The sequence below is a fragment of the Musca autumnalis genome, unplaced genomic scaffold (assembly GCF_047663935.1).
Source record: "Musca autumnalis isolate F117 unplaced genomic scaffold, ASM4766393v1 scaffold_1, whole genome shotgun sequence".
NCBI lineage: Eukaryota > Metazoa > Arthropoda > Insecta > Diptera > Muscidae > Musca > Musca autumnalis.
In genome coordinates, this window is record NW_027411644.1 from 174,197,009 (window position 1) to 174,266,596 (window position 69,588).

Below are 69,588 nucleotides of genomic sequence, written 5' to 3' on the forward strand. Positions count from 1 at the left end.
TTCGACTTTTTCTTCTGTTTTACGCCCATTTTCTTTTTCATTGTGAAATAATCGTCAAACAAAAGTCGAAAAATCAGTTCTGCCATTTTTTACCTGCAGAAATTTTGCTGGTAGACTATGGTAGAAGAGAAAGCCATTTTCGCTCTCTCTCCACTCTCACTCTCTTAAAAATTGCTTCCAGTTTTGCCATTTTTTGGGGTTAAGGCACGCTTTGCAGGTTAAAAATGGTAACCTCAGGTAAGTAAAGGAACACAGCTAATGTAACAGTAAAATACCACAATTAAGGATGATTCGTTATATTTTTTTTCTCAGTTCGATAGAAGATTTTTGTCACACCTTCCCATGTAAATGCCACCACTGTGCGACGGTTGACGACTCTGATTGTGTTCATCTATGTTGTATACAACTCTGTAGATAAAAGATGGTGCCAATAAACCTCCAGTTTTATCCAACAGCTGACAAACATTGAGAACGTTGGTGGTGTGCTATTTTGGTGCATATTCTAGAAACAAACGGAAATTTCGGGCAAATTCCTATCATAAACAATTCCTGACTCAATAAATAAACAGCAGACACAACACAAATTATTTTTATTCATAGAAACAATTTATATAGAAAAACAAAGACAAAAACATGCAACGCTGCTACAACAGAGGCTGCGGACAAGAGTTCGACCCGGAAAAAAACAATGATGGCAAGTTGTGGAAAATAAACATAACCGTTAAGTTAAGAGTTTGAGGAATTCTATTAGGGATCAATGAATTTTTATTGATAGTAGAGTATATAAATGGGAAGCAAGTTTAGAAGACACGTTTCCACGGAAGGACTTCTTTTCTCTGTTCTAAAAAATTCAATGACTCATTTTTTTATTGCTTTTAGATTCCTGTCGCCATCATCCAGGTGCGCCCTTCTTTCATGACGCCTACAAGGGTTGGTCATGTTGCAACAAGAAATCTGTGGACTTTACCGAATTTCTAAGCATTAAAGGTTGTACTTTGTCCAAACATTCGAATATTAAACCACCAGAGCCTGAGAAACCTAAGAAGGAAGAAAAGGATGAACAGGAAGAAGTGGTGCAAATTAGAGCACCCATTAAAGAGGCATTGCCAAGGCCACCTGTGGAAACCGCAATGACATCAATCACCGCTACCGTTGCACCAGCCTTAAAAGAACTTATTGATAACCTGGTGGCCAAGGATCCAGCCAAGGCCGAAGTAAATGGCACAGAGTAAGTTAACATAAAGTAAACAAAATGCCTAAAGTTAACTAATTTTCTATTTTTAATTTGTAGTGAAATTGCAATTGGTACCAGTTGCAAAAATTCTGGATGTACATATTCCTACACTGGCACATCTAGCGATTACGGTGAATGCCAGCACCATTCAGGTGTACCAGTTTTTCACGAAGGCATGAAATATTGGTCTTGTTGTCAACGTAAGACCACAGACTTTGCCGTGTTTATGGCACAACAAGGTTGCGTCAATGGTCAGCATAAATGGGTTAAGGACAACGAAGACAAGCGAGTGGTACAGTGTCGCTATGACTGGCATCAAACAGCTACCCAAGTTATTGTATCGATATACGCCAAGAAATACCACTATGCCAAGAGCACGGTAGAAGTGAATCCTATACGTTTGCATGCCATTCTTGTATTCCCAGACCAAGAAAATGCCAAATTTGAATTGGATTTGGAATTAAGAGGAGTATGTGTATCAAAGTCTCTTCCTTGTAAATATAACATACTTACATCGTATTGCATGCTTTCTTCTTTCAGATCATTGATGTAGAGAATACCACAGCCCACATGTATGGTACCAAACTTGAAATAACCATGCCCAAGGCTGAACCAGGCTCCTGGGCGAAATTGGATTTCCCTCGTGAAAAATTGCCACCTCCAGTAAAACTAGGCCAACAGGTACCCCAAAAGAATTCTGGAACTGGTGGAGATTCAGATGATGACTTTAATTTAGATGATATTGAATCAATTTCCCATGGTGTAACGTTAACAGAATTAGCCTCAAAAAAACCTGATCTGGACTGATTTAGCCATTGCAAATAACAAGCCCATTACTCTACCCACAAAACAAAATCATCTCTTTATATTTAAATGTTGTACAATTCCTGTCTATTTTCCACTATAATCTTCACTCGATATTTTTAAGGTTTTTAGTGTATTTTTCAAATTTTGTATAACGCATTTCTATTAAGCAAACCCATATTTTCATTCTTCGTTTTTATAGTGTGTATAAAAAATATAACATAATTCCTAAATAACACTAAAAAATCCACTGTGTTTTAATTTAGTCACTGTCATCCCCGGGCACCCAATCTTCATCATCATCGTCGTCCTCATCCAAGTCAATGTCATCAATGGCCTGGAATAGACTTTCATCGATTTTAACATTTTCAATGCTTTCGCCAGCTTCCATAAGGAATTTAATATCAGAATCATTGAGGGTGTTGTCGCGCATAAACAGTTCACGGCCTGTAAGCTTTTTGTTATCACTCAACTTTTCACGCTTAGCAGCTATACCCATGCTCTCCTCAAATTCCATTTTCCACTTCATAAATGTTTCCACTGTCACACGTGTTCCCTCAAAACGTTTGCGTTCCGCTTCCTCAGCCTCGAGCAGGCGACGTTCACGTTCATCCTCTTGGGCCTTTTTATAGTCATCCCAACGTTCATTTAGCCACTCCTGGGCTGTACTGACCAATGTGAAAATCATTTCCATGCCAATATTTTCTTCAATTGTTGTTTTCAAATGATCCAACAACCGCTGTTCATAGTCATCTTCAAAGTTTACTGGCTCGTCGATTTCCACAACTGGTGCCTCATCGGGATATGTTGGAGTGTACGTAAAAACCATTGTACAACTAAGGCCATTTTCTTGGGTTTCCTTATCAAATTCTTCTGTGGCTATGGGTATTTGGAACTTGTGAAATGGCTCCTTTTCCAATACTGCAAAAAATAGTTGTTTAATACCTACATTCATATTTGCTACCAACGGATAATCTTACTCTGCATATCTCCGCAGTATATTGAGTCCAGAGCCTCAATTTCATTATTTTGATCCTCTTGGTAATTTCTACTCATTATTAATATTAGCAAAAACCAAACCTAATTGCAAAAAATAAAAATTCCGTGGCGAAATGCAGCTGTTTTGTTGTTTTGAGGTTATACGAACTGTCAACATATAAACAAAGAATATAACAGTGCTGCCAAGTATAGATGATGACGACAACCGGCAAAATTGCGAAACGTAAATAAACGTTACGTAATTAAAGGCTACGTTTACATAAAATTTAAATAAAAAATATCTTTATAATTTTCAAAAAAAAAAAGCCCGGGTACATAAGAAGCTTCGCCGCCTGGCTTTCTTGCCTTGCTTTATTTCGGACATAATAAAATAAAAGAATAACGAAAAGGGCTATCTAATTCTAAGTTGTTTCGGTCTTCACTATTCTTTTATTTTTATTATAGGTCTGTACAATAACCCAGAAGTTTGTACAAATTTGTACAACCTTTTACAAAATGCTGTTCGATAACAAACTTGCTCAAAAAAGAGAAATGAGAAGTAGTTGCAAGTACTTGCAAGAACTTGCAAATACTTTTTACTTGCGAAGTTATCGAACAGGCCTATTCATAGGTAGTGTAAACACCAGTGTGGCACTTTAGCATTTTTGCAGCTAAATTTAGCATTATTTTTTTGTATTTAGCCGCAAAATTTCCATTTGGCATTTAGCATTTTTCCATTATAAATTTAGCATTATTCTATCCACGAAATCGAAATTTTAAGCATAGTACACACGGTCCAACAAAACTGACAGTCAACGTACTTTTACGGCAATTTTCTGGCAAATAACAACTTTTTGTTAGCTAAAAATGATTGAAATACAACATTTAAGGTATGATTTATGGTCTGTTCCAGTACTGCAAGAATCTACTAATTTTTACTATTTTTTTCGATAACATAAAGGAAAAAATGTTATCGTAGTAAAAAGTAGTAGCTTCTTGCAGGTTCTGGAACAGAGCATTAGTGATTAGGAAAGTAATTATTCAGGTAGACTTTGATATTAACGAAATAGACTTCGATGACTGTCAGTTTTGTTGGACCGTGTGTACTATGCTTTAGTGATTTTTATTAAAAAATCTGATAACTGTTGGTTGAATTGAATAGAACAGCTGTTTGAACAGCTCAAAACCAGAGTTCGAAAATAAACAGTACCCTAACATAGTGTACCGCTCCGAGAACAGTATCACTAAAATATTTTTAGCGTTAGTGTTCCGGAACACAAACACTAAAAAATATTTTAGTGATACTGTTCCGGAGCACAACGATAAACGTAGTGTACCACATTTTGGTACACTAAAACCGTTGGGTAACGCAGTCGGAACACTAAAAATCGTAGTGCTCCGCAGTCGGAGCACTAAAAATCGTAGTGCTCCGCAGTCGGAACACTAAAAAATCGTTGTGTACCACATGTCGGAACACTAAAAATAACATAATGATAATGTACCACACACGAGTTTATTATGATTTGCGAGGAAAATTAAATATTTATAATTTTAAATCCATGTGCGTATACATATTAGCTGTGTTCCAGAACTAAAAAGTTTTTACAATTTTTACGACTTTTACATTTTACTCGAAAAAGCGTTCCCGTACACAAAAAAGTTGTAAAATGTTCACTTCTCTTTAAACAAAAATGGCGCTGAATGACGCTCTCTTTAAAAACTTTTTACACGAAAAATTTGGGCGAGTAAAAAAAAGTAACATGGTTGCCGGCGTCTGATTGGCTGATACGCCGACTTTGACATTTGTTCTAGTTTTTTGACGTATTTTGAAAATACTATTTTCCATTTTTCCGTTCCCGAACTATTTCAAAAAAAGTTTGTGTCAGAAAATATTTTTTACACTTCTCTCTTTTACGAGTTTTACTATTAAAAAGTACGGGAACGAAGCTATTATTGAATAACGTTGGGAACTTAAGTAGAAAAATGAAAAACATTGATTCGGTTGTTGTACAATGGCGCACTACAAATTGTAGTGTTCTGACTGTGGATACATGAGTTTATTATGATTTGTGAGGAAAATTAAATATTTTATAATTTTTTTAATAAATAAAAATGAAATTTAATAGAACACGTGAAAAACGCCTGATTTGGTTTTTGGACAATGGATCATTAAAAATCGTAGTTTTGGGCTGCGGAGCACAGAAAATCGTAGTGTTCAGACTGCCGGCTCACTAAAAATCGTAGTGTTCCGACTGCCGGATCTCTAAAATTCGTAGTGTTCCGACTGCCTGATCTCTAAAAATCGAAACAATGGAACAATAAAATTCGTAGTATTCGGCTGCGGAGCACTAAAAATCGTAGTATTCCGACTGCCGGATCTCTAAAAATCGAAACAATGGAACAATAAAAATCGTAGTGTTCAGCTGTGTAGCACTAAAAATCGTAGTGTTCCGACTGCCGGATCACTAAAAATCGTAGTGTTCCAACTGCCGGATCACTAAAAATTTTAGTGTTCCGACTGCCGGGTCTCTAAAAATCGAAACGCTGTTAATTATAAGTTCTGAGTAAAATTAAATATTTCATAGGTTGTGGGACGAGTAAAAATTAAAAATAAAAATTAATAAATAAAATGCACGCGTTTTAAATTAGTTACAAACGTTGAGAGCTCATCTTAATTTGTATTTATTAATTTTTACTTGACCCAAAAGCCATCAAATACTTAATTTTCCTCATAAATCATAATAAACAGATGATTACCTAGAAGTCGAACAGTAAAATTTTTACTGCTCCATCGTCCAAAAACCAGTCAGATGTTTTTCACATTTCCTACTAATTTTTATTTCTTAATTTGTATTTATTAAAAAAACATAAAATATTAAATTTTCCTCACGAATCATAATAAACTCATGTGTGGTACATTACCTTATTGTATTGCACGTGCTACACTACGATTTTTAGTGCTCCATTGTCCAAACCCCAAATCAGATGTTTTCCACATTTTCTTTTAATTTTGATTTATTTAAAAAATATATATATATATAATATTTAATATTTAATTTCCTCAGAAATCATAATAAATTAATGTATGGTTCATTACCTTATAGTTTCAAAACGTGGTACAAAACGATTTTTAGTGCTCCAGCACGACGATCTTTGTGCTTCATTCCACAAAAACTAAATATTGTTTTTTTCATAATCTTGACCAAATTTCGCAATGTGTTTAACTTATTTAAACATACAAGGATGGAACAGTTTATCTTAATTTTTATTTGATCAAATTTAACCAAATATTTAATTTTCCTAAGAAAACATAATACCTTTATTATTTGTTATGTTTTTTAGTGATCCGGCAGTCGGAACACTAAAATTTTTAGTCCTTCGCAGTCGGAGCACTAAAATTTTTAGCCGGTACTTTTTATGGGACCTATTCCAAAATGTTGACTCTATGTCCACACTTTTTGATGGAGAAGGATTTTGGAACCTTAAATGCCAAATCAAAGCTAGTAAAATGTAACCGTTTTATAGGGGCTGTATCAAAACATGGACCGACCTAGTCCATCTTCAAACTTGACCCGACTGCAAACAAAAGACGCATTTTTTAAGAATTCAGTGCCTTATCTCAATTTTTGTGGATGCTAGAGTGATTACCACAGACCGACAGACATGCATAGATCGACTAATGTTTGGTTTACATTCGGCGTCGTTTCGTGATTTCGAAGGCGTTTCGTGATTTCGCGCGGAATCAAGCAAAATTTATCATGATTTCGCATACAAAAATGAAATCATCTCATTTCGCGATTTCAGAGAAATCAACATCGAAATCACAGTACTCATGATATACAACCCTGTTTTTGCCCAAAATAGTACCAAAAGTTGCAACACTTTTCACGTATCACAATAAACAAGGTAGATGGTCAGTTGCTGCAACAAAAAATTGTATTATAAAAATGTGTAAACAATGTGAAAAAATTAAGTTACTTTGTTACAATGATATGTTCCATTGTGTTCCCGTACTTTTTTAACGGTAATGTTAGAAAAAAGAGCGAATTGTCAAAATCTGCTTTCCGATACAAATTTCTTAAAAATACGGGAACGGAAAAATGACGGAAATTGCAAAAACTCCAGCAGAAATGTCAAAATCAACGTATCAGCTATAATATTCAGATGCCAATAAACATGCTGCTAGTTTCTACTATGCCAAATTTGTGTAGCAGAAAACAAGAGAAAAGGGTATTTGTTATTCAGCGCTATTTTCGTTTAAAGAGAAGTGCAAGTCTTGCTAGATTTCGGAGTACGGGAAAGCATTTGTAGCACTAAACGGAAAAACTACTGCAAGTAGTGATATTTTGCACTTTCTGAACACAACCAAAATTTATTATTATGATGTCTCAACGATAAAATCATTTTTTATTTTTTCATTTATTAGCATGGTTTAATAAGAAAGGTTAGCCAAAGCTTTATGTCAATTTAAATTTTTTCATTCGAGTATGCCTAAAACTTCAAAACATACTGTGTATGTGTGTGTGGTGTTTGAATAATATGCCAAACAATTTTAAAAACAATCGAATTCAATGATTTTTAAAATTGTTTTTAGACCATTTGTATGGAAGAAATTGGTGAGATTTGCATTGAAACAATCATTTTATTATATTCACAACTCGATTATGTGGAGAAAACTTAACACTTCATTCATTTTTCGCGTTTTTTTATAAAATCCTCAAAAATGCTTTGTAAACAAACCCACTTGTTGCTTTTATTTTGAAGTTTTAGGAATTCAAGAAAAACAAGGGTTCTATAGATTTTTTTCATTTAAATCTACCTCTTTACTTATACCATGTTTATTAGTATTATAACCAATTAGTACGATATATAGATAATTTTACGATAATTTTGTAAATAAAGCAGTAAAGTTCTATATTGTCGTATTTTTTGATGACTAATTCAATTTACAACATCTCATGGTATAAGTAAAGAGGTAGATTTAAATGAAAAAAATCTATAGAACCCTAGTTTTTCCTGAATTCATAAAACTTCAAAATTAGTAAAGAAAAAGGCAACAAGTGTGTTTGTTTACAAAATACCAATTTTGAGCATTTTATAAAAAACGCGAAAAATGTATGAAGAGCCATGGTTTCTCCACATAATCGAGTTGTGGACATGATAAAATGTTTGTTACAATAATAAGCTGAAGGATTTCTTCCATACAAATGCTCTAAAAACAATTTTGAAAATCATTGAATTCGATTGTTTTTAAAATTGTTGGCATATCATTCAAACATCACACACACATACAAAGATTGTGTATATTGTTTTGACGTTTTAGGAACAGTCGAAAGAAAAAAATTAAATTGGCAGGAAGCTTTAGCTAACCTTTATTATTAAACCATGCAACATCTTGTTTTGAAAATTCATGTTCGATCAGCTGCGCATATGCATCTACCTTGATAATTGTGATATGTTTGAAATCAACAAAAAAATAAGTATAAACAACGGGGTGTATTTCAGGATTTCGTGAAATCCTGTGGATTTTGGAGCGTAAGTGTAAACTTGGCATAAGGGGTACTTTACACGGTATGTTTTTTACATATGAGTTGTCACTTCTGCCATACAAAATGTATATGCAAAGTGACAACTCATATGTAAAAAACATATCGTGTAAAGTACCCATAAGAATTTTATCATATATATACTTTATCATGGTTTAATAAGAAAGGTTAGCTAAAGATTTCTGTCAATTTAAATTTTTTCTTTCGACCGTTCCTAAAACGTCAAACAAAATACACAATCTGTGTATGTGTGTGTGCTGTTTGAATAATATGCTAAACAATTTTAAAAACAATCGAATTCAATGGTTTTTAAAATTGTGTTTAGAACATTTGTATGGAAGAAATTCGTCAGCTTTGCACTGATACACACATTTTATAATATCCACAACTTGATTATGTAGAGATTATCTAGACACTTCATTCATTTTTCGCGTTTTTTATAAAATGCTCAAAAATGGTATTGTAAACAAACCACTTGTTGCTTTTGTGTTTACTAATTTTGACGTTTTAGGAATTCATGAAAAACAAGGATTCTATAGGTTGTTTTTATTTAAATCTACATTTTTACTTATACCATGTACTTTATGATTAGTTCAATGCGCTACAAACGGAAAAACCAACCTTATGCCAAGTTTACACTTGCACTCTAAAATCCACTGGATTTCACGAAATCCTGAAATACATCCCGGTGTTTGCACTTATTTTTTGTTGATTTCATACATATCATAATGATCAAGGTAGATGCATACGCGCAGCTGATCGAACATGAATTTTTCAAAACAAGTTGTTGCAAATTGAATTAGTCATCAAAAATATACGACAATATAGAATTTTACAACTTTATTTCGAAAATTATCGTAAAACTATCTATATATCGTATTAATTGTGTATAGAACCCGTTCCCGTACTCCGAAGTCTAGCAAGACTTCTGCCAAGTTTACACTTGCGCTCCACATCTACCTTGTTTATTGTGATACGTGAAAAGTGTTGCAACTTTTGGTACTTTTTTAGGCAAAAGCAAGGTTGTATATCATGTGTACTGTGATTTCGATGTTGATTTCGCTGAAATCACGAAATGAGATGATTTCATTTTTGTATGCGAAATCATGATAAATTTTGCATGATTTCGCGGGAAATCACGAATCGCCTTCGATATCACGAAAAGACGCCGAATGTAAACCAAACATTACACTTCTCTTTAAACAAAAATAGCTCCGAATAACACCCTAAATACGATAGCTGATACGTTGATTTGCTGCAGTTTTTGCAATTTCCGTCATTTTTACGTTCCCGTATTTTTTAAGAAATTTGTATGGGGAAGCAATTTTAGACATTTCGCTCTTTTTTCTAACATTACCATTAAAAAAGTACGAGAACGCAATGAAAAATAGCATTGTAACAAAGTAATCTAATATTTTTTTCACATTGTTTAAAAATTTTGATTCGAAAATTTTTTGTTGCAGCAATTGACCATCTACCTTGTTTATTGGGATACGTGAAAAGTTTTGCAACTTTTGGTACTTTTTCAGTCACAAACAGGGTTGTATATCATGTGTACTGTGATTTCGATGTTGATTTCGCTGAAATCACGAAATGAGATGATTTCATTTTTGTATGCGAAATCATGATAATTTTTGCTTGATTCCGCACGAAATCACGAAACGCCTTCGTAATCACGAAAAGACGCCGAATGTAAACTAAGCATTATACAATAACAGCAACACACGCACACAATATATTTATTCAGAGAAATAGGAATTTCACAACACAAATGTGTATCAAATAACTTAAATTAATTCTAAAAACAAAAAAACATAATTTTTGCAAGTTTTTTAAACATTTATTTTCACTTTTGTCATCGTTTGAGTATTTTTGTTTTTCTTCAACACACACAACAAACAAAGACATCATAAAACAGTTGCATTTTTTGGCAGTTTATGACAAAAAAACTGGGCTGCTTATAATAATATGGTGTTTTCGTTTATTTACTTTTTGTATGGTAAATGACGCAAAATGTTGCCTGTTTTAGCAAATAAATGACGAAACAGCTCCAAATGACGAAGAAGTTGCTAAGTCCCGGTCCACACTAGTGTGATTTCATTGAAAAAATTTCATGAAATTATGCGTCTCTAGATCGACTCTCATAGTAGAGTAAAATCATAAAATTGCTGTAGTGAGGAATTCTATTTAAGAACGCCTATTTTCATGAAATCTTTTAATGAAATTCACGCTAGTGTGGACCGGGACTAATGTAAATTGGACATTAGCTGCAACACTTTTTCAAATCTGGTCACACTGGTAAACACCCCTAAATTATTCTACCATGCTGTGTACTATGCTTTACGTTACGTTACCCATACGTTATATTTACGAAAGTGTATCGCTATCGCTTCTCTCTTTTCTATTGACATTTCTGTAGCCGTCTGTTTTGACAATTGTATTTTGACATAATTTAAGGTTAGAAAAATTTTAACATCTCTTGTGAACTTGGTTTTCTGTGCAAAATTAAGCAAGCAGGTAATTTTTTTCATATAAAATTAATAAATTTGCAATAAATTCCACTGATAAATTGATTAACAAAATATGAAAATGGGCAAAATTGTGTTAACATTTTAATTCAATGCATTTTTCTACTTAACAGATTTTCTCTACTGATACCCTCGGTTGCCGCACATTACATAACTTGCAAAAATGTCTCAAGCTCCAGTCCGTGTATCTCCCTTGATCAAATTCTTCAGATGGTCCTTGTTGACTGTCGGCGTTGGCTACGGTGCCTTCCACCAAAACCGTCTATCCAAGAAGGAAGAGAAGGTTCGTGAAATCGAAGCCCAGAAGAAGGCTGTTCGTGACGCCAAATTGGCCGAGGAGAAGAAAATCAGTGCCGCTGCCGAAATGCGTGCCTTGGAAGAATTGGGCAAATCTACACCCAAGAAGGCATAAGTTCAACGAGCCAACAAGTTCTTTGTACATTTAGTTATATTTAATTAATGAAAACAAACAAAAAAAAAACATCAACAACCAAACGACATCATTTGGATTTAAAAAATCTTTTTGGATGGTGTTTGTAAAATGTTTCGAGTGTGGTGACGACATCAGTGGATTCCAAAATTGGGTTTTCTTTCTTTTGATAATTTTCTGTTGCTTAAAGTGATGTTTTGTCAATGGAAAGAACTATTAAATCGAGCCCTCTTGGGGAGTTGTATTAAAAATGAATAGTGTTTGTATTAAACAAGGTTTCGAAAGTGTGTTGCTTGTATGTTCAAGCTGTGGTATTTCCAGTGATATTTAGTAAATATCCAGTTTTCCAAGAAGTCGAATTTGGAATATGTAACTCATTGAGTTACTTGTTGAATGCATGACCAAACCTCCCTAATTATACAAAAGAAAAATCAACAGTGATATAATAGATGTGTGTGATTTAACAAATTAGGGGAAATTTTTAGATCGAATATTTTATTATTTTAAAACCTGGAGAATATGAGTTAATATGTGAATTTTCCATAATTTTATTGAAACTGTAATAATTTTAGTGCACAAATAAGCCACAATATGGTATTTCCTTATCATTCAAGAATAGTTCGATGAACGACTGAACATTCCCAACGCCAATCTTTCCGACCGTGGGGACGACATTTCCACTACGTGCACAGCACAATCTAAAACAATAGTAGGGCTTATGGAACTTTTTTAGGTGGGCATGTCCAACAGCGACATATATATACGATTCCAATGTAGATAAAATCTTAAGGTTGTAGGTTTCAACATCCAATATTTGTTCGAATTCATAAGTCTTTCAGATCTTTTAAATTATTCATTTTTTCATGGGCTCTGTTACTCCTCCTAAAGTTTGTTCAACCCATGATATAAGCATGCATGAGCAGATTTTCTTGCTTATCACACCAATCCGAACAAGTCGGGCTAACGCCCGACCTTCTGCTTTTGCCACTTTCACGGCCAATATTTCGGGTTTATTGTGTTCAGGACAATAACCGCAGTCTGTGGTAAAAATTTAAAATAAATCGCCGCGCTTAAGTCCACAAATTTCTCTTATACATTGTAATATTTACCCAATAGCCGGTCTTCGGCCGAGGACTTAAGACTTGCACAGCTACGCGTTGAAACATTGAAGGCCTTAATCTCGGGAAGTATGGACATTCAGGGTCATGAGATCTGTCTGTGATAAAAATTTCAATAGAATCAGAAGGTCACATGTAAATCCGTCCGTCTTTTTGTCCAACTATCAGTTCTCCATTTTTGACACCGCGTGATTGAAGTTAAAAGAAGAAGACATACATTTAAGGAGTTATGGACCCCAAAGAATTGGCGTCTTGCTATCTGAAAGGATCATTTTATCATTTAGATTTTTTATACCCTCAGTATTTATGCTAACGAGGATATATACACTTTCATACTGGCAAAATGTGTGTGCCTCATCGAAATAATGATTTTAGACTCCCAAGTATGTTTGGACGATATCGGTTTCAGGCAATTTGGAGTCGATTTAGCAATGTCCGTCCATCTGTCTGGCTGGTGCGCACGATAACTCTCGAACGGACGAGCCGATTTGGTCCAAAATTTGGCTTTCTTAATATTTTGTCCAAACGTAGTTTAAGTTCGAAAGTGAGTCATACCGATCCACTCCTTCAGGTACCTCCCCCACAAAAGTTCGAAAATGTTCGGAAAATTTGCGCGCTTGATAACTCCTGAAGGGAGTAACCGATTTAGTCCATACTTTGCACATCGTAACATTTCTACGAGACATATATCATATTTGAATATGGACTATATATGTATGTCAACTTCTTCAGGTACCTCCCACACAAAATTTCAGAAAAATGCAGTTTAACCCCCTGTTTTTGTAACTATTTTTTGTTCGTTCGTCTGTAATAGTAATAGTTTAGGCATCCATAGCTCAGCCCCCAGATGATACGGATCGTAGACGCGTTCCATATATAGTTAAGAATTCCTCCTTTAAAAACCAGAGCTCTATATATCCCCTGAGGCGAGTAAATCGATCTACAAAATTTGACAATTCGTTTGAGAAGAATAAAAACTTCGCTGCCCACCCCCCTACTTCCTGAGAAAATAGCCCGAAAGCGTTAAAACTCTAAGGCACTGTGCGTACGATAACTCTTGAACGGTTTAGCCTATTCGGTCCAAAATTTCAATAGTAATATTCGTAATATTTAGTCCAAACTATGTTTAAGTTTGTGGGGGCCACCGTGGTGCAATGTTTAGCACGTCCGCCATGCACTCAGAAGGTCTGCGGTTCGAATCCCAGGCCAAGCAACATCAAAAATTTTCAACGGTGTCAAAATTCCCCCTCAGTAATGCTGGCGACATTTCCTGAGTATTTAAGCCATGAAAAACTTTTCTACAAGTGGTGTCGTAAGACGCCGTTCGGACTCGGCAATAAAAAGTAGGTCCCATATCATTGAACCAATATGAATCGGCGTGCACTCATTGACATGAGATAAGTCTCCCTTGTCCCTTCTGGGATGTTGTGGGAACATATGTATGTATGTTTAAGTTTGTATATTGGCACTAGCGCACTAGCTCCCCCCACCCCCCAAAAGTTAAATAATGTCACTTAATTGGTACGCGCTATATCTGCTGAACGGAGCAACCGTCCAAACCTTGGATCTCCTAATATTTTGTCCAAATGTAGTTTTACTTCAGAAATAGGTATTCTCCTTACAGTACCTCCCCCAAAAAGTTTGTAAAAAATTGTATTCTTCTCATACGAATTATCAATTTTTTTAGATCGATTTACTCGCTTTAGCGCAAAAGTAGAGCGCTGATTTAAACGAGGAATTCTTTACGATATATGGAACGGGTATACGGAATATTAGGTATGTATGACTTCTTGGGACTGAGATATGGATGCCTAAATTATTACGAATATAGACGAACGAACAAAAATTAGTTACAAAAACAGGGAGTTAGTGCAGTTTAGGATCTGTTCGAAGAACCTTTGGAAAATTATACCGATGCTATTCTTTGTGGTCCTGTTTAAGCGATATTATGCTTTTCGTGGACAAGTCCATGCTTCCTCACATCGTGGTCCAAAACCTCTAAGTTATACGGTGACCAACTGAAATGACTGGTGGGCACAAAATCTATCCATTCATTCAAGTACCTACAAACCATGGCACAAATACCCAGGTAGTGGCATCGTAAAATTTTAAATATGTTATGTCAAAACTTTATGTTGTTGTGGAAATTACAACAATTTTTTTTTATAAAGGGATTTGACTTTTCATATTCGATCAGCTGGTGTGATACCACTCCCTGGTAGTTCTGCCATGCTACAAACCATATACATATATTTTTGTCGGCAAGTGGCCACAAAATCTGCGTAGCCGGTATGAGTCCATATTTACATTAGGCAATTCTCCTTGCGGCAATTGTCAGTTTGTTGGTGAGAGAGGGTGTTGAGAGGCAAAGGGTTACCATATGCCTCACCTGTCTCTCCATCAAACTGACAATTGCCGCAAGAAAATTACCAAATGTAAATATGGGGCTCAATTCTGTTTCTTTGGCTTTGTTGCGAGGCCCTTTAAATGCAAAGTCCAGCCCTGGACAGCAATTAAATTTTTTGCGTGGGGTACCTTAGAGGAGACCTTTTTTGCCTTCGTGGCGGTCTCAAAACCACGTCAAAATTTAAAGAATCCCTAGCCCCCGATTGCCGTTAGAGATGGAGGAGCTAGGGATAGCTAATTATTAGCGAATGGGTTAGTATTTTTCTAATGAGGCACTTGGTAGGGGTAACCTTTACTACGTTGCAGGTTAGCCATGCCATGTTAGTGTTGTTAGTGTTAGGGGTGGCAAAAATTTGTTTGCATTTGCCACATAGTCGTGGTGGCAAATGTTTTGTTTCGAGGAAATCGTTGGGGTGTTGGCGAGGTAAGTGATGTGATGTGGGCGGGACTTGGGGTCACTAAGATGGTCTGATGAAGCCCTAAGTAAAAAAAGGAGGTAGTGATCATAGTTGGGCGGGCGATATATGGGTCAACAGTTGGGGGTACTGTAGGAGATGATGCATCTTGTGTTAGTTAAGTGTATATGTTGTGTAGTCTTCATTAAATGATTGCTGCATGTCAGGAGTAGGGGTTGATGGGTTGGGACCACACCCAGAGAGGCGACAAAGCTAGTCGGTGCCTATAGAAAAATGACCCCCCTATTACAGATCATGTAACAATATGGCGCCCAAGAAAATGTGATCCGGATACCAATCCGGATGTTATAGAGAAGTGTGTGTCCCCCAAACACTTGGAAATAGCCCAGTAGTAGATTAGCAATAGCCCAACATTTCCAACTCGAGCTTCAGTATCCAAAGTGTTTCCATAGCCATTCTGGACATGAGCTAGAATGTTGTATGGAGTGACACATCTTGGAATACTGAAGCAAAAGTGGGTAAATGAAAATATTCAAAACAGAGAAGGATTTGGCCTACCAGGTACAAAGTTGACCTAGGATAGTTGCAAATCGTTCTCTGGGAAAAGTGTTAGCTGTTAGTGTTAATATATCTGTGTTGTGAGCCTGTTCAAGTGTAAGATAGCCGTCCTATAAAAATGTTAGGATTTGTTGTATCTGTCCAGGTTGAATAGTCAAGTATGTTATCGTGAAGATGATTCATTACGTCACATCTCAAACTATGAATTTTATTAGTGATTTCTTATTAAGTGTTTTATGCATCACCCCTTTATGTTACTCCTTGAAAGACCGAAAATCACCGCACACATCACATCTCGTCCTGAAGTCCTCATAGTAAAGAAATAATTGACATTAATAATTATTATAGTAAGATATTACATGCGTTTTCCCTTGTACTAAAAACGTTTTCTCGTTGGGGATGAATGAAGCAACTCGATCAAAAACTAAAGAAAAAATAGAAAGCGGGACAGACCTGAAATTTTTGATTTAAACAGATCATAACCTCGAAATGGAAGATACCAGCCAAAACAATCAGGGTCAAATTAGGGATATGTCTCAGACAATCAATGTCAGCTCACCGGTTACAAATTCTTTGGGTTGGTCCACTGTATCTGCAAGGGGCAGTGGGAGGTGATCCTCAGACTGGTGAAACAGCTCAGGGAAACTTAGTAGGACAACGAATCCTGGAAATTAAAATGCAAAAGCTGAAAACAGAAATGAATGATATAAAGAGAACATTAATTAATTTGACCAAGGCGATACAGGAAGGGAATAGAACAGGGGAACGTGGTCAGGTACCAGAAAGGCCAGGAGTTTCTACTAATAGGGCAGCAAACGTAGCTTCTACTAGCAGGGACGCAGACCCTCAACCGAATCCAACATCAGGACAAGTAAAAAGGTCCTACGGTTCCAAATAGCAACCCCACATCCTCAGCTACTAATGGGACCAGGGAATATGATACGCAACGGCAAAATTCTTCTTCTGACCAGTCGGTTCCGACCCAGAATCACAATTCGGTTCCATTTGATCCCCGGTATGGTGTGAGAATCAATAAGTTAGGTTTACATTTCGATGGTTCATCAGGACTTTCAGTCCAAGAGTTCGTTTATCGACTGGAATATTTCCAGCGCCAATATGGTATTCCGTGGGCCGAAATAATACGCGATTTCCCCCTTATACTTACTGGAAAGGCGGAATCGTGGTATTAATTGTTCGAAAAGACCAACAAATTCCATGATTGGTAGGAACTTAAATACAACTTATTAAGCCAATATCAGTCGTCCAAAACAAATGTTGAGTTGATAGCTGAATTGGCCCAAAGGAGACAGCAACTAAATGAGTCCATTGATGCCTTTTTCCATGTTATGGATCAGGGCTAAGTTATTTCAACCAGTGCGAGATTTCGACATGATTAAAATAATGAAAAGGAATATTAGGGAATGTATATTGTTATTGTTATGTTATTGTATTGTTTATCCCATTCAGGTTTCTACTGTCGCTCCGCATAGAATGTAACGAAGCGGAAAAGACGTTCCTTAGGAGAGAAAACAGACCTTGCATTCCACCCCCATCTCGACCGATAAGGCAGGCAAATGAAATAGATGTTGACAGTGGTTATTATCATGAAGAAGAATACCAGGATAAAGGGGGAATCGAAGAGGTTGCTGCCCTACAATCGGGGCGACAAAGGAACCCAAATATTATTTGTTGGAACTGTCAAAAATCTGGGCACACGTTCCGGGAATGCGAGTCAACAACCAGGGCACTGTTTTGCTATAGATGCGGTAAACCCGGAACAAAAACTCCACAGTGCGAAATTTGTAAGCAGGGAAACCGGAACAGGGGCGTGGACACTATGGGGGGCCACGTCCAACTGCAAACCCCTAAAGATAATTCAAAATTTTAAAAATCGTTCAAAAACTAATGGGAAATCTATATTAGGATATTTAACTAAAGCTAATGATGGGACCTATGATCCCGATATGAGACATTATGTATCATTTGAAACTCGAAAAGAAAATTATGATAGGGTCCGAGCGAGAATAATGGTTGAAGGTGAAGTTCCAAAGGAAACTGTATCAAAAATCAAAAAAGTGCGTCAGAAATTTAAGGATAAGCGTAATGAAATAAAAATGGTGATTGAGTCCGTAAATAGGTTTAATACTAAAATTTATCCACGGTTGTTTTCGGAGGTAGAGATTCAAGGGGTCAAAATTAGAAATGGGAAAAATTGTAGGGAATTCTTAGAGTCCATAGATGCCGATATTAAACCAGACTAGAATTGAAATATAAAGAGAAAATCAGAGAATTAGAATTTTTCCTTTGTCCCGACCTAGAAAGAGAATTGTATTTGGGTATAGATTTTTGGAAATCATATGATTTGGTGCCCAGAGATCTGGAAGTAAACGAAATAGATGTCCAAAATTGCCAAAAGACATTTTGAATGATGAAGCCTATAAGCTTCACCCCCATGATTTGTCACCCCAACAACAACTAAACAAGGCCATTGAAAACTTTGACACTTTCGAAGAAAAGGGTTTGGGCAAAACTACTTTAGAAAAACATACCATCAAGTTAGTGGAAGGAGCGGAACCTGTAAAGGACCGACATTATCCGTTATCCCCAGCTGTCCAAGCTATAGTGTACGAGGAAATAGATAATATGCTCCGGCTCAATGTAATAGAAGAGAGCGAGAGCCCTTGGAGTAACCGTACCACTGTAGTCAGGAAGCCGGGGAAAAACAGGTTCTGTCTCGACGCTCGTAAATTGAACAAATTAACTGTGAAAGACGCTTGCCCACTTCAAAATATTGATGGGATATTAAGCAGAATAGACGAAACTTACTTCATAAGTAGCGTCGATTTAAAATATGCCTTCTGGCAAATCGAGCTAGATGAGGAAAGTAAAGCCTGCACTGCGTTTACGGTACCCGGGAGGCCATTATACCAGTTTAGGGTAATGCCTTTCGGGCTCTGTAACGCAGCGCAGCGCTTATGCCGACTTATGGACAAAGTTATCCCTCAGCGCCTAAAATAACACGTTTTTATTTATCTTGATGATCTTTTAGTAATATCCAGCGAATTCGAAGAACATCTTCGAATCCTAAATGAAGTGGCAATATGCCTTAAGAAAGCTAATTTGACCATAGGAATGAAAAAATCCCAATTTTGTTTTCAGGAACTAAAGTATTTAGGTTTCATCATAGGCCAAGGGAAATTAAAAACCGATCCAGATAAAATAAAAGCTATTAGAAACATAAAAGTGCCCAGAAACCCACGTGAAGTTAGAAGTTTTCTAGGAACCGCGGGCTGGTACCGCAGGTTTATAAAGGATTTTGCAACTATATCAGCTCCACTGACGGACAATCTTAAAAAATCAAAAAAGTTCGAGATTAAGGAAGAAGGCATCAAAGCATTCGAAAATCTCAAAAAGGCTCTGATCTCAGCTCCCGTGCTACAGCACCCAGACTTTACAAAGCATTTCTACATACAATGTGATGCCTCTGAGTATGGCATAGGGGCCGTTTTATATCAGTTAAGCGATAATCAGGAAGAACACCCTATATCCTTCTACTCACAGAAGCTCAACTCGTGTCAAAGAAATTATAGCGTGACCGAGAAAGAGTGCTTGGCGGCTGTGATGGCTATTAGAAAATTCCGCCCGTATGTAGAAATGATGCCCTTCACTGTGATAACCGACCATGCATCCTTAAAATGGCTAATGTCCTTAAAGGACTTGAGCGGTTGGTTAGCACGGTGGTCTCTCCAATTACAGTCCTACAATTTTGAGATCCAACATAGGAAGGGATCGGAAAACGTCGTGGCCGATATGTTGTCTCGGGCTCCCATAGATAATGAAGTAAATGAACTAAATATGGAAGAATTTCTCGACTTTGAGACAACTGAATTTGAGAGCGATGACTATATAAATCTAATAAAGAACATTAGTGAGAATACCCAAAGACTACCTGATCTCAAGATAGACAATGGTATGGTTTAAAAGAAGATTCTTCCATGGTTTAATAAGAAAGGTTAGCCAAAGCTTTATGTCAATTTAAATTTTTTCATTCTAGTATTCCTAAAACTTCAAAACAATATACACAAACTGTGTATGTGTGTGTGGTGTTAGAATAAAATGCCAAACAATTTTAAAAACAATCGAATTCAATGATTTTTAAAATTATTTTTGGAACATTTGTATGGAAATAATTCGTCAGGTTATCATTGAAACAAACATTTTATCATATCCACAACTTGATTATGGGGAGAAACATTGGTCCTTCATTCATTTTTCGCGATTTTCATAAAATGCTCAAAATTGGTGTTGTAAACAAACCCACTTGTTGCTTAATTTTGAAGTTTTAGGAATTCAAGAAAAACAAGGGTTCTATAGATTTTTTTCATTTAAATCTACCTCTTTACTTATACCATGGATTCTTCCTAATCCGATAATCGGTGATGAATTTCAGTGGAAGCTTTGGTTACCAACAGCCATCACTCATGAGATACTTGAAAAGGCACTCACGTCCCTTACAGCGTGTCATGGGGGTATAACCAAAACGCTTGAAAGAATCAAAAGATTTTTCTATTGGCCAAACATGACCAGCCAGGTGAGACTATATGTCAAAAATTGCCAAAAGTATCAGGAAGCAAAAGCTAGCAACCAACATTTAATGCCTGAGATCGGGAAAGAAGTGATTACGGACAGACCTTTCCAGAAATTATACGTAGATTTTCTGGGGAAGTACCCCAGATCAAAAAAGGGGAATGCCTATATTTTCATTGTTGTCGATCACTTCTCAAAATTTACATTTTTGAAGGCCATGAAGGAGGCTAAGGCGGCAAATTTTGTCCAGTTTCTGATAGAAGAAATATTCCACAAATTTGGGGTCCCCGAAGTTATTCATAGTGACAACAGGGCCCAATTTGTGTCAAAAACTTTTCAATCCATGATCGATTCATACAAAGTTACCCATTTAAGGACTGCCTTCTACTCCCCCCAGTCCAACGCCTCTGAGCGTGTGAATCAGTCCGTGATCACCGCTATAAGGACATACCTAGAGGAGGATCACAGGGACTGGGACCTATATTTAAATGAAATTGAATGTGCGTTACGTAATTCTATACATTCCGCAACAGGAATGACGCCAGCTAATGACTAAGACAGACCATGAGTTGAAAGACCTCCAGAGGCATGAAAAACTCGAGATGATCAGAGAGAAAGTAAAAGAAAACCTCCATAGAGCTTATGGGAGAAGCGCGGATAGATATAACACGTGGGCCCGAGTAGTAAAATTCAGACCCGGTCAGGAAGTATATCGTCGGAACATTGTTCAATCTGACTTTGCGAAGCATATTAATGAACAATTTTGTAAGAAATTTCTTAAATGTCGGATTGTAAGACCGGTAGGGGCAAATATGTATGAACTAGAGGATCTTAAAGGACATCCCGTAGGTATTTATCATGTAAAGGATATTAAATCCTAATGTGCAATATTGTATTGAACCTGTGGTACTATTAGAACTAAGCATTTATGTTTGTGTTGTCCTAATAGTGTTTTGGTTTAGTATAATAGTGCAATATTTTGATTTAGTACCTGTGATAAATCAAGTACCTGATATTTGAATGTTCGTGAATGTCCAATTTTTAGACCATCCATAATTATACACTACTCCAGATTATACACCTTTCTTAATTATTCCTTTCCTAAGTATACCCTCGTCCTAATTATACACTGCTCCTGATATACACCTTTCTAATTCTACCTGATTCCTAACTCTTATGTTACACGCTGAAACTTTCCCATTATTTTGGCGTTCTTAGGTCGAGTTCCCCATTACAGTAATTTCATAAAATTACTTTTGTATGGAACTCGATCTATGAACGCCAAAATAATGGAAAAGTTTCGTATGAAAGTTTTAGCGTCTAACATAAGAGTAACCCTGCGTTTACAAATGACAGGACAGTTTACTTCATGTATTGATTGTCAATATCCCACAACTTGCCTGTGTGACGTAGGCGTCCCGACAACTGCAAAAACAGTTGTGAAATTTTGAATGAAAATCGTCGATTTCTTTTTGTTTTGCGTTCACATATTTTGTTTTTGTTCATGTTTTTTTGTTTTCAACACATTTCAATTATTATCTCACTTATTTTTACAAAAAATTTCAAAAATTTGTCTTCCCTACTGCCTGTGAAAAAATGATGGACAGCTGGGAGACAAACGACAAATGTATGTATGTGTTAGTAAATCAGAGTTGTATTTGAAGACAAACTGTCTGGTGTAAACGCCTAGTAAATATACACCACCCGGTCTTAAGAAAACATGCTTTTAAGCAAAAACTTACCGAACCCACGGTCCGAGTAAATCCCATCCTCAGTCGTAGGGGTTAAAGCATGGCGCAATTACCCAGGTAGTGGCATCGTAAAATTTTGAATATGTTATGTCAAAACTTTCTTTATGTTGTTGGGGAAATTAAAACAAAAATAATTTTTTTATAAAGGGATTTGACTTTTCATATTCGATCAGCTGGTGTGATACCACTACCTGGTGGTTCTGCCATGGGTTAAAGGTTCGAATCGTCAGTGTCAAAGCATATCCTAATGCCCAATAGCTACAATGAAAGGCACAATTCACCAAGTATCTGAACTTATGACGAAATACAATAAAGTACTTCCCTGATTATATTGCCCGGCTCATCTCAGGGCGTGAGAATTCCCCACTTTGGATATTAGTCACAATACATTCCACATGATTCACTAGGCCCATCGCACACCACCACTGCCGGCATACATTGGCCAGTGGTGGAGTTTTGTTGCGAGGCCCTTTAAATGCAAAGTCCAGCCCTGGACAGCAAAAAAAATTTGCGTGGGGGTACCTTAGAGGAGACCTTTTTTGCCTTCGTGGCGGTCTGAAAACCACGTCAAAATTTAAAAGATCCCTAGCCTCCGATTGCGGTAGAGATGGAGGAGCTAGGGATAGCTAATTATTAGTGAATGGGTTAGTATTTTTCTAATGAGGCACTTGCTACGTTGCAGGTTAGCCATGCCATGTTAGTGTTGTTAGTGTTAGGGGTGGCAAAAATTTGTTTGCATTTGCCACATAGTCGTGGTGGCAAATGTTTTGTTTCGAGGAAATCGTTGGGGTGTTGGCGAGGTAAGTGATGTGATGTGGGCGGGACGTGGGGTCACTAAGATGGTCTGATGACGGCCTAAGTAAAAAAAAGGAGGTAGTGATCATGGTTGGGCGGGCGATATATGGGTCAACAGTTGGGGGTACTGTAGGAGGTGATTCATCTTGTGTTAGTTAAGTGTATATGTTGTGTAGTCTTCATTAAATGATTGCTGCATGTCAGGAGTAGGGGTTGATGGGTTGGGACCACACCCAGAGAGGCGACAAAGCTAGTCGGTGCCTATAGAAAAATGACCCCCCTATTACAGATCATGTAACATCTTCTGCCAGACTATGAAAATTTTCATGTACGTGAAAATGAGTTTATAGGCAAGAGGTGTGAAGGGGGTGAAACTCTGTACACAAGGTTCTGTAATCTGAAATTATTCTTTGTGTTTAAATTCGTAACTCTCAAACCAATGTAAAACAAGGGAAATATCAACATTTTCATTTGATTTCATATACGTGTGTGGATGTCAATGAAATTTTAGAAGAAAATGAGAGTTTTCAATGAAAATGTCCATAGTCTGGCATAAGAATATGAAAATGTGAAATGAAAACTTTTATAAAGAAGAAAACTGTCAAATAAAAAAAAAAAAAATTATACAGAAAATATTTTTCATTTCAAATTTTCATAGAACAAGAATCCAGCCCTTGGACTTTGATTCGATAATAGGTCTGTTCAATAACTCAAAAGTTTTTACAAATTTGTACAAATTTTACAAAATGTTCCAGAACCTGCAAGAAGCTACTATTTTTACTACGATAACAAATTTTCCTTTATGTTATCGAAAAAAAATAGTACCGTTGTACTAAAATTTGAGCATTAAAAATGATGCACCACAAAACAGTTTGTGTTAAAAACCACCACAAATCTCTACTAACTAAAGCTGTAAACAGATACAACGTTTGGGTAAAGTTTTGTGTCGTTTTGGCCGTTTTTACACTGTTGGGCATGATGCCGAAAAATTCAAATTCATTTGAAATATATGCCGGCAAACAGATAAACGCTGGACTTTGGTATCGTCGTCGCCCTGTTGTTGTTGTTTTTCTCTAGACGCCCAACGCAAAACTTTAATCAAACGTTGTATCTGTTTTCAGCTTAAGCCCAAAAAAACACTACCAAAATGTGTAAAAACAGAAAAAAATTGTTACAACTGTTACAAAGAAAAAGAGAAATTTAAAAAATCACACATGCATGTTTTTCTATTTCTTTACTAAAATATTTTTATTCTATATTTTGAACACGATCTACCATCTAAATTTATTAATACTTTATTCGCTGCTCAATATATTGGTCTGTTCCCGTACTTTATAAAGTGGTAAAAGTCGTAAACGATTTTCATATAAATTTTGTATACGGAACGCAAAATGTGTAAAAGTGGTAACAATTGGTCTGTTCCTTTACTTTTGAAAGTGGCAAAAGTAGCAAAAGTTGTAAACTGCCCCATATGAATTGTATGGTGTCTGAAGTAAAGGAACACTTTTCGAGTAAAAAGTGGTAAAACTTGAAGATTCTTGCACGTAAAGGAACAGAGCTAATTGTAAAAACTTTTTAGTCTGGAACAGGGCTTATTACTTTTCGTTTGCTTTAAAAATGATGACAATAAACAATTTTTCTTAAAAATCGCTAAAACCGCTACCTTAAACAGCCAAAATCGCTACTGTAGTGGTTAAAAAGTGGTTGTTGTACGTCACAAATCACCACAAGTAGCGGGAAAACCACCAAGATGGCAACCCTGCTCTAAACCAATGTAAATAAAGAAGAAAGACAAAATAAAAACAAACAAAAATGATACATTCCTCTCTTCTTTCTCTTTTTAAACATTCCAGCCGGTCATGTTTTGATTTTACCCGCCGCCAATGTAATTTTGAAAGTTGCAATGAACCAATAGAAAATTAAATTTTAAAATTTAAATATTTGACCCTAAAAGGCAAGCAAAAGAATATAGGTATGTATCTCAACTATCACCGAAATTCATCGTGTGTATTTATCAAAATACTTAGCGTCAAGTACTTGAACTATAAGTGCAGTGATTCCGGATTACATCCTTTTATAATTTAGCCATTTATTAACCGATTTTAACAAATAATAGCTTATTCGAAAGATATTATTCACCCCTTTAAAAGAAAAAGGATCAATAGAAATCCGTAGTAAAAAATACGATATGCCCGTTTAAATTTTAAAATGTAAGAAACCCAGATACCCAGGAGTTAGAAACGCGAAGGACCCATTAAGAAGTCTGTCTGGTTACTTTCCCAGCAAAAATTGTCCAGCAAGAACTTTCTCAGAGAGTAAGGGGTTTTTATTCTCTTTTGCTAGAAAATTGTAAAAAGTAAACAACACCTTCCCAGCAAAAACCAGCAATCAATCAGCTGACTTGCCAAAACAGAACAATTTGTCCGCCAACAAAGGAAGCAAACACGTTGTATTTTATTAAAAATAAAAAAGAAAATGAAACAAAAAAGTATTTTCCACTTTACAAATTTGTTCTCCATAAAACAATACAATTAGACTATGTCATGATGAAATAATAAGGTGGCGTAAAACGGCCAGCTGATTGGTTTCAATCTGTCAAATTTTTTGTTATTGTGAATAAATTGTATGAAAACGTAAACAAACATTTTGACATATTGAAGAATTTTTGGCCAAAACAGAGTTGTATTTGTGCTACTTACGTGACCTGTTAAATAGATCTTGGACTATGTTACTTCCACAATAAAATTGTTTTTAATGTTCACAAACATAAATCAACAAAAAAATAAAAACCGCTGATTGATTGTTTTCAGCAGCCAAGATCACCATATACGTTAACGTGACTGCAACAACAACATATGTTCTCATTTTGTCTCATCTGCCGTGGTTTAGCAAAGCAATGGCTCGCTCAGAGACTAATGAACAAAATATTTTGAGCATCAATGGTTTTCAGGAAGAAGAAAAGCTTGCAAGTGCTTGCTAGAAGAAATTTGTCCAGCAAGAATTTGCAAGCTCTCAGTGAAAGAACTGTCAAAATGTCTCTCTCGAATCGCTCTCTTTTGATGGTTTTTTGTGTTAACAGACGACTTCCAGCAACAATTGGTACAAATTGTTACAAATTTTAGGGTAACCAGACACAGCTAAGGTTTCTTTCCTTCCACACAAATCGCCCCGGCCTAATGTACATACATATTTCCACAATAGCTTGCCTTCGGCCGGTAATCTAAGACTCCTATGGACATGGGCAAAAGTCTGCAACGCGAATTGAATTTTCTTTAAAATTATAAATTTGTCCCAATACTTGCACGGTACGAAATTTGTTGGAACTTTGAAGGCCTATACCTCTGGAAATATGGACTTCCCATAGTTAACCCATATTTCCCAATGACGCTTATTTTAGACTTTTCTCACAAAAATTAAAATTTACTGTACTGAGCCCCTCCGAAATGGTGTCAAGATCCATTTCTAGCTATATCCTTGATGTCAATCATAAAAGCGGTACTTTGACAAAGCTAACATATGATGAAAATGAGAATTTTGTGTGTATATGTATATTGTTGTATTAAGGACGAGACCTACCTGTGGCAAATGTAGAAGAATCGGATATGCATATCCAAAACCTAGGTCATGGCTCAAACTACTTCTTATTACTATTTTCAGCTTCGTTGTCTGTTCGGGTACATGTAGTCATTTGCGTAGCTGGAAAGTTTCCTTGCGCGTGTTGTGATATGTGTGTGCGGCCGGCCAATCAATTCCATTAAATCAATATTTTGGTAACTATTGTTCGATGAAATATCACGCAAAGTATATACCTAATATAAATATGTAGGCCTGTATGTGTTTATAAATAAACAAAAGTGTTAAAGTTTAGTGTTACAATTTTGCGCTATAATTGCTCATGCAATATTCATAGTGCCTTAAAACACGCAAACCTCTTCATCGTCTTATGTATGCCCATTGAGCAACTTCATGTGTAACTGTTGAAGGTAACAGCTAGAATTTGGAATTCTTTAGTTGTTAAATAAGTGAACAATTTGCGATGGCTGAATTTATAGACAATTTACCGGATGAAGCAAAACTAGTGGCTGAAAAAGGTTTGTTTTGAATTTTATTAAAATTTAATTTCTAATGTTTATTCATTTCTTTTAGGGAAAATCAAAAGTGCAGATCAAGCCATATTGACACCAACAGCCCATTTATTGTTGCAAGAAAGTTCTCCCCATGATATTTATGTACTTAAAGCGTCAGCTGCAAAAGTAGTGGCCAAAGAAAGTATAAAGGGTAAGTCATAAATAGTCATTAAAGTACTATCTTCAAGATTGTTTTTTTGAATAGACCTGTAGGCCTATTCTGTAACTTTTAACAACTATCGATATTGTTTAAATTTCTTTTGTTATTGTAACAACTACAAAACAAACAAATGAAATTGTTGTAAAATAAACAATGAGTAAATTTGTTAAAAAGTTACTGAATAGGGGGGCTGGATAGATTGACTCAGGTTACAATCTCCTACTTTCCTTAAAGAAATTTAAAAGGGCAGTTAGGGATAAACACTTCATACACCGGTGGAACGTGATGACTTTGTGAATCTTTAAATACATTGGAGGCGTACAAACGTGGCTTCAAATCCAACCGTAGTTTAGGGGAGTAGGTTATATCTTATATCTAGTCATAAAACCATAACTGTTCCTGTACAGAAAATACAGTCGAACCTCGATTATCCGTGAATAGAGATTGCGAGAAGCTCCAATATCCGTGATAGAAAAGAAATGTTGATCTTCTTTCCAATACATACCTCTATTATCCATTATAAACTCCATTATCCGAGAGTAAAAATCTACCTTCCTATTAATTTGATTTTTTTTAAAGGGTGAAATGCATAATATGAGACAATAGGAACCAAAAGAATATAAAATAGGGAGTAATCAATTGCTTTATTTTTTCGGAAAATGTTCTGCAGATGTAGATTCTTGAATGCTTAGTTTTATTTAATTTATTTCCGTTTTTATTGAATCAAGCTCGATGTCAATAAAACACTCAACATGATTCAATAAAACACTCAACATTTAATACAAAGGTCGAAGAAAACTCAACATTTTAATCATAATTCATTTCTTTCCTTTAACAAATATAAAGTGTGTCTGCGTACTCGATAATTTGTAATAATTATTACAAATTATATGTGTGTTCGTTTACTCAACATTTGTACAAATTGTTACTGGATGTTGTTCGTTTACTCTACAGTACAATGCAAAAGACCTTAGCCGATTACAAGAAGTTACTGAACTTGTACAAATTTGTACAAATTGTTGAGTAAACGAACACACCCTATTACTGAATGTTGTTTTTTTACACAAATGTTCAGTAAAAGAGAATGAATTGAGAAACTTGTTTTGAAATTTTTATTACTGAGAACTTATAATTTTTACTGAAGGAATTTTGTTCAGTAACATTTTGTAGCTTTAGGCAGTTGTCAAAAGTTTAAAATATTCAAATATCATAATCGTAAATATTAATCAAATTGAAAATTTTTACTGAATGTTGCCTTTTTACTTTTTTAATTTTTTCCTTTGAAAGAGTATAAAATGCTTTACTCTCTAAAAAGAAGTTACTGAGTAATATTTACTGAGAAAGTACAAGGACAAACCTATAATAAAACAAGTAAAAAAGCATTAAGTTCGGCCGGGCCGAACTTTTCATACCCTCCACCATAAAATATTCTGAACTAAAATGTTTATGTACATTTATGCTTCATTCGGGAGGCCCTTTTTTATGGTGCCTATATCTAACTATGTATGTTGACAATTTTTGGTGGGCTAGAAATTGGGAGGTACTGTTATATAGGGGTTATAATAAAACATGGGCCTATGTTGACAGTTTTTGATGGGAGCCTTTAATGTCAAATAACTCCTAATTCGGTTAAAAAATTTAGCTAGAATCTTCAAAATATCGAAAATCGGTACATAACGTGGGAACTTCAAATGTCATTAACAGCTAGTTCGGAGGTATCTGGGCTATACGAAAATATGAACTTAAATGAACCGTTATATGGGGGCTATACCAAAACGTGGACCTATGTCCACAAGTTTTGTCATATAAGTTTATTGACATTTAAGAACTTTAAATGTCAAATTATAGCTACATCGGTCTGAAAATGTAGCTACAAACGTCAAAACACCGCAAATCGGGGGTACCGTTATATGGGGGCTATACCAAAACGTGGACCTATGTCCACAAGTTTTGTTATATAAGTTTATTGACACTTAAGAACCCTAAGTGTCAAAATATAGCTAAATCGGTCTGAAAATGTAGCTAAAACTGTCAAAATACCGTAAATCGGGGGTACCGTTATATGGGGGCTATACCGAAACGTGGACCTATGTCCACAACTTTTGTTATATAAGTTTATTGACATTTAAGAACCCTAAATGTCAAATTATAACTACATCGGACTGAAAATGTAGCTAAAAACGTCAAAATACCGCAAATCGGAGGGTACCGTTATATGGGGGCTATACCAAAACGTGGACCTATGTCCACAACTTTTGTTATATAAGTTTATTGACACTTAAGAACCCTAAGTGTCAAGTTATAGCTAAATCGGTCTAAAAATGTAGCTAAAAACGTCAAAATACCGCAAATCGGGGGGTACCGTTATATGGGGGCTATACCAAAACGTGGACCTATGTCCACAAGTTTTGTTATATAAGTTTATTGACACTTAAGAACCCTAAATGTCAATTTGTAGCTATATCGGTCTGAAAATGTAGCTAAAAACATCAAAACACCGTAAATTGGGGGGTACCGTTATATGGGGGCTACACCAAAACGTGGACCTATGTCCACAACTTTTGTTATATAAGTTTATTGACACTTAAGAACCCTAAATGTCAAATTATAGCTAAATCGGTCTGAAAATGTAGCTGAAAACGTCAAAATACCGTAAATCGGGGGGTACCGTTATATGGGGGCTATACCAAAACGTGGACCGATATATCCCATCTTCGAACTTGATCTTCCGACGGCTAAAAAATGGTATTCCCCAATTTTCAGCGAAATCGGTCAACAAATGCGACCTGTATGTTGCGAACGGACGGACGGACGGACGGACATGCATAAATCGACTCAGAAAGTGATTCTATGTATATCCCTAGAAGAAACTATGGGTCTATCTCGCTTCCTTTTGTATGTTACATACAAATGCACTAACACATAATACCCCTTACCACATAGTGGTGTAGGGTATAAATAGCACCGACAAATATACTTGTACAAATTTGTACAATGCTATGTCATTTTCCATGAAAATATTTTCGAAAACTGCATAAAAACATTGACTCCATTATCCGGGAAAATCGATTATCCGTAATGCCTCCGGACGAGGCCATCACTGATAATCGAGGTCCGACTGTACTTTATAAATTTCTTCCTTTTTCCGACCTCTGGCGGAGCTAAGTACATATGTAAATTGTGAATTATTATCACGTGAATTAAGATTTAATAAATAAATTAAACATAGTATACTTTAGTTTCAGATCTTCTTGACCTTCCCTACTGTATGAAATGGTCACGTTTAAGTTTTGGCTGTGATTCTTTGGACAAATGTACACGAGGTGGTATTGTAACACGAGGAATTACGGAAATTTGTGGCGTTGCTGGTTCGGGTAAAACACAATTGCTTTTGCAGCTATCACTAATGTCTCAGCTTCCATTGGAATTTGGTGGACTGGCTGCAGGAGTTGCTTTTATTTGTACAGAACATACATTTCCCTCCAAACGATTATATGAGCTTTCTAAAATCTTCGCCCAGAAGTATCCTGCATTGAATATAAACTATTTGGCCAATGTCCATGTACAACAAATACACAACAGCGTACGTATACGAGATAAATTAATAGAGTTTGAAATCAATACTTTAGGAATTAATTCTACATTTCTAGGAACAATTATTGAAATGTTGTAGCGACCATTTGCCAACCTTAATGACTTCAGAACGTATACGTCTTATTGTTATTGATTCAGTGGCTGCGGTGTTTCGTACGTATACAGATTTAATTCAACGTGCTCGAGATATGCGTAAATTGGCAAATTGCCTGCTTAATTTGGGCGACAGATATAATTGTGCAGTTATTTGTGTAAATCAAGTAAGTGTTTGGAATATGTATTATTTCTCTATTCGATTATTGGGAAGCAACAATTTGAACTCAAAATTGAACTTATATTACAATGGGGGTTTATGGTGGAATGACCAACTTAACTTATCTTCTACAAAATTACCTCAGATTAGGTTCAAAATCAGATATAAACTACACTCAACTAGTAGATTGGAACTGAAATATCGAGTATTTCAACAGAATTGGCCACACAAAGTCTAGAAGCTCGACTATATCCTTCAGATGGATGATTAATTCCGTTGATATTTACCATTCTTAAAAACACTATTTTCACTTGTGTTGAAAATAAAAAGCTAAATTCAGGCATAATCATCACATTTCAACGAAATTTTACATAAATATAGCTGACAGTTGAGTTAAAGCTTATTTAAGCTTTATCAGAAGGATAAAAACATAGATTTTTTTGACAGCTTGTTCTCAGATAAAATCAGTTAGAGCGAAATTTTATTTGAGATCAAGCTGCCTATATTTTTACGACAGTATATACATGTCGTCGGCGCATACCGCATTTATCTGCGACAAGCTGAGAAGTAGAATCAATGTCCTCAAGGCCAAGTTCGTTTTCTCCTTGCAGTACCAGGCTAAGTGTTACCCTGGAAGACATTCTAACTATCATATGATAAATTGGACGTCAAAATCCTCTAAATCCATTTACCACTCATTACGGTGAAACTTGGGTTAGTAACACTTATATCGTACTTTATCCTATATACGGCATAAAATGATTGTAAAAATCCACAAGGTCTCCGAGTGTAGTAGATGTTTTTATGATTGCTACGAGTCCATTTAACTAATCCAACCGCTTTTGGATTCATACATCAGTCTCATTTGCACCCATTTCGCCGACCGCTGCCTTGGGTGACCAAGGAATAAATATATTTATTACGTACTGTATAAGTTCTACCTTCCTGAAATTCCACACCCTCGGGTTCTATCGTCGTTGACATATGTGATAGGTTAAAGTCTACATAGCTGATTAAGTGCAATTCTTCCATCTGAGGAATATGGAAATATCCGCCGCTAAATCCACTGCTATGGCCGTTCAATACATGGACGACAGAAATTTTAATGAAAATGATATTTTTGAGACTTTTTAAGCATTGTTTAATAAAAAACTTTATTCTCTAAAACCTTTAATTTTCCTGTAATCGGGCTTTCTTTTTTAAGTCCCGATAACTTTGAAGGGTAATATAGGTGTATTCTTCCATGTCAATACCTTGGTTTTTGATTGAGAAAATACTCTTACTATACTCATAACTAATCCCTTACTTTATATGAATGTAACATTTATGATTAAATTTTTATCGCTTATTTAAATTGTTCATCAAAAGCCGAAAATTACAATGTCGATTTTTTTGAATTGCTTGGGTTTTAGGCCAATTGCGTTTAAATGTATAGGTCAAATGAAGCTTTATAAGCGTGAAATGACAGATAACAGACAATACTATAACAAAATCCACAAAAAATATTCGAAAAAACCAGAGTTTTACGTCAATTTTTGAAACCATTTTTTGTGGCGTTTAAACGACCAGTGGCTTTATCTGGGTTGATGCAAAGACTTCCCCCACCCAAACACGTCAGGCGAAGATCTCGTGATCTAGAGACAGAGGCCCAAAGAGAACCTTTAGACCAACGAGCCTATCAATCAGGCTTGGGTAGCATTAACACTGATGCAGTCGCGCAAGCTGTACAGATTTACATTGTGAATGCCGTACTTGAGTACCAACCCCCATCCATCGCAGCAGAAGAACGCCAGCTGACAAGGCAAATACTAGTTGTTTTAGATCCGGACACTGCAGACCCGAATTGATGCCATACGACACTTTGCGTTTGTTTCCTGATACTTTATTATGCCGCATTCTGGTCAGATTGTTTGCACGGTGTCATCGATCGGTACCCTACCTATGACTCTACAGTAGTCGACCCACTGTCGTTTGTCTAATTACGTTAGATATCTAACCATACAGTGACTTGTAATAAGGCCCACAGTGATATTCATCCCTAACCGATCGAGTGAGAGAGGGAAAATGGTTCTATGTTAGGAGATCGTAGGTCATATTGCTTTGGAAATCCTATATCTAGGTTCCAGATGTCGTCTGCTGTGCACCTTGCCAAGGTAGATATCACGGTATTTGCCGTTCGATGGCCTAATCTTGTTGTTGTTGTAACAGTGTTTTTTATTATGTTTGTGTGTTCGTTTTTCGGTTCAATCTGGCTCTGGGTCTATCTCCAGTCCCAGTAAAATGGCTGCTTCGATGGGATGAAGCCACAGATCCACTGGAGTTAGATGAGTAGGTTTGTCGGGACAGTTAAAAAGGTGTTTTGTGTCGTGCGGGTCCATGCCGCATACTGGTGTATTGCGCGGCGCGATCGATTTCCGCCCAATACGAATTTAGGCTTATTTAGGCGACTGCAATATCCAGAGCGTAGTTGAGCCAAAACTACTCTGGTTTGTCGTGGCAGCTGACGCTCCAAGGACTTTATTAACAATATATTTGCTTGTGTACATTAGGGTTATGACTTTTTGTAATTTTTCCTCAAAAATGATTTCCTGTAGCAGGGATGAATGAACTTTTGCCTATTAATCACTATGCTATCGTTTATTCCATTGAAATATAAAAAAAGTTCACGCACAAATCGATTTTAAAAAAATATTTTTTTGAAAAAATATATGAAATGAAAAAAAAATGTTTTTCAAAAAATTATTTTTTGTTGCACGGATGAATAAATATAAGCCTACTAATATCTATAATAACGTTTATTTCATTCACATATTAAAAAAATCGCGAAAAAAGTCAATTTGAAAAAATTTAAAATTTTTTGTTTTTTGTTAAAAAATTATATTTTTGAATAAAAGAGTTTACGACATTTTTACTATTCTCAGAATTGAAGAAAAATAGTGAGAAATAAATTTTATGTCATTTTAATTATCTCATGTGGCTCTAAAGTTTATTTTCAATTATATATCTGTTTTCAGTGACTTCAAAAAATTGTCCATAATTTTGATAAAATCAAATTTTAAAATCATTTTGTGCGTGAGGTTTTTTCACCGAATCACCTTATAATTAAGATTTTATGTAATCTTATGGCAAAACTCATCACGCTATGGTACAGGGATATGAGGTTGTAAAAAAGTCATAACCCTAGTGTACATCGATGGCCTAATAGATCCATCAACTGGTAAATAGAACGACTTAGAGCCTTCGTGAGCTAATTCATCTGCTAATTCGTTTCGCATTATATTACTATGTCTAGGAACCGAGCAAAGTTTAACTTTTAAATTATACATGGCATTTCTGCAATCAAGGATAGCTCGTGAATTTATGGTCCACGACTTGAGAGCCTTAGGGACTGCCTGACTATAGACATATAGGGGTTATTCTGAATAAAAACTCCCCGTGAGTTTTTTCATTCTCTTAGTTAAGTAGAAACAGCAGAGATACAAAACTCATCACGGGGAGATTTCATTTAGAATAACCCCTATTTTGTCACGGGTCCTGTGAGATTGTTTTCAGGTCCTCTAACCAACTGCTGCTGCTTTTCCGATTGTCAAAATCTCTGCTTGAAAGACGTTACAGCTATTGTTGAACTTATATGAGTGTTCTATTAATGGATTTTTGCAGTAGATACCGGCGCTAGTATCTTCCTTCATCTTGGGTCCGTCTGTTTATATTGCCAGACCGTCCAAAGGAGAATTACCTCAACCCAAATGTCTATTTTTTTGGAATTATTACTGAGGGTGAGTAATTGTAAAAGGCATGAGCACTATCGCCAGATTATAGATGACTTTCATCGAACCTGACTCTCGGAGCCGATAGGTACTGGACCAGGATATCCAGAAGTTGACGATCCAGGATCACGTTCAGTCTGAGGTTTTGTGAACAGAATTGACGCGGCCCTTTATTTTATTCCCATTTGTCAATACATGCCTCCTTTATTCCAATATTCCCATAGTTAACTATTAATCCTGGTACTGGTAGCTATTGATCTGTGGCCTTTTGTCAACAAAAATTGTGAGCAATTTCAGCAAAATTAACAAATTTGACGTCCGTTGCTATAGAAGTAGAATATTTGAGTACGTAGTTGGCACACACACACAGTTGTGCAAACAGCTGACCACCAAAGCTCTATTATTGTTTTGCATTCATTCATTTTGTATTTATATTCATTTATTTCGAAAAGACACAAACGAATTCAACGAAGTACTTTTGCCTTGTATCGCCAATAAATAAGAAATGGGAAATACATTAAAGAGACCAAATTCTTTGGACAGTATAATGCATAAATTACCATTTGATGTCCAATGCTATATAAATGATTTGGAAGATAAGGTGACGGAATTTATAAATTCGGACGAGAATGCATTGTTACAAACGATCAGTGGCCTAAAATCGGAAATTTCCACATTAAAAAATAATAATACGCACTACCAAAACCAGTACACCGAACTTGCAAAAAAATATAATTCTCTAATTCACGATTTAGAAGGACATAGAAAAGACAACTTAAATAAAGTCGATCGAATCACAGAATTACAAGGACAATTGACTAGTGCCTTACATGCATTGGACGAACAAAGCAAAAGTAAGCAAAACTCAACATCTCATTTACAAATGAAATATGAAGAGGCATTGCAGACCATTGCTCGCTTGGAACAAAATAGTAAAGCAAATTTAATACAAGAGGATGAATTTGCTGAATTACAAGGAAAATACGCCAGTGCAATACATGCTTTGGAAGAAAGTAAGAAATCCAGCAGCAATAATGACCATGATATAAATGCAGTTGCTGAATTGCAAGTAAAATACGAAAACGTCTTGTGCACTCTAGAGGAACGGAATAAAAAGATTGATGATCTTTTTTCCCAGTTTGCAAAATTGAATAAGGAATGCAATGAGTTACGTCAAGCTAATGATAATTTAAAACTACAAATTAAAGTCCAGTCTTGTGAAACACAACAACCTGCCGCAACAAGCACTAAAATAGCCTACGAAGAACACTATAAGGAGCTTGATCGTAAATATGAGGAAATGCAGGAGCAATTATTTGAAATGCAATTGCAAAATCATGAATTAAAAATCCAACTGAATGAAGCCCGGAAATCGCCAGCCATCGCCGCCAGTAGTCATCAAGTGGAAACAATAGGAATTACAACAACAACTGAAACTGATTTTCCATCTTCAACAACAATAACAGCAACATCTACAACTGAAACTGATTTTCCATCATCTTCTAATGCTGAAGAAATGCATTTATCATCTTCAAGCGATTCAACTATGACGCGAGAGGGTGAAAACAATATTCTAATTAAAGGTTTTGAAAACACCCTCGATACTGATCAAATAAGAAATAACATTCTAGCCATGGCCGAGTTAATGGATGTACAAATAAAAAATTCTAATATTAAAGAGATCATTCGAAAAGAGACGAAATTTCCCAAAAATTCCAATCGAGTATTTATAATTGTGACATTGTGTCATTCCAGATTGAAAATGGAAATGCTAAAAAATAAGGATAAATTGAAGACGTTCGACACTTATAAGGATTTTGAATTATGTGATTATTTAAGCGATGAAGTCAACCAGCTATTCCAATATGCAAAATCGCTAAAAAATAAAGGCTACCAGACAGTTTATTGGAGAAACAATTGTGTCTTTGCCATAAAGGATCGCTCCACAAACAATCGTCCGATTCACATTAAGTCTCGCAATCACGTTATGGAACTGCTCAAAAGTGTAAATTGATGATGTATTTTTTTGATTGCTATTGATTAGCAAAGTAAAAGAATAGTGTCTCAAGCACAAAGTGTACTTTTTAGATTATATTGGCTTTCTAAAAGCGAAATCCATGAATTCTTATCTTTTAATTTTGTAAGGCGCACAAAAATACTATCTATAGAAACTAAGCAATTTGTATATTATTGATAAATAAATGTCTAAATTTTTTATAAATATTATCTTTTCATACCCTACACCTAGAAATAGAGGGTATATTTATTATGTAATTCCGTATGTAACACCTCGACTGTTGGAGCGATAAACGCCTTCAAACCCTTTTAATTTTCTGCACCTGTTATGTAACTAGTTTGGAGTGTAAAGGGGAATGAGGCATACCAAGATGTCGCTGGTATACACTTGCCATTGAAGAAATTTCGGTCTAGCTCAGTGGCCACTCCTGACTAGCCATAAACAAAATTGATTCATTATTAATTCGCAATCAGAAACAGGATGCTTTATTTAAAGAAGAAAAATGAGATGATGTTGTTGTTGTTGATATGGGTACCCAAGGTGTTTGTTGGGATACCATGCCCTCCCAATGGATTTTCTACAAAATCCCCAATGAGTCTCATCGATGATGATGACTCCCAAAATCTGTACCTTGGCTGGATAACCTCTACATTACCTTATGTTAACAAATTAGAACCTCATAATGTTAAATTTCAAAGCTTCAATTCATATTTATTTTATAACATTAGGTTATAACAGATATCAATAACGCTTAGGAATAATTATTATAATCGTTGTTTATTATCTAAAGGATAATATATTACCAAATTCATTAACGAGATTTAATTTTACTTCACTTAATGATACATACAAAATTCAAATTTAATTCTGTATGTCATTCCCATTTGTGCCACTGTGCACAAAAGAAAAAAAACATTTAATTTAACTTAACCCTCTACCTTTTTACCTAATGAGCTCAATGGTTAAAAACGAAGACGGTAAAATATCCAATAAGGATAGTTGTACGGAGATAAAAAAAAAAAAAAAAATGGGATTGACATAATAAAATTTATATGCAAAATTATTAGTTGAAATATATGCATATATATACTATATACATATACGTACTTTAGATCGGAGGTGTTCTCCTAAAAGATTATAATCTAGTATTTTGATTTGACCATGAGTCAGGTCAACGCCAAGAAAAAATTTAAAACTAGGTATATATGTCTATATATATGCATATATAAACAAATGTGGATTTGAGGGATGATAATAATTTACTAATATAATCTTTTAGCGAACATAGTTCCATATAAACAATGAATAAATTTATAGAATATATAATAATTAAAATTTCTCGACCAGTAACGTAGTCTCAACGTACACCAGCATTTTCCACAATATGTCATTACTCAATGAAACCGATGTTTAAAATACGGTATTTTCTTTTTCTCTTCTTTTTTAGTTATAAATGAAAATCTTATTAGAAGTTTCCTTTCGAAAATTTCCACTCGGAATTATTTGACAAAAAAAAAACAATGTCGTAGAAGGTATTATTACCGATGATATTTTAATATATAGAAAAAAAACTGATCAGAAAAAAAAAAACTATTGTGGAGGAAAGAAACCGTCGTTAAGAAATTCAACACGAGAGTTGGTTAACAAAATTCGAATGAACAGTGTATTAAACTCAAGTACCATATTCTCAGGGACCTAGATCTTAAGACTGAACTACACTGGGTAGTCACGATTTATTTCCCTACAACAGATAAATGAAAACCAATTAGTCGGCATACTCCGACATGCACATAAATATTTGGAAAATAATTTCGAGCAGAAAACAGAATTGAATTTGGAAAAAATCAAAATGAAAAAAAAAGATATGAAACCACAATATTTCTTATTTTGGCCGAAAGTAAATGTTTAAAATATTAATAAGAGAGTCAACAAAATCTCTTCGTCTCATCAAAATAAAATTGGATTTACCGTTGCCAAAACGAAAAAGAGAAAAAGAAAACGAAAACTAATTGTTGTTGTAATTTACTGGATTTGTACCAAAAAAAGAAAAAAACTACCACGTTTATCACCACGTTTCTACAAGTACCGTTATCGCAAAGCCGGTCTACTCATCTTCAGTACGTTAAGACGAACCGTTACAAATACAACAACAAATTAGAATTTAGTGATGGTATACATACATACAAAGCTACGGCTATGTATATGTGTATACAATGTGCAATGCCAGTTGAAATAATAAAAAGAATAAACTACTCGGCTGACCGTCGAGGGCTGGATGTAAAAATGGGTTCCAAAACTTCCCAGCCTGTGACCGGTAGGTGATGGAGACCCAAGACACTGTCTGCTTTCAAAAAGTTGTTAAGGGTTTTGGCCGGTTATGGACGAATGATGATATTCTGCGACGAAAGTATTCAGCTATCACTACACTGCTTAGCGTACTTACGGTTCGGGATGTTTCGCATAAATATTGTTGTTGTTGGCTTGAAATTACTGTACCCCTTACTCGTAAGTTGTTGCTTCCATCGTAGTACGAGGATGATGATTTGCTAAAAAATATTTTCTGCTTTACAGGTGGCTACGGCTTCCATAAATTTCAATTTCTTCTTCTGAGGTTGGTGGTCGAGATGGTGGTGACCAAAAGAAAGGCAAGGATATACGGACTATCAGGGACGTACGCAGGGGGGGGGCACTGGGGGCCCGTGCCCCCCCCGAAATGGTTTGGTCGACTACAATTTTTTGAGCTACTTATCAAATTATTACCATTTATTCTATAAAATAATTTTTGTTTTTAAAATTTCAAATGATAACTGATATTGTTCTGAAGGTTCTGTACTGAAAATGTATTTTGTCATCAAGTTGTCTAAGAAATATTTAAATTTTTTTGTTTGAATACTCTTTTTAGAGAAAGTTCCAGTGAAACTGAATTCCTTCTTTATGCCATGCCAGTGTTTTGGAATTCTGTAATATATATAAAGGTCTTGAGGCTTGAAACTCATTTTGTATTCAAAATATTTACAAATTCAGTATTGTGCGGGTTAGAAGTACATAAAATGAAATGTCTATTGGACAATATATACGACATATCAAGGTTTTTCCGTGGAGTATATCTCGAAAAGCAGTTAGAAAATTGTTTTACTGCCTTAATAAAAATGTTGTATTCCTATTTTATATCAACTTGTTGCTAAACAGTGGGATACAATAATGGAGAAAAATGTATTGTTGTGCATAATAAAGTGATAATATCTGCTATAAATAGTGTGCCCATCTGAATTTTTTTCCTATCAGTAACAAATTTGTAGCTGAAAACAACCGTAAACGAAATTAATGCTCAAACTTTCGTTATATGGTATTGTATTAAAATCTGCTGTTATTTGTATTGTATATTACGGTGCTCTTGAACCAACTTTAAATGAAAGAAGAAAATCAAAAAACACAAAATTGCATTTTTAGGATTTTTTAAATTTTGCTGGAAATCCACAAGCCCTATCAAAATGGAACTAAAGAAAATGTTATAGCAATGAAAATGCTCTACAATATTGCTCTTATATGATATCGTAGGTTTTACCATTTCTGAGACATAGAAGTTCAAATTTAAACAATTCACTGACTGTATCGTCTCCTTATAAAACAATGTCAGGACTACAATTTCCCAACATAAGCTTATATATCTCAAAAATGGTACAACCGAGTAAAAAAGTTACGAATCTCCATCTTGTAAAGAATTTTCACAGCACGATTTTCTGTAGTCCCATTTCGACAAGACTTACTGTTTTGCAGCAAATCGTGAAAACCCAACAAAAACCCTAAAAATGTGACCTGTAGTGCGATTCTCTAACTCATTTTTGAGTTACCGACAATTGTCGATAAAATAGGAATTCAAAATTATGAATGAAAAATTCAAATAAAAGTTGACAACACTCTTGCCATCGGTAGAACTTAAGCATTTTAATGTTACCGATTTTTGTCGGTAACTCAAAAAATGAGTTATAGAATCGCACTACTGAACTTCTATATCTCAAAAATGGTGAAACCTAGGAACAAATCAAACAAATTTTCAAAGTTATAACATTTTTTTAGCCCCATTTCGATAGGAGTTGTGGTTTCCCAGCAAAATCGCGAAAACCTAAAAATGTGAACGTATTTAAAATTCCCTCCATCGATTTTTTCTTGTTTTGGGATTTTTATCTTCTATGAACATTGCTGTTTCAGAATCCACAAAAACTTCCCAGTTGTAAGCTCCATTCATTTAACGTTGGTTCAAGAGCACCGTGATATTGAACCCGCAACCATTAGGCTAACGAAAAAATGTACCTCATCGAAATAATGTTCTTAGACTAATCATATGTTTGGGCGAAACACGCGTCAAACAATTTGGAGTCGATTTATCCCAGTTTGTCCATCTGTCTGGCTCGTGCCCATTATAACTCTCGAACAGATCAACAGATTTGGTCCAAATTTTGGATCTCGCAATATTTTGTCCAAGCTTCCTTTGGACACCAGACTTCAAAATGTTTCCCTAAAATCTTGAGCAAAGTCCAATCCGCTTTTTCGAGACCTAGAGTAGGTTCGAATGTGGATTATATCGATTCACTCCTTCAGATACCTCCAACACTAAATTTCAATTATCCGATTTGACCGAAACATCCTAAAATAACGTACATATAAAATTCTGAAACTTCTTCGCTATACAATTCATAGAAAAAATTGGCTATCTTGCCCGTATTCGATCTGTCTATATATAAAAGTCTCAACTCACACAGGCTGAGGGTATATCTCTGTAGACAAACCCGACTGTTACTTTTTACTTGTTTTCCAGAAAACAAAAGTTATGAATTTTCATAAGTTTGTATCCGCTGTACCGACAGAGGTGATTGGTCGTTGGAAAGTTTTTAAGGTCATCGAGTCCATAAACATCTAGTCGTACAATTAAGATAGATATGGAGAAATGGATGGAGTTTTTCGTCTTAAGCTATTTTTTTCAGGATTTAGCTAAAATGTTGCCTAGCTTTTTTGAGAGATATTTTTTCGACCATGTGTTTGCGTAGTCTCAAACAGTACTGCGAGTGGGATTCGGAGTCTATGAGTCGTAGATTGCATAGCCCGGCTCCTGATATTTTTTTTTTATTAATGTAATTTTCTGAATTGTTAGTTGGCTTTCACGGACTCTATCACTTCTGGTAAAATAGTAAAGATTTGGTGTTTTTATGCACTTAAAGAATATTATTTTCTTACAATAATGCCAAACTTTTTTAATGGCACTGAAGTTAGTGTGTGATAAAGAAGAAACGGCGTTATGTTCAGATCGAACTGTTTATATCCTCCAAAAAATGTATATATCTATTCGACATATTCGCGATTGCAATCCCTGCGTTCGAACGTGGATCTATTTTCACCACTTTTTGCATGGGAATTCTCCCAACAAAATGATTTCCAAAATCCATATTACTGACGATATTTTTAAAAACTATGCCAATAGCCTCGAATATAGAAAATATTTCGAAAGCTATTCGCTGCGGGATTTAGAACCCAAAATGTCAAATAAGAGCTAATGTGTTTGAAAATTCTGGGATACACCAAAACGTGCATCTATATGGGTAATATTAATTTGAAAGATTTTTTTAGTTATTGCTTCAGTTCTGTTGGAGAATTTGGTTAAAAACTTTTGTAAGGAAACTATGCCGAACGTGGTCTGATATGGTTCATCCAATGACTAATATATTATAATCAGTTCCAAATTTCAATCTTGTATCTAAAATATGGTGATCTCTCTCTTTTGAATGTATATACTTTGTGGCAATATTGAATATACATAACATCAATTAAAACCCCTTTAAAATAGCTTTACGTAACGACACACAACATTTTTAATTTTCATGATTTTTGGTCAAGTTGGGCCCCCCCCGAAATGAAATCCTGCGTACGTCCCTGCGGACTATGATTCTGCCTCAGGGCACGACCGACTGCTTGGGTACCAAAAGTGGCTGGAGCACAGGGGCAACCATTAAACATTCACAAAATCACAATTTAGGTTAGCTGCCGTTGACATAATAGCGGGGAATATATTTTCTATATAAAGGCGGCTTTTGCTCTTGCTAGTAATGATGTATGTATCGGCAGGTGTTTGTTGTTTTGGTTTTCACGACAAAAGTCTGGTGAGGCTTTTTAATTTCAGCTTGCCCTTTTGGTAATTTGTTGTATTGTGCCCTGGTGGTTACGCCGTTGGTACCGCAAGCCTGTACAGTCGTTCTATCCTCACACAAAAATGCCTAAAAATTGCAAAAATTGCATTTCGGTTTAGTTTCTTGCAATATGATGCACAACATCATATTAACTCACCTTCTCGAAATGATTCGAGTTAAGAAAAACTCAAAATGTAAATTCCAATTGGCATAATGTTCCAATTTGTATCAGCGAACACAGAAAATTGATTTTTATAAAATTCCCTTTAACACAAATTCTTTTGTGTTTTAGAGATGTTGCCGCTACCACTTTTTGTTTGAAATGACGCCATGATATCGGCCATTCGGTGCAGCGACGAAAAATTCGCAAATGAAATGGAAGAAAAATGCCGCCATTTGCATGCCGGGTTGCCACCCTTCAAAATTCTGACTGTCAAAAGTTTGGTTGTCCAATTTGTATTAAATGGCGTTCCTTACGCCGTCGCCAATTAGCGTCCGTTTACATTTACGAAATTCACTCGGTTTCGGTGTAAACGGTTAACATAACAAACCAAAACACGTTGGCGTAGGCCTGCCGAAGCCATACTGATTCGGGAAGTTAACCGAGGTATGTTAAAGGTGGGGAAGAACCGCGACCCTGATTCAAAATTGAACAGGAAAATCATAAAAGCTAAAGCCGGGCAACTATTTTGTTGGCACCATGTGCTGTAAATCCTTGCAATGGTATACGCCTATCTTTCTACCGCGTAAGTCCTCAATTTCATATAGGGATGTTCCAACCTGTCTGGCAACTCTGCACTTTACGAACTTTTGACATAACTTAGAGTTAAGATGGCGCGAAGCGTCACTTAAAACAAAATTGCGCCTAAGTATTTCCTGTCCCGGTTTGAAACTGACGTCGCGAGTTCTAGTGTTATACCGATCCGCAGATTTCTCAAAAGAATCGTGAATATTCGATTTAATCTTTTCGCGAACTAAATTCAAAATATCGTGTTTCGGAACTATTTCAACCATACCGTCTTCTAAAACTCCTAGTTTGTGTGCTAAATCATAAGTGCTCGCGTGTGTAACCATGTGGGTGCCGAATAATGCGAAATACGGTGAACAACCAAGTGAAGTGTGAATTGTGGACCTCAGAGAACACTTGATAGACGATATATTCCGGTCCCAGTCCCTCTGGTCCTCCGAAACATAAGTTCGGATCGCCGCGATAATCGTCCTATTTACGCGTTCCGATGCATTCGCCTGTGGCGAATACACGGCATTTTTAATCTGTCGGCATCCATATTTATTTAAAAATGAAGAAAATTCTGAAGAAGTGAATTGCTTTCCGTTATCGGTATGAACAATTAGTGGCACGCCGAATTTGTGAAATACCTCGGATTCCAGAAATTTGATAACGTTTTTCGAGTTCGCCTTGGCTAGTGGTTTCAATAAAACAAATTTTGTCAAGTGGTCTAACACAATAAAGATATACGTGTTTCCCAACCTTGACCTGGGAAAAGGTCCAATAAAATCTATAAAAATTTTTTGAAACGGCCTATCGGTAACGGTTTCGGTGCCCATCTTGGGTCTTAAAATATGATTCGGAGCTTTCGATTGCTTACAAACAATGCAGTGGTTGATAAAGTTTCGGACTTGTTGAGCCATCTTAGGCCAATAAAAATATTGCCTCAGTGCCGCGATCGTGCGTCCAATTCCGCAATGACAATTTAACGAAGAAGTGTGCGTCTTTTCAATAAGTGATTCGGTTAAAGAACTTGGAACCCATAGTTTCCAAATAAAATTTTCATGTACCGGAGTACCATCTGACGGGAGTGTCTTTTTATACACAAACGAATCGCTAACTTTCAAGTCCGGTAAACTGTCATGGTTTTCCTGCACCATACTAACTAATTGTGAATATTCCTCACTTTTAAACTCGGGTGAATCTAAATCAACAAGAGGCCTTTCGTCAACAAACATATTGACTTCGTCCAGGTGAACGCGAGAAAGTGTATCGGCTACGACATTTTGTGATCCCTTGCGGTGCTGGATATCAAAATTAAAGGATTGCAACTTCAGACTCCATCTTGCCAACCGACCACTGAGGTCCTTCTGTCCCATCAACCATTTCAAGGCGCTGTGATCCGTCACGACAGTGAATGGCATCATCTCGATAAAGGGACGAAATTTCTTTATCGCACTGATGACTGCCAAACACTCCCGCTCCGTCACACTATAATTCTGCTCAGCCTTGGAAAGCTGCGCAGAATGAAAGGCGATGGGACGTTCCAGACCAACAGCGTCCAGTTGGTACAAGACTGCACCTAGACCAAGGTTGGAAGCGTCACACTGAACGTAGAAGCGTTTGTCAAAGACAGGATGATGCAAGACAGGACTGGTAGTCAACGCTACCTTTAATTTATTGAAAGCCTCGATTGCCTTTTCGCCAAAAGAAAATGGTTTACCTTTCTTCAAAGTATTAGTGAGAGGTGCTGTTATTTCAGCATAGTTCTGAATGAATCTTCGGAACCAGGAAGCCATTCCCAGAAATCGCCTTACTTCCCTAGTCGTCTTCGGAATTGGTATGTCGGTGATAGAATTTATTTTGGACGGATCCGGCTTAAGTTTTCCTTCGCCGACTATGTACCCGAGGTACCTCGCGCCTGCAAAATTTGGATTTCTTCAAGTTGATCGTGAGGTTGGCCTTAGACAGCATCTCTCCTACCTGTTGGAGCAGCACCACATGTGTTTCAAAGTCGGGTGAGACTACCAACAGATCGTCTAGATACACGAAGACTTTGTTTTTCAGGTCCGGTGAGATCACACTATCCATTAACCGACATAACCGTTGGGCTGCATTGCACAACCCGAACGGCATGACAGTAAATTGATAGTGTGGTCTCCCCGGCACTGTAAACGCGGTCTTCGGACGACTGTCTACCGATAAGGGCACCTGCCAAAAGGCGTCTTTAAGATCGATGCTTGAAATAAAATAGGTGTCCTGAAGACGACCCAAAAGTGCATCGATAAATGACAGAGGATATGCGTCTTTAATCGTAACCTCATTCAGCTTACGTGCATCTAGGCACAACCTATTCTTTTCACCCCTACGGACCAAGGTGACTGGAGAATTCCAAGGAGACGTACTTGGCTCGATGACACCCAACTTCAGCATACGATCTAGCTCTTGATAAATGAGAGACTCAACAGCTGGAGACACGGGGTAATGACGCTGTTTGATCGGGACTGCATCCCCGGTATCAATCACGTGCTCCTCTAAATGCGTCTTCCCAAGACCATGCTTCTCAAAATCGCGGAAACTCTCTTTAGCTTTTTCAAGAAGTGTTAATTGATCATCGGATAGAATATGCATATCTGAATCTTTACCTACAGAGCTGATCTCAAAACTGCTGATGAGTTTGGGTGCTATGCTGAATTCTCTCCAAAAGTCGATGCCACAATACATCGAATTCTCCAGACCCGGAATGAGGTAAACTTCCATGGGTATGGTCAGATTATCGAAAGTAAGCTGAACTCTAACTTTCCCTACACACGATACACGCTGTCCGCTCGCAGTACCAACGCTGCACTTAAAAACCGGAATAATCTTCAAATTCAGTTTATCAACAAAAGATAAACAATCTTTGCCTAAGCACGTCACCGTAGCTCCACTATCAAACAAGGCTAAAATAGGAACACCATTCACCAAGACTTCTCGAAAAGGACGAGGGTCTTTGGATCTAAAATCCGAAAAAGTACAAGAAGAAACAGAAAGTCTCTTAAGGCGTCTCAATTTATAACGTTCACGAGCTTTAAGGATTCGTTTGGAAACAAAAACATCAGATTTACAAGAAATTTCAGAGTTGAAAATACGCTCCCTAGTCTTCAGATAATTCGCCATGCGAATATGAAAAGGCAAAGTCAAATCAGGTTTGGTTTTGACAATGTTGTCGGAAGGTCTGGGTAATACACTACATTGATCAGAAAGAATTGGATCTGTAGGAGTGGAAACATCAGATAAGCCTAGTCAGTCCACAGTCTGAGTAGCTATGGATTCTGATTTAGAAACATTAGAAGGACGACTAATTTGTTTGCATTGATTGCATTGTGGAGTGGTAACCCCTGGTGATCCACAGCGGAAACAAAATACTGAACGATGAGAACTAGAACAATTCTTAAAAATGTGGCCATTGCTACCGCAATTCCAACATCTTGAAGTCTCATTTTTGGAAACACCAGGTGCCTTCGGCCGAAGCCTCAGCTCCTCAACATCATGGACTAAATCATCAAAATCAGAATCGTTAATCTCATTTATCATTCGAGAGGGTTGGCCAGTCCTAAATCTCAATGACGATTCCCTTTCAAGAAACTCTTCAGCTTTCCTAACTTCATTTCGGAATTGTTCCACCAAATAAAAAGTGCCACTAAATGTTAAATGGGCAAGTTTGGGTTTCAATCCAGCTTTGAGGATGTCTATAACTTCAAAATCTTTCAAAGGTGCCCTTAATTGAGTACGCAGATTATTTATAGCGTCTATATATTGTGTAGCAGACTCATCTCTCCCCTGCTTCCTGTCCATAATCTGCCTCATTACATCAAGATTTGATTGAAAACGCTGGAATTCCCTAACTATACACAGCTTTAACATCTCCCAGTTCAAATTTGGATATTGACGGATCAAACCCCAGTACCACTGACAAGGACGGCCTTCCAGTAAATGATGAAATTCATCAACCAATTCTTGTTCTGGGCAGCCATAACTATTTCGAAGCCTTTCTACTCGAAAGATGAAATCTTCGACATTTGGTGTCTTTGGGGTAGCATCAAACTTGATGCCCCACTTACTGAGATATGGATACCTGGGCCTACTAAAATCTTCCCTATTTCGATTTGGAACTTCCTGGTTTCTACTACCCGATCCTGCATGTCTGGTATCGGTTTGTAGTGGTGGCAAATCATGAGGCCAATCAATGCTTTGAGAAGGTGGTTCTTGACGGTTAATAATATTAACTGGAGGAACAGAAGATTGAGAAAAAGCAGCTTGAACTGCAGCAGCAACCGCTTTCTGCATTTCCTTTTTCATGGTTTCAACCATTGATGCTTGGGTGGCCTCTAAGGCGGACTGAACTACCTCAAGAACTCCTGTGCTACTAAGCCTGTCTACCTGATCTTCATCATTGCCACGAATAGTCAAAGGACTAAAAGAAGGTCTAGTAATTGTGCTTGGTGGCTCATTTATTTGCGAAAGAGTAGGTGGACTTGCAAATTCGTTTGGTGTTGGCGGTTCATTGCCATCAGCGCTGGCAGGAATGCCCGATTCGGTACCTGGTTCTGTTCCAGCAGCTTCTCCTACTGCTTGGCTTGTCGACCTTGTAATAATGCCGTAAGTTTTTGGCTTAGCACCCGTAGCAGGCTGCATGTTGTTCAAATCAAAACCAAATCTCAACAAAAAAATATTGAAGAACTTTCCAAAAATGAACTTTTATTACTCAGTACAACAATAAATCTCAATAAAAAACTCAAGAAACAATTTCCAAAAAATATGACTTTCCAAATGATCAACAGGTTATTCAAAAGGTAGGTATGATACCATATATTCAAAAGAGAAATAAAGATATAGATATGTATCGCCGAGATAGTCAAAGTCCAATGGTAAATTTTAATACACAACAAAACTCGATCAGACTACTGAATGGTTACAACAGGTCTGGTACTTCAAAAAAAATCGAATCTAAAATCAATAAATCATGAAAAGTTTCTCAGAAGAAAAAAAAAATACTCAAAAATCCTGTAAAACAGAATAAATTGAGACAATAGATTATCTAGGCTGTGGTAGATCAGGGTAAAAGTTTGTAAGTCCGGGTAAAATTAATTCGAATAATATTCGAATCAGAAAAAGAAAGGTCTTAGCTGGTGAAGAAAAAAAATATTAGGACTTCGATAGGCTCTTCAGTCCTCTTCGCCTACCCCTATTGTTCTATGGAGTAGACTGTTCAAACGTAGGAGTGATTGTTGCCGGTTAGAATTTCCTCAAAAAGTTACTCGAGGCCTCTTCAGTGTATTTTTAGATAAGCATAGAACGGCTTTCTAAAAATACACTGAGAAATCGCCAACCAGACAACAATCAGTCCTACGGAAAATGCTCCAACTCAAGGTTGAGCGCTGCCGTCCGAAGGCTCTCCAGACTAACCGCCCCTACAACCTTAAGGTACTTCAGTAGACCTCGAGCCTAACTGAAGACCAGTCTTCGGGTACAGTTAGTCCAGTTCTGTGTACACCCTGTGTGTACGTGAAACGAAAACAAAAATATACTACTACTTAAAGCCTGTATATTTTAAGAGAAAGAACTAACAGTCAGTAGTTTGAGCCTATCAAACACCTCCTGCCGTCTTTTAGTAGAAATAAAAAAACAACAAATGTCTTGAGGGCGACGACCCTATGCCTCACGCAATCGAAAATAGAATGGTAACTACCACGGAAAATGTAAGCAAAGTGAATAGAAATTAACTATCACAAAGTTTTGAGAAAAAAAACTGACTAAAACTGATGAACCACAGATCCAAACTAACGATCGGAAAAAATTTTCAAAACATCCCACGACGAAACTCTATAATCAAATCTCAAACCAGAAACAGGAAAAAAAAATTGCCAAAAGAAACTCTTAAGTCCTTATCAGTGCAGGTGCCAGTTAAAAATGAAAGCTAATAGGTCTTAAATGTGCCAACAATTAATTAAATGTCCATAATTTTATTCCCAATAATTCTCAGAAGTATTTCAAATAATAGATGATCAGAATTTTCATAAAATTAAAGGTAATTAGTAGAAGGTTAAGGTATCAGCCAAGATAAATAAAAAAATCAACAACAACAAACAATCTTCAACACCTCTCAAAACGCAGTCAAAATTTTCCCAGAAAATTTCAATTCTAATAAATCAATATATTAAAGCAGCTATAATATAGCAAATCATGCAAAAGATCATAAAAATCAACTGCAGATGACAATATATTATAAAGCTTTAAAGAAAGTCGACGTATGAACTTAATAACATAGAAGTTTTGTCACAAAATTGCAGCTTGACATAAACTCAGGCTTGCAAGACGACTAAAACTCTTTACTTTAAGATGAAATTCAAGAAATGGTATTATAAATTTGATTGACGTTAAGTCGCAATTGAGAAGTTGTAATATAACAACAACTCAAGACATACTAAAAAGCAATCAAACAAAAATTCATACACCTAATGTTTAGGAGCAAGTCCCATTGATGGGAATTGAACCCAAGACATTGGCTTGCACGTTGGGCGCCATTGTTAAGTAACTAGTTTGGAGTGTAAAGGGGAATGAGGCATACCAAGATGTCGCTGGTATACACTTGCCATTGAAGAAATTTCGGTCTAGCTCAGTGGCCACTCCTGACTAGCCATAAACAAAATTGATTCATTATTAATTCGCAATCAGAAACAGGATGCTTTATTTAAAGAAGAAAAATGAGATGATGTTGTTGTTGTTGATATGGGTACCCATGCCCTCCCAATGGATTTTCTACAAAATCCCCAATGAGTCTCATCGATGATGATGACTCCCAAAATCTGTACCTTGGCTGGATAACCTCTACATTACCTTATGTTAACAAATTAGAACCTCATAATGTTAAATTTCAAAGCTTCAATTCATATTTATTTTATAACATTAGGTTATAACAGATATCAATAACGCTTAGGAATAATTATTATGATCGTTGTTTATTATCTAAAGGATAATATATTACCAAATTCATTAACGAGATTTAATTTTACTTCACTTAATGATACATACAAAATTCAAATTTAATTCTGTATGTCATTCCCATTTGTGCCACTGTGCACAAAAGAAAAAAAACATTTAATTTAACTTAACCCTCTACCTTTTTACCTAATGAGCTCAATGGTTAAAAACGAAGACGGTAAAATATCCAATAAGGATAGTTGTACGGAGATCAAAAAAAAAATGGGATTGACATAATAAAATTTATATGCAAAATTATTAATTGGAATATATGCATATATATACATATACGTACTTTAGATCGGAGGTGTTCTCCTAAAAGATTATAATCTAGTATTTTGATTTGACCATGAGTCAGGTCAACGCCAAGAAAAAATTTAAAACTAGGTATATATGTCTATATATATGCATATATAAACAAATGTGGATTTGAGGGATGATAATAATTTACTAATATAATCTTTTAGCGAACATAGTTCCATATAAACAATGAATAAATTTATAGAATATATAATAATTAAAATTTCTCGACCAGTAACGTAGTCTCAACGTACACCAGCATTTTCCACAAAATGTCATTACTCAATGAAACCGATGTTTAAAATACGGTATTTTCTTTTTTCTTCTTTTTTAGTTATAAATGAAAATCTTATTAGAAGTTTCCTTTCGAAAATTTCCACTCGGAATTATTTGACAAAAAAAACAATGTCGTAGAAGGTATTATTACCGATGATATTTTAATATATAGAAAAAAAACTGATCAGAAAAAAAAACTATTGTGGAGGAAAGAAACCGTCGTTAAGAAATTCAACACGAGAGTTGGTTAACAAAATTCGAATGAACAGTGTATTAAACTCAAGTACCATATTCTCAGGGACCTAGATCTTAAGACTGAACTACACTGGGTAGTCACGATTTATTTCCCTACAACAGATAAATGAAAACCAATTAGTCGGCATACTCCGACATGCACGTAAATATTTGGAAAATAATTTCGAGCAGAAAACAGAATTGAATTTGGAAAAAATCAAAATGAAAAAAAGATATGAAACCACAATATTTCTTATTTTGGCCGAAAGTAAATGTTTAAAATATTAATAAGAGAGTCAACAAAATATCTTCGTCTCATCAAAATAAAATTGGATTTACCGTTGCCAAAACGAAAAAGAGAAAAAGAAAACGAAAACTAATTGTTGTTGTAATTTACTGGATTTGTACCAAAAAAAGAAAAAAACTACCACGTTTATCACCACGTTTCTACAAGTACCGTTATCGCAAAGCCGGTCTACTCATCTTCAGTACGTTAAGACGAACCGTTACAAATACAACAACAAATTAGAATTTAGTGATGGTATACATACATACAAAGCTACGGCTATGTATATGTGTATACAATGTGCAATGCCAGTTGAAATAATAAAAAGAATAAACTACTCGGCTGACCGTCGAGGGCTGGATGTAAAAATGGGTTCCAAAACTTCCCAGCCTGTGACCGGTAGGTGATGGAGACCCAAGACACTGTCTGCTTTCAAAAAGTTGTTAAGGGTTTTGGCCGGTTATGGACGAATGATGATATTCTGCGACAAAAGTATTCAGCTATCACTACACTGCTTAGCGTACTTACGGTTCGGGATGCTTTCGCATAAATATTGTTGTTGTTGGCTTGAAATTACTGTACCCCTTACTCGTAAGTTGTTGCTTCCATCGTAGTACGAGGATGATGATTTGCTAAAAGGTTCCCCAGGAAGGTGGTGGTTCTGGGACTGATGAAAATATTTTCTGCTTTACAGGTGGCTACGGCTTCCATAAATTTCAATTTCTTCTTCTGAGGTTGGTGGTCGAGATGGTGGTGACCAAAAGAAAGGCAAGGATATACGGACTATGATTCTGCCTCAGGGCACGACCGACTGCTTGGGTACCAAAAGTGGCTGGAGCACAGGGGCAACCATTAAACATTCACAAAATCACAATTTAGGTTAGCTGCCGTTGACATAATAGCGGGGAATATATTTTCTATATAAAGGCGGCTTTTGCTCTTGCTAGTAATGATGTATGTATCGGCAGGTGTTTGTTGTTTTGGTTTTCACGACAAAAGTCTGGTGAGGCTTTTTAATTTCAGCTTGCCCTTTTGGTAATTTGTTGTATTGTGCCCTGGTGGTTACGCCGTTGGTACCGCAAGCCTGTACAGTCGTTCTATCCTCACACAAAAATGCCTAAAAATTGCAAAAATTGCATTTCGGTTTAGTTTCTTGCAATATGATGCACAACATCATATTAACTCACCTTCTCGAAATGATTCGAGTTAAGAAAAACTCAAAATGTAAATTCCAATTGGCATAATGTTCCAATTTGTATCAGCGAACACAGAAAATTGATTTTTATAAAATTCCCTTTAACACAAATTCTTTTGTGTTTTAGAGATGTTGCCGCTACCACTTTTTGTTTGAAATGACGCCATGATATCGGCCATTCGGTGCAGCGACGAAAAATTCGCAAATGAAATGGAAGAAAAATGCTGCCATTTGCATGCCGGGTTGCCACCCTTCAAAATTCTGACTGTCAAAAGTTTGGTTGTCCAATTTGTATTAAATGGCGTTCCTTACGCCGTCGCCAATTAGCGTCCGTTTACATTTACGAAATTCACTCGGTTTCGGTGTAAACGGTTAACATAACACACCAGCTGGCATTACAGCTTGTATGAATGGAGATGTATTGGAAAATATCCATTATTGGTAATTTCCTATTTTGTAGCACATCATATAATTGATACTTTATTAAGATTGTCATTCTTGTTGTTGTTGTTGTATCAGCATAAACAACTACCATAGGTTTGATGCTGTGTTGGCAGCCGCTGGCCGAACACTATGGTTTCGGGTCAATCCGGTACGAAGGAACCCGTTGTCGTGGGATCTTTGTCACATTTGGTAAACAAATTAATTAATTAATATTTTGTGTTCCAGAGGCTAACATATTTTTAACAAAAATTTGTTATATAGGTCCATATAAAGGAGTTTTGAAGATTTTAGTCGCATTTGACCACTGAACTGGTTGTGATTTCGAAGTTTGTGTTTCCATATGTAAGAAAACATTTTTACAAAAAAACTGTCTATATAGCCCACTTTGTGCTCCCAAATAACGAATCCAACTGATTTTTTTAGGCATTTTGAAGTTTTTATCTACGTTTTCGGTTTTAATTGGCTGTTATTTGGCACTAAGGATTCCTAGTAATAAAAAATGTCTGCACTAAAAATTGTGGACGTCCGTCCCCGTTTCGATATAGCCCTCATATAACGGTACCGCCCGATTTCCGTGATACGATGAAAGTACGCCTATCGAAGTAATGCTTTTAAACCCCAAGTATGCTTGGACGAAATCTGTTTCATACAATTTGAAGTTGATTTAACAATATACGTATTTCTGCCTGGCTTCGCTGGAGCGAACGATAACTGTCGGACAGATCAACCGATTTTGTCCAAGTCCACCCCTCCGGGTACCTCCCCTACAGAAGTTCAAAATTGTTCGCTAAAATGGTGCGCACGATGACTCTCGAGGAGATTTATAGATTTTATCCATACCAATATTTCTACTATTTCGGGTACCTTCCACACAAAATTTCAAAGCTGTTGGCACAAGTGCAGTTTAGGAACACTTCTCCGGGACCCATGCAATTTTTTTTTTGCTCGCGGACGCTTCTGTGACGATACAATTTTTTTTCAGAGTTATTCCGTAGATATAATTATCCTGCCCCGCCCGATGATCACGAAAATTTACAAATTAAAAGGTAGTTTACTCTAGTTATCAATGTCATATGACATGAAATAAAAACATTCCATATCTACCCACGCAGGCAATGTGGAGACGTAACACAACAGCAATGTTTTGGAAAAACAACGTTGTTGTTGTTGTAACAGTGTTTTTGTTATGTTTATTTGTTCGTTCCTCTGTTCAATCTGGCTCTGGGTCTATCTCCAGTTCCAGAAAAGTGGCTGCTTCGATTGGATGTAGCCACAGATCCACTGGAGTTAGATGGGTAGGTTTGGCGGGGCAGTTAAAAAGGTGTTGTGTATAGTGCGGGCCCATGCCGCATACTGGGCATATGTCTTGCACGGCGCGATCGATTTCCGCCCAATACGAATTTAGGCGACTGCAATATCCCGAGCGTAGTTGAGCCAAAACTGCCCCCTCATGTAGATGGTCCACTGAAGATTTGAGGAGGCACCCTGTCGCTGTTCTCAGGGCGGCATTCTGGCAAGTTTGAATCTTTTTCCAGTTCGAATCACACAATCTCGGGGACCAGACTGGAGCCGCATAGCTTACCACAGACCGACCTATCGCGTTATACGTGGCCAACAAGGTTTCTTTATCTGCACCCCAAGTGCTGCCGGCCAGGGACTTGAGGACCTTGTTCCTACTTTTCAACTTGTCGCAGATAGCTGTGGCGTGTGCGCACGACGTGAATGTAGTGTCGAATGTGACCCCTAAAATTTTAGGGCAGTTTGTGGTCGGAATTCTGCTACCGTCGACCACGACATTCAACTCACGTCCAAACTGCGCTGTCCATGTGGTGAACAGAGTGGCTGTAGATTTTGTGGGGGAAATTTGCATATTCCTCGAATGAAAAAAGGTGGTAAGATCGGTTAAATAGTTGTTCAGTCTCTCACAGATGTCATCAGGATAGGTACCCGACGCCAGGATCGTGCAATCATCCGCATACGTCACGATCTCAATGCCGTCTGGAGGGGGTGGAATACAGGAGAGGTAGAGGTTAAACAGTTCCGGAGATATCACCCCACCTTGGGGAACTCCCTGTTTCACTCTACGGGGTTTGGACTTCTTATTCCTGAATTCCACGTACGACTGGCGTCCACACATATAGTTGACTATCCAACGTTTCAAGCTTGGCCGGAGGGTTGTCTGCTCAATGTCCTCAAACAGCGTGGAGTGCCTGACTGTATCAAAGGCTTTTGATAAGTCAAGCGCCACCATCACTGTTCTATCGTACGGCCGTCTCTGGTTGAGTCCTTTACAGATATATGTGGTAATGGCGTGCAGCGCTGTTGTCGTGCTGTGCTGCTTACGGAATCCATGTTGATGATCGGCAACTTGATAGCTATTTCTGATACTGGGGAGGAGCAAGGCCTCAAGTGTCTTTGCTACGGGCGACAAAAGCGAAATCGGTCTGTACGATTCACTTTTGCTGGGATCCTTGCCTGGCTTCCGTAGTGGGACCACCCTGCCCATTTTCCAGACTTCGGGAACAACGAGGGTGGCTAGCGACAAGTTGAAGACTTTGGTGAGATACTCGATTCCCGGCTCATCCAGCTGCTTCAACATTACCATGGAGATTCCATCAGGGCCCAACGCTTTGGATGATTTAGCGTTCCTGATACTGGGGAGGAGCAAGGCCTCAAGTGTCTTTGCTACGGGCGACAAAAGCGAAATCGGTCTGTACGATTCATTTTTGCTGGCATCCTTGCCTGGCTTCCGTAGTGGGACCACCCTGCCCATTTTCCAGACTTCGGGAACAACGAGGGTGGCTAGCGACAAGTTGAAGACTTTGGTGAGATACTCGATTCCCGGCTCATCCAGCTGCTTCAACATTACCATGGAGATTCCATCAGGGCCCAACGCTTTGGATGATTTAGCGTTCCTGATGGCACTGGCAAAATCATCCATTGTAAATTTTGGTGGTTCATCCTCGGCAGGAAGAGATCTGATGCGACGTAATACTCTTCTCTTCGCCCTGTCACTCTCGGGATGCTCGATAAACTGTCGATTGAAATTACTTGCGCACCTCTTCGGGTCAGTCAACGCAACGTCGCCAAACGTGACTGAGGTCCTATTTTCCCTTCTTCCAGGGTTCGAGAGTGACTTAACCGTTGCCCACAATTCACCTATACCGGCTCCAATGTTGCAGCTCTTCAGATGATTTAACCATTTGTTCCGCTTATGCTCGCCGACCAGCCTGTTAACTTCCAGTGTCAGCTCCCAGACTCTGGGGTCATTGGGGTTGATACGACGAAGCTCATCACGCTCATTTGCTAATCCCGTCGCCTCTGCTGGGAAATTTGGTCTTACTTCGGGTATTCGACCAGCAGGGATATGGCGAGCGGCTGCAGCAGTGATGATGTCCCGGAACGTCCTTTCCGCTACCCGAACATCAGAAGGATTGGGCAATTCTCTGAAGCGGTGATTGGTGAACTCTCTGAAACTCGGCCAATCAGCTTTTTTATGATTGACGAACGTGCGGCGTTCAGAGGTGATGAAGTCGGGTGGTCTGCTAATGGAGACAATTATGGGGAGATGGTCTGATCCAAGGGAAATGACGGGTTGCCAGGTAACGTCATTTGTCAGACCAGGTGACACGATGGTTATGTCAGGCGAACTGTGACACTCTCCTCTAATTCTGGTAGGGGCGTCCTCATTGACCGTGCAAAACGTAGAGCAGTCAATCTGCTCAGCCAGCGCTGTACCTCTCTGGTCGTTTCCGAGGGCCGAATGCCACATCTCATGATGCGCATTAAAATCCTCCAGGACCAGACGATTATTACCTTGCAAGAGCGGGCTAATGTCAGCTATTTCTCAGCGTGATGTATACATTCAGCAACTCTATCTCGGTAGCTCCACACCTGACTGCTACCCTCATACATTCCATGTACGGGTCATTAGAGACAGGCTCAAGCGAGATAGGTCTGTATTGGACAGACTGGTGCAATAGGAAAGCCAATCCCCCACCTCCACTTCTGGTGCGATCTTTCCTCAGAACATTGTAACCATCACAATGCTCTAAGCTGTGGTTATTGTTCAGCTTGGTTTCCTGCACCGCCGCGACCTTGATGTTCTTCCGACTCATAAAATCTACTATCTCCTCGGTCTTACCTCGGAGTCCATTGCAATTCAATTGCAAAAAGGCTGCATTTTGGGGGATTGGGACAACAACGGCTGGTGTTAAAGGCTGCGTGTGCGGTTGTTGTCGAGGGGACAGCGGGGGAGTTTCGTAATCAGACGACGAGGGAGTCTCGTAATCCGACGTGTTCACACAGCATGCAGCAACATAGTCCCTGTCGTAGTCCCTCACGTGGACGAGTCCAGAGCAACCCCTTAGATGCACCCACTCCTGACATCTATTGCATCTCACCGAAGGTTGGATGTGGGTGGAAGATGCGGATGTGACAAACTGAGCACAGATATATTGGGTTTTCCTCCGTCCCGGCTCGGACCAATAGAATTCGGAGCAGGCATTCCGGGATATGCTGCTCTCAATGTACAAAAACAACGTATACAGGGTTTGCTTCCTTCCATTATGTCACAGGCTGAGGATTATATCTCTATATCGACTGATAATTTGTTATAATCTCCACCATAATATGGAGGATATAATTAACTTTGTCACTCCGCACAGAGGGGAAACATAGGCCTAAAGTTGCTCAAAACTCAAAATATGAAAATCGTTTTTTTATGAAAAAAATGTTGATAAACGGCAACCAGACTCTTTTCTACATTCGCTATAACCATCCTCGACCTTGTAAGATTAACCAATCCAATGCAGCAGTCGATTGAACTCAGCCATACTGAAAACAAAAAGTACATTTTCGAAAACTATGAAATAAGGTGAACATTAAAATTACATTATTTTCGCGAAAATTTATATTTTTCAAGATTTATTGTTTTTGTACAGTCTCCGAACAAGATCAGCATTTAAAATTTTCAGATTGATTTTATATCTTTGCTCTTTAATAATGGTGATACATATCCTCTTTATGAAAATTGTTTATGATAATTTTTAAGATTACTACAATTTCAATAGTGAAAAAGTCAATTTCCCCGTCGTTTCCCGACCATAGTTTCTTCTAATGTTTTATGCGCTCGAGTCTCAAATATCAGATTCAATCATAAAAAATTGCGCATATTTGCGCCATTCCGAAAAAATCTAATTTTTCTCAACTAAAATATGGAATATTTTTATATGGAATTGCAAGGTTTACTCACACTAAATTTTGCTCCGCCTTATAACCGGGGCTCTTATTTATCAGACTAAACCAACACCTATCAAATATGTTTGCATTATTCAGAAACATTCACGGCTTTTCTCATGTGAATTGAGAAAAATTTAATTTAAGTAAGTTTCAAAAAATAACATTTGGAATGAAATATATGTATATGGGACTATATATACATCTGCACCTATTTGTTCGAAAATTGGCTCAATGTTTTTTTAGGCTAGTTAGGTTGCATATGTCAAATTTCAGTGATTTTGGTGCCTTTTTATCTCATATCAGATGCGAATATATATGGAAGCTGCATCCAAATCTGGACCGATTTTCATTATTTTCTATAGGATTAATCCTTGTACAGAAGATATGCTTTGTGCAAAATTTTATATCAATCGGACTATAAATGAGCTTTCTAGGGCTTCTGATCACCTTTTAACACAAATTTCCCCTCTGTGCTCCGTTTGTAACACATCTAAATATTCTTCGGAGACGCTATAAAGTATATATATTCTTGATTCTATGTCGATATAAGCATGTCCGTCCGTCTGTTGAAATCAAGATTCAGCTCGCAATATTTACGCTAGAGCTTTTTTATTTGGTACAGAAGTTTCTATTACTTCTGTCCACGTTTTGTTATAGACCCAATGCTTCACTGACCGCTCATAAATATGGTTTCTGTAAAAAATCATCCCTTAGAGTTAGCCAACGGAAAAACACACACCAATAAAAAATTTAATTTCCTTTTCCCTCCTCAAACATTTGTTACTAATTCTTATTCCTTTTGCTAAATTATTTCTTCTTATAGGTAACCAGCATCAGTAAAAAGCAACAAGAAGTACCATGTTTAGGTTTAGCATGGTCTCATTTGGGTCGTACCCGACTGCGTATCACTAAAGTGCCTAAACAAATAAAATATGATGATAAATTGCTGACCGTGCGTAAATTAGAGATTATCTATGCACCTGAAACACCCATCGGATATGCCGAATTTCTAATAACTGCCGAAGGTATTGTAAATGTTCCCTAGGAATGGCTACAAACTCAATTGAGAAATAAAATACTGTGGAGATTTTCATGAATAGAATATAAAATAGATTTTGTTTTATATTTAATAATTAATTCATATGTATTAATTAATATTAAAATGTAAATTTCGTCTTGTTATGAAGATTGTTAAGTTTTCGTTAACATTGGTTTAAAGCTATATAAGGATGTGTCCCAAAAATTTAGTTGTATTTTAATATTAAATATTAGAAACACAAGTTTACATTTTTGTTTATCGATATTTAAATGTTTTGAATAAAATGAAAAAATAAAATAAGAAATAAAATAAAATAAGGAATATATTATTAGAAACGAAACACTCAAGTTTGATTTATTCATTAAAAACAACCGAAGAAAATTTAATCAATCCGTTTTATTTGTGTTCATAGACAAGTGCCACACAATGTATATAATGCAAAATAGTATTTCAAAAATCTACTTCATCTGATGTTGCGTTCGTCTTCTGCTTAATCTGGTTTAATATGCTGGTTTATTGATGTGATTTAATATACTACACATTTGGAACAATAAAGGTCATATGTGGGTCACAGATGAAAAACACCTAACATTATCAATATTCGCTGTTGTGGTTTTTACAGTATAATTTCAGATTCCTGGTTGGATTTGGAAAATTGAATAGATGAAGTGGATCATTTATGACATTCTATCAATTCGGGTCCAATACTAGTTGAGGTTGTTGCATCGTTCTAATCAAAGCTTTGATAATGCCCAAATAGCTGGGTTTCTTCTGTAGGGATGGAAGGGGGTTGTGGTTTTGGAGTACAGAATTCACGATGTAATTTTACACTGGTTGACATCATGTTGGTATTTTAGACCTTTCTGCACACATACATACACATATGTGCGAAATAATAGAGCCACAGATGTTATACCCTTTTAAACGCTTCTAAACACATTGAAGTAATAACTTGCGCCCCTATAAAGTATATAAATTCTTGTTCAGGATAAAATTCTGAGTCGATATAGCGATGTCCGTCTGTTGTAATCACTCTAGTCTCCACAATAATTGAGCTAGAAGGCTATGTTTTGCACCAGAGCACAGTGATCCCACTTGTATGGAAAGGAGTGTCAAAAATAGTTATAATCGAGCTACCGCCTCGAAATTTTAAACATAGAATTATAACGAGCCCAAAAGAGAAAAAAACAATTTTAACGAATGTAGGTCCACGTTTAGTTATAGTTCCCATATAAACGTACCTCCCGATATTCGGTGTTTTGACGATTTTAGTCAAATTTTCCAATCAATTTGGCTGTAAGTTTGCATTTTGTGTTCTGAGGGAACAACATACTTCCTTGCAACAAATGTTCACTAGGGTTACTCATTTTTTAATATTTTCCGAATATTAAAAATCGGTGGAAATGGCATGTAGGGCAGGCAAAAATAATAAGAATTGAGTTTTTACTTTTTCGAAATTGTAAAAAAAAACCTTCCGCACAACATGCAATTATTTTATCTAAAAACAAACCTTTTTTTTGTTTTGCCTTATTAAGGCGAAGGTCATTTTTAGAGTGATATTTGAATTAATTCTCTTTCGAGTTGAGCTATTTAGACCTAATAGGTACATTGAAAAATTAGGAATCCACCGAAGTCCCACACATTCAACCACTATGCTATGTTTCACGGGTGGTTAGACCGATCATCAGGCATATTGAATGGTGTTTTTTAGTGGGTGGACGAAGGCTAAGCTTGGAGACTAGCATTTATATCACAAATCATTCGAAATTTGTATATTCGAATTATTCATTTATTTTAATGTTAGTTATTTAATTCCAAACCTTTCCTATAGTCCGACTTGGCTGGTAACCCTATTTTTCAATGCTTTATTACAAATACTAAGGCAGCTTTTTTCCACCTTTATTTTATTTGTTCTTCTGTATCAGAAGATTTTGATCATCAATATTTGTCATCGGAATCTTTGACAAGTTGATGGTGGCTTAGAACGCTAAGACGCCTGCAACCGCCTGATTTCAGCATGAACCTGGGACCCCAACAACCAAGTGACACGGTTGCAGGCGTCTTAGCGTTCTAAGCCACCATCAACTTGTCAAAAATTCCGATGACAAATATTGATGATCAAAATCTTCTGATACAGAAGAACAAATAAAATAAAGGTGGAAAAAAGCTGCCTTAGTATTTGTAATAAAGCATTGAAAAATAGGGTTACCAGCCAAGTCGGACTATAGGAAAGGTTTGGAATTAAATAACTAACATTAAAATAAATAAATAATTCGAATATACAAATTTAGAATGATTTGTGATATAAATGCTAGTCTCCAAGCTTAGCCTTCGTCCACCCACTAAAAAACACCATTCAATATGCCTGATGATCGGTCTAACCACCCGTGAAACGTAGCATAGTGGTTGAATGTGTGGGACTTCGGTGGATTCCTAATTTTTCAATGTACCTATTAGGTCTAAATAGCTCAACTCGAAAGAGAATTAATTCAAAACTTTTTTAGTTTACTTTTTTTTTTAAATTTGAGAAATTTTTTTCTGCTATAGTTGTTCTTGGAAATAATTTTTTGTAGTTGGTTTTAGTGCATCGATTTCAAATATGCAATTTGATCAAAAATCTGTCATTTAGTTTTTAAGCTACATCGATTTTAAAATTTGCAACTCGGTTTCATTTCCCAGTTTTAAAAATTTTAAACGAGTTGCTCTAATAAAAGTTTGACAATACAGAAGTAATGTCATAATACATAATTTATATAGTTTTGACAGAGATTACTCTCCTACAGACTTAATGTGCGATGATACAAAAGCATATGAAAGAGATTACTCTTCTACTGCAAGTAAACAGATACCCAAGTTGTCTTCAAACATAGGGACGTTTTTGGTAATTGATACGAATGTCAGTTCAAATAAAGCAGCTATGATATGCAAAAAATGGCTGAATCAGGAGTAGACGTACCAACGCCATCACAAAAAACCATTTACAGACACGTCATTAAGTTTGCTGAACAAAAGGTAGAGACAAACAAGGAACATTTAAAACTTCAAAACTGGGCCCTACATTTTGATGGTAAAAAAAAATAATAAAAAAGAAATACAAGTTGTAGTTATTAAGAATGATACGAAGGAAATAAAATTAGGAGTGCTTGTTCTTGAAAATGGAAAAGCTGTAACAATACTTAATGGCATTAGAGAAATGCTACAAAAGTATAATTTATTTCAATCCATTAAAATGATTATATGTGAAACAACGAGTGTTAATACTGGGAAAAAAGGCGGTGATGTGTTATTGTTGCAAAATCACTGCAAATCTCTTTCACTGCCTCCACCGCAATATATTGGCTGCCAACACCATATACTTGATTTATTATTACGACATATTATGGATGAAGTTTTAGGTGGAAAAACAACTTCCCGAGCTGTGTGTGTCATTTCAATATTATTTGAAAAACCAAAAATTTCCTCGTATAACATTTAAGTCTATACCTCCAATAAGCAACGCTCGATGGAATTCTAGGGCAATTCCTGCTCTACTGGCATTTATACTAATTCCAAAATATGTGACGCAATTATATTCAATTTGTGAATTTATATCTGGCACCTGGTTTGATATATGGTTTTCCGATCATTGTTTTAAATCGATGACTATTCAAAATTAAATCTAGCCTTCCCTTCCCTTCTAGACTTCCTTTCAAAAACGCTCACCTGTGCTTTCATAGACATTGGGTTCAGGAAGAATCAGCAATTTCGAAGCAGCAGAGAAGTAACATATGTGCTGAAAGAGCCATAAAAGTAGTTCAAGATATTTTTCCACTGTGCAAAATAACACATTCATTGAATTTAAAATTTATTACCCATAAATGACCATTGTATTCTTGCTAAGATTTTATTTAAACTTATTAAAAAAATACGCTTTTGTTCTCATGTTTCTTTTTATATATCTTGTTGAATTTAAGTAGTAGAAAATGCTACTGCATTTGAGTAATTTATTATAAATGTTATTATTCTAAGGCGTTACTTTAAATAAAATTTTAATCTTATTAACATTATTGCATAATATCTTCAATTTTATTAAAAAAAATAGTATTGCATATTTTACAATCGATATATCTCGAAAAATAAATGAAATATTTTGGATCAAATTACATTTTATTAAAAATTTATCAAAATTATTAAAAAAAAGTATAAATTTTTTTTTTTTTTTTTAAAAAATATCAAATTTTAAAAATCACAAAAAAATTCAAATAAAAAAGTTGGTTTTGAGCTAAAGTAATTGCATTTTGTGCGGAACGTTTTTTCACAATTTCGAAAAAGTAAAAACGCACTTTAAACACGATTTATAATGTTGGTGTAAACAGTAAATAATTTAAATCAGATTGTCCCATTTCTGCTGATGAATTAACTGTTGGGATGTCAACAATGTTAAACAAATTTAAAATAAACCAAAATGGGTAAGTTTAACCATATTTTTTGACATATTTCTTTTTTTGTATGGGCGCTCCTATTATTTTGAACGCAACTGTAGCTCCCGTATAAACGTAAATCCCGATGTTCGGTATTTTTACGATTTTAACCAAAATTTCCAACCGATTTGGCTGTAATTTTGCATTTTGACTTCGGAGGGAACACCATACCTCCGTGCAAAAAATGTTCAATATAGGTCCACGTTTAGGTATAGCTCCCATATAAACGTAAATCCCGATGTTCGGTATTTTTACGATTTTACAGGCGTGGTATAAGGGGAATAACTTAGAGAGTGGCAGCTGGGGCAGCTTGATCTCGTTTTATCGTAAACTAGAGACTTTCTCCTGCATTTAAATAACATCTACGAACAATTGGAGTTGATAACGAGCGATTATTTACTCGTATTTTTGAGCAAAAGAGCTAAAAAGGGTAATAATCTTTACAAATATTAACCTTTTTCGACCGGTTTTGGATTTTTTACAGTAACAATTATTGTTCATATTTGCGATATATTGGAGGTGCTTGTAGGGCATTATTTTTGATGCTGGGCCCGTATGGGTCTTCAGTTCCTTCCGGAGTCAACATTTTAATTATTGGTGCAGGTTTTCTTATGATTCTGACGGTCAAATTTAAATTTCCTTAAGAAATTGTCTTATTTACTCAAATTGGCTCTATTATTTCCGACACCTTTTTACAGGTCAAATCATATCTCTGTCCTGCCTATTAAAATGTCAACCTGCAAATTGGACAAATGTTGGCTGAAATTTATTTATGGGATAGTGTTCCATTTTAATAGTGCATGCATCAGCTAGTTGGCACCATCTGGCGTTCACGCGTTCTTCCGTACCCGACGATTGGAACCTGAGCATTTTCATAGTTCATAGCCGTAGAGGATTTTCATAGCTACAACATTTTCTTTAGTCCCATTTCGATAGCACTTGCGGTTTCCAAGCAAAATCGTGAAAAACTAAAAAACCCTAAAAATTGCAACTTGAATCGCGATTTATTTAAAAAGCGCTCCGGCGTTTTTTGATTTTTCGCAACTACGAACATTGTAGTTTCAGAATCCGCAAAAACCAAAAGAGGTTTCAGACAAGAAGTCAGCTTTTCGTGTGATCTCTTCAACATCCTGCTGGAAAAGGTTTTACGAAATGCAAACGTCAATATTAAATTTGGACCGAATATCAGTTAATGTCATTTTCAAAGCCGAACGAACTTTGCGGGTATATCAAATTCAGACATGGTTTGGAATAGCTTTGAACATAGGGGCTATCGAAGACTGCTTTATAATCGACAATAAGGTGGTAGGCGTCGATCTGAATATCTTGGGTAAATATGTGGTCAATGGTGGATTCGCCAAATCTAAACCGCATTGGTATGGTCCAATTATTTCATTGACCATAGGGTTTAATCGTTCGCACAATATCCCTGACACTACCTTGTAAGCAATTGGGAGCAGACTTATACCTCCACAGTTAGATCACACAGTCTTATCTCCTTTCATGTGGACGGGACACAGAATGGTTAGGTTCCAACAAACGACTACGCGTTCTTCCTGCCATATGGTGCTAACTAGCAGATGCATATCAGCATGTCGCCTCCGGTTTTGCAGAGCTCGGGTGGTAAGTCATCTGCTCCTGCTGCCTTATTCTTCAGTCGGTTTATTGCTACCTTTACCTCATCTTGGACGGGCGGTTTTCTTCTGGAATTGCATCTGTGGTATCTTCACCGTCTTCGCTAGTTCTGGATAGCAAGGGTTTGGAAAAATGTTCTTTCCATATCCTGAGCACACTATCTGTAACCATATTACCTTTCACGTCTCTTCAAGAGGATGTGTCTGTACCAAAGCTATCAGTTTGATGTTTCACACTGGTAGAATTTTCAGACTTCATTCTGACTCCTGTACATCTCGATTTTTGCACACTCCCAATTTTTCATTTCTCTCCTCTCTCCTTTGATTAAGCAATAGGACCAGTTGAGTGGAATATGCTGTATCTGTTGTGATTGCGGCTTACTGACGCTCGATGACTGTCTATCCCAATGTGACCAATTTGATTTTTTTTTTGGTGTGGAGACATCCAGGTGCCCTTATGAATATCGAGATGCTAAATTTGGTACAGATAACTATCATTTTTGCCGTTGCGAGGTCTATCAGTCTCATTCTATTGTCAGGCGTTTCACTGTGGAGACTGTATTTCGCGACTGTTATAATTGTTTCACAAACATTCCGGAAGGCACAGGGGAGACTTCTCTCATATCAATGAGTGCACCCCGATTCTTAATAGCTCAATGATATAGGACCTACTGTTTATCGTATAGGCCGAACGACGTGTCTTAGGACAGCACTTGTAGAGAAGTTTTTCATACCTGAAATACTCAGGATTTTCAAGACGACGTTGAAAATTTGATGTCGCTTGGACTGGGAATCGAACCGCAGACCTTCTGAGTGCAAGGCGGGTGTGCATTAGGGTTATGACTTTTGGGTGTCCCAACTAGAATGCAATTTTTAAATTTGGCGCCATTCGAAATATCATTGTTTGACATTTGAACAATTTTATTTTTTGATAGTAGAAGGTACGAGGTTATACCCTAGACAGACGGCAGCGTTAATTTGCATTAACTGTCTTAATTCAAATTAATTCGTGCATTATCCACATTCTTAATGCACAAAATCAAAGGAAATTTAAATTGAATTTAGGTATTTCAATATGGCAATGCTGTAAAAGAGAGCACATATTTATGTAGGAGAGAAAGCATATTCATGCTCTGAGACACAATTTGCATTGAAAATCAATTGTATTTTGTCAAATTTCCATGTTTAATAAAATAAAAAAGGAAAACAAATCAGAAATTTTCGCGTTTCTTCAAAATAAGTAGTGGTCTTTCTCGAATAGAATAGCAGCTAATCGTTTTTCGCGCCTTCTATCAAATCTATTTTCACAAGCATTTCATTACCCACCATACCAATTCTATCGGAAATAATATCTTCTTCAAATGTTCCTTTAGAGTTTTGCGACATTTTTTAATATCAAAAAGACTCAAAAATATCGCGAATAAATTAAATTTATTTTTGCATTATCGTGGTGAAAAAGTCAATGGTCGAAAGTATATTTATTTCGGATATTTTGGCGAACTTTTGTAAAACTTTATGAAATGGTCTGCTGGGTACAAACAAACAACACAAACAGCTGTTTCATAAATGCAGAAACTATCGTCTGTCGGGGTAAAAAGTTAATTCAAATTAAGGGATTTTTAATGAAAAATTAACTCTGCCGTCTGTCTAGGGTATTAGTAAAAACTGAGCGCTACACGAATGCACAACGCATTCTCATTGGTATTGGAGAGACAACATGCTGAAATTCTGATTTGGCGATAAAATCATCGTGTGGTGTCGTTTTTGGGCTGGAGGAATCATTGGACCTTTTTTATGAAGACCAAAATTGGCCGCCTAGATCATGCGATTTAACACCTTTTGATTTTTTGTGGGGGTTTTTAAAGTCGATGGTTCTGAAAAATAAAAACTTTTGAAGCTTTTTGTGCAGAATCTTTTTTATAGAATCACGCTATGATACAGGGATATGAGGTTGTAAAAAAGTCATAACGCTAGTGTGCATTCCACTGCACCACGCATAAAATATTGTTACGAATGTAACTGATAGGTTTAAGTTAGTTTAGTTTAATTTCCGTTAATTTAAAAATTTGAATTGTAACGTAAAGTTTTTATTACGCAGTTACTTTATTTAAGCAACAACAACTACCATGTAGAACTCTCTTCATCATTCTAGTCGTTACATTACCTTTTGTTAATGTTCTTTTGTTTGTTTTGTTTTGCAACAATAATGTAATTATCGTTTAGTTCCTACTTCTTGTATTTCGTGTAATTGTTTGTTGTTGTAGTTACGTCATTACTGTGCTTGTATGTATGTGAGTATGGATGTTCGCTTAGTGCGAATGTGAGTCTGTGTGTTCGCTGCACAGATTCGAGTTGTTGCCATATTTCTAGATATTTCTAGACCAAGGAGATTTTGGGTATAAATAGAGTTACAAATGGCAACATTGAGTTGAGTTGTGTTTTAAGCGTTGAACTGAACAGATCGGCAAAAGAAGTGCTGCGTGCTAACTAGAGACGAGCTGTGTGCTAGTAATTAAAGTCGGTTCCGAATAAGTGTAATAAAGTAAATAAAGCATTGTAGAAACGTAATCTAAAACGAACCCTGTTTTATTTGGTACAAATCGTACTGGGGAATAAAACAACGTCTACACGGACATTAGTTAAATCTAATTCCGTAACAATTGGTGTCAGGAAGTGAGATTACGATCATCCTACAATGAAGTTTAAGGATCTACGAGTGGAAGATTTGAAGAAGGAGCTAAGTAAGTTGGAGTTGTGTTCTACTGGCAACAAGGCCGAACTACAAAAACGCTTGTTGGAAGAGTTCGAGCGCCGTGGAATGAACATCGACGAATATGAGTTTGATATTAGAGATGAAACTTCAGACGCGGTTCCGAGTTATACGGAGGTTGCAAAAGTTATTGCAGTAACGTTGGCGAAGGAATTTAATAAGAGAATGGAAGAGGAATCTATTGCAATAAATGAAAGCTTCAAATGTCTGACGGAGGAATTCGACGAAAAATTGGAAGAATTAGAGGCAAAAATCAGCGAAAGAATCGATAATATTACGCAAGTTATTGGAAAGCGATTCGAGGTTATGGAAAACCATTTAAAGAAATTGGATAGGCAATTTCTGGCCCACGACGAGAAGATTGTGAATCTGGAAAAGAAAATGTCTGAACTGGAAATCAAAGGAGGACCAGTGCGAGTTATTGATAACACTCTGAAAATCAAGCCTCCTGAATTCGACGGATCTACATCGTTTGATGTCTTCAAATTACAATTTGAGACGGTTGCTTCGAGAAATTCGTGGAACGATAACGACAAGGCGGTTCGACTACTTATGGCATTGAAGGGCGGTGCTGCTGACGTATTACAGAATATTCCCGCCGCTTCTAGAAACAGTTATGTAGATATAATGGCTGCTCTTGAACTTAAGTACGGTGGCGGACATAAGCAAGAGACAATGGTGAAACCTCAGGCTTGCAATGTGCAGAGGCTG

At 36.5% G+C, this 69,588-nt stretch overlaps 4 protein-coding genes and 1 long non-coding RNA gene across 9 annotated transcripts; 3 read left to right on the forward strand and 2 right to left on the reverse strand.

Moving 5' to 3' along the window:
• The first annotated feature begins 446 nt into the window (after positions 1-446).
• mora (cysteine and histidine rich domain containing protein) lies at positions 447-2,041 on the forward strand. The gene is made up of 4 exons (XM_073959031.1): positions 447-694; positions 880-1,228; positions 1,292-1,703; positions 1,775-2,041. The coding sequence occupies exons 1-4, from the start codon at positions 634-636 to the stop codon at positions 2,039-2,041; spliced, it is 1,089 nt and encodes a 362-aa protein (XP_073815132.1). The 5' UTR covers positions 447-633.
• Positions 2,042-2,154: 113 nt separating this feature from the next.
• LOC141388768 (RWD domain-containing protein 1) lies at positions 2,155-3,199 on the reverse strand. Its single transcript, XM_073959032.1, has 2 exons — positions 3,019-3,199; positions 2,155-2,959 (listed from the first exon to the last, which is right to left on the reverse strand). The coding sequence occupies exons 1-2, from the start codon at positions 3,092-3,094 to the stop codon at positions 2,301-2,303; spliced, it is 735 nt and encodes a 244-aa protein (XP_073815133.1). The 5' UTR covers positions 3,095-3,199; the 3' UTR covers positions 2,155-2,300.
• Positions 3,200-10,943: 7,744 nt separating this feature from the next.
• Positions 10,944-11,771, forward strand: ATPsynE (ATP synthase, subunit E). The gene is made up of 2 exons (XM_073959033.1): positions 10,944-11,079; positions 11,204-11,771. The coding sequence occupies exon 2, from the start codon at positions 11,254-11,256 to the stop codon at positions 11,500-11,502; it is 249 nt and encodes an 82-aa protein (XP_073815134.1). The 5' UTR covers positions 10,944-11,079; positions 11,204-11,253; the 3' UTR covers positions 11,503-11,771.
• A 13,221-nt stretch (positions 11,772-24,992) lies between these two features.
• On the forward strand, positions 24,993-60,353 carry spn-B (X-ray repair cross complementing protein spindle B). Of its 5 annotated transcripts, none has more exons than XR_012408929.1 (7): positions 24,993-25,123; positions 26,809-27,242; positions 27,298-27,429; positions 30,678-31,021; positions 31,089-31,292; positions 38,517-39,574; positions 39,641-40,561. XR_012408929.1 is itself a non-coding variant. In XM_073959034.1 (7 exons), the coding sequence occupies exons 3-7, from the start codon at positions 27,188-27,190 to the stop codon at positions 60,017-60,019; spliced, it is 957 nt and encodes a 318-aa protein (XP_073815135.1). In that variant the 5' UTR covers positions 24,993-25,123; positions 26,809-26,952; positions 27,007-27,187; the 3' UTR covers positions 60,020-60,353. The 5 variants fall into 5 exon arrangements, 4 of the variants coding, with proteins under 4 accessions (XP_073815135.1, XP_073815136.1, XP_073815137.1 ...); XM_073959034.1 differs by lacking the exons at positions 38,517-39,574; positions 39,641-40,561 and adding an exon at positions 59,798-60,353 and having other exon boundaries at positions 26,809-26,952; positions 27,007-27,242; XM_073959035.1 differs by lacking the exons at positions 38,517-39,574; positions 39,641-40,561 and adding an exon at positions 59,798-60,353 and having other exon boundaries at positions 26,809-26,952; positions 27,015-27,242.
• Positions 50,885-53,436, reverse strand: LOC141390965 (uncharacterized). The gene is made up of 2 exons (XR_012409532.1): positions 53,282-53,436; positions 50,885-53,211 (listed from the first exon to the last, which is right to left on the reverse strand). It is a non-coding gene; the product is annotated as an uncharacterized lncRNA (long non-coding RNA).
• Positions 60,354-69,588: the final 9,235 nt, after the last annotated feature.

Coding starts and splice junctions, on each gene's coding strand:
- mora (XM_073959031.1), top strand. CDS start 634: ATGCAACGCTGCTACAACAGAGGCTGCGGACAAGAGTTCGACCCGGAA. Junction 695..879: donor CCCGGAAAAAAACAATGATG/GCAAGTTGTGGA, acceptor TATTGCTTTTAG/ATTCCTGTCGCCATCATCCA. Junction 1,704..1,774: donor TGGATTTGGAATTAAGAGGA/GTATGTGTATCA, acceptor TTCTTCTTTCAG/ATCATTGATGTAGAGAATAC.
- LOC141388768 (XM_073959032.1), bottom strand. CDS start 3,094: ATGAGTAGAAATTACCAAGAGGATCAAAATAATGAAATTGAGGCTCTG. Junction 2,960..3,018: donor ATACTGCGGAGATATGCAGA/GTAAGATTATCC, acceptor TATTTTTTGCAG/TATTGGAAAAGGAGCCATTT.
- ATPsynE (XM_073959033.1), top strand. CDS start 11,254: ATGTCTCAAGCTCCAGTCCGTGTATCTCCCTTGATCAAATTCTTCAGA.
- spn-B (XM_073959034.1), top strand. CDS start 27,188: ATGGCTGAATTTATAGACAATTTACCGGATGAAGCAAAACTAGTGGCT. Junction 27,243..27,297: donor AAAACTAGTGGCTGAAAAAG/GTTTGTTTTGAA, acceptor CATTTCTTTTAG/GGAAAATCAAAAGTGCAGAT. Junction 27,430..30,677: donor GGCCAAAGAAAGTATAAAGG/GTAAGTCATAAA, acceptor AGTATACTTTAG/TTTCAGATCTTCTTGACCTT.